The 62,214-nt window shown below is 41.2% G+C and overlaps 2 protein-coding genes and 21 non-coding genes across 26 annotated transcripts; 3 read left to right on the forward strand and 20 right to left on the reverse strand.

Annotated features, from left to right (window-relative positions):
• Positions 1–411: 411 nt before the first annotated feature.
• Positions 412–13,349, reverse strand: LOC111777667 (U-box domain-containing protein 4). 4 transcript variants are annotated; one of them, XM_023657369.2, is made up of 7 exons: positions 13,058–13,347; positions 11,914–12,023; positions 6,907–8,187; positions 3,350–3,630; positions 3,127–3,243; positions 915–2,951; positions 412–797 (listed from the first exon to the last, which is right to left on the reverse strand). In XM_023657369.2, exons 3-7 carry the CDS (start codon positions 7,103–7,105, stop codon positions 738–740), a joined length of 2,694 nt encoding a protein of 897 aa, XP_023513137.2. In that variant the 5' UTR covers positions 7,106–8,187; positions 11,914–12,023; positions 13,058–13,347; the 3' UTR covers positions 412–737. The 4 variants fall into 4 exon arrangements, with proteins under 4 accessions (XP_023513137.2, XP_023513136.2, XP_023513140.2 ...); XM_023657368.2 differs by having other exon boundaries at positions 11,903–12,023; XM_023657372.2 differs by lacking the exon at positions 6,907–8,187 and having other exon boundaries at positions 13,058–13,349.
• Positions 13,350–23,538: 10,189 nt separating this feature from the next.
• Positions 23,539–29,238, reverse strand: LOC111786078 (aspartic proteinase 36-like). Its single transcript, XM_023666433.2, has 12 exons — positions 28,815–29,238; positions 28,610–28,730; positions 27,662–28,089; positions 27,397–27,553; positions 26,712–26,794; positions 26,537–26,633; positions 26,247–26,322; positions 25,899–26,102; positions 25,298–25,422; positions 24,740–24,841; positions 24,560–24,657; positions 23,539–23,930 (listed from the first exon to the last, which is right to left on the reverse strand). The coding sequence occupies exons 1-12, from the start codon at positions 29,072–29,074 to the stop codon at positions 23,759–23,761; spliced, it is 1,923 nt and encodes a 640-aa protein (XP_023522201.1). The 5' UTR covers positions 29,075–29,238; the 3' UTR covers positions 23,539–23,758.
• A 1,042-nt stretch (positions 29,239–30,280) lies between these two features.
• Positions 30,281–30,364, reverse strand: TRNAL-CAA (transfer RNA leucine (anticodon CAA)). The gene has a single exon. It is a non-coding gene; the product is annotated as a tRNA-Leu (tRNA).
• Positions 30,365–31,226: 862 nt separating this feature from the next.
• Positions 31,227–31,310, reverse strand: TRNAL-CAA (transfer RNA leucine (anticodon CAA)). Its single transcript has one exon. It is a non-coding gene; the product is annotated as a tRNA-Leu (tRNA).
• A 521-nt stretch (positions 31,311–31,831) lies between these two features.
• On the forward strand, positions 31,832–31,905 carry TRNAN-GUU (transfer RNA asparagine (anticodon GUU)). The gene has a single exon. It is a non-coding gene; the product is annotated as a tRNA-Asn (tRNA).
• A 255-nt stretch (positions 31,906–32,160) lies between these two features.
• TRNAL-CAA (transfer RNA leucine (anticodon CAA)) lies at positions 32,161–32,244 on the reverse strand. The gene has a single exon. It is a non-coding gene; the product is annotated as a tRNA-Leu (tRNA).
• An 889-nt stretch (positions 32,245–33,133) lies between these two features.
• TRNAL-CAA (transfer RNA leucine (anticodon CAA)) lies at positions 33,134–33,217 on the reverse strand. The gene has a single exon. It is a non-coding gene; the product is annotated as a tRNA-Leu (tRNA).
• A 4,899-nt stretch (positions 33,218–38,116) lies between these two features.
• TRNAL-CAA (transfer RNA leucine (anticodon CAA)) lies at positions 38,117–38,200 on the reverse strand. The gene has a single exon. It is a non-coding gene; the product is annotated as a tRNA-Leu (tRNA).
• Positions 38,201–39,067: 867 nt separating this feature from the next.
• On the reverse strand, positions 39,068–39,151 carry TRNAL-CAA (transfer RNA leucine (anticodon CAA)). The gene has a single exon. It is a non-coding gene; the product is annotated as a tRNA-Leu (tRNA).
• Positions 39,152–40,024: 873 nt separating this feature from the next.
• TRNAL-CAA (transfer RNA leucine (anticodon CAA)) lies at positions 40,025–40,108 on the reverse strand. The gene has a single exon. It is a non-coding gene; the product is annotated as a tRNA-Leu (tRNA).
• An 876-nt stretch (positions 40,109–40,984) lies between these two features.
• On the reverse strand, positions 40,985–41,068 carry TRNAL-CAA (transfer RNA leucine (anticodon CAA)). Its single transcript has one exon. It is a non-coding gene; the product is annotated as a tRNA-Leu (tRNA).
• A 1,004-nt stretch (positions 41,069–42,072) lies between these two features.
• On the reverse strand, positions 42,073–42,156 carry TRNAL-CAA (transfer RNA leucine (anticodon CAA)). Its single transcript has one exon. It is a non-coding gene; the product is annotated as a tRNA-Leu (tRNA).
• A 904-nt stretch (positions 42,157–43,060) lies between these two features.
• On the reverse strand, positions 43,061–43,144 carry TRNAL-CAA (transfer RNA leucine (anticodon CAA)). Its single transcript has one exon. It is a non-coding gene; the product is annotated as a tRNA-Leu (tRNA).
• Positions 43,145–44,011: 867 nt separating this feature from the next.
• On the reverse strand, positions 44,012–44,095 carry TRNAL-CAA (transfer RNA leucine (anticodon CAA)). The gene has a single exon. It is a non-coding gene; the product is annotated as a tRNA-Leu (tRNA).
• Positions 44,096–44,969: 874 nt separating this feature from the next.
• TRNAL-CAA (transfer RNA leucine (anticodon CAA)) lies at positions 44,970–45,053 on the reverse strand. The gene has a single exon. It is a non-coding gene; the product is annotated as a tRNA-Leu (tRNA).
• Positions 45,054–45,909: 856 nt separating this feature from the next.
• TRNAL-CAA (transfer RNA leucine (anticodon CAA)) lies at positions 45,910–45,993 on the reverse strand. Its single transcript has one exon. It is a non-coding gene; the product is annotated as a tRNA-Leu (tRNA).
• An 862-nt stretch (positions 45,994–46,855) lies between these two features.
• TRNAL-CAA (transfer RNA leucine (anticodon CAA)) lies at positions 46,856–46,939 on the reverse strand. The gene has a single exon. It is a non-coding gene; the product is annotated as a tRNA-Leu (tRNA).
• Positions 46,940–48,412: 1,473 nt separating this feature from the next.
• On the forward strand, positions 48,413–48,487 carry TRNAH-GUG (transfer RNA histidin (anticodon GUG)). Its single transcript has one exon. It is a non-coding gene; the product is annotated as a tRNA-His (tRNA).
• Positions 48,488–48,763: 276 nt separating this feature from the next.
• Positions 48,764–48,847, reverse strand: TRNAL-CAA (transfer RNA leucine (anticodon CAA)). Its single transcript has one exon. It is a non-coding gene; the product is annotated as a tRNA-Leu (tRNA).
• Positions 48,848–49,904: 1,057 nt separating this feature from the next.
• TRNAL-UAA (transfer RNA leucine (anticodon UAA)) lies at positions 49,905–49,988 on the reverse strand. Its single transcript has one exon. It is a non-coding gene; the product is annotated as a tRNA-Leu (tRNA).
• A 784-nt stretch (positions 49,989–50,772) lies between these two features.
• TRNAL-CAA (transfer RNA leucine (anticodon CAA)) lies at positions 50,773–50,856 on the reverse strand. The gene has a single exon. It is a non-coding gene; the product is annotated as a tRNA-Leu (tRNA).
• A 7,832-nt stretch (positions 50,857–58,688) lies between these two features.
• On the forward strand, positions 58,689–58,762 carry TRNAN-AUU (transfer RNA asparagine (anticodon AUU)). Its single transcript has one exon. It is a non-coding gene; the product is annotated as a tRNA-Asn (tRNA).
• A 1,015-nt stretch (positions 58,763–59,777) lies between these two features.
• Positions 59,778–59,861, reverse strand: TRNAL-CAA (transfer RNA leucine (anticodon CAA)). Its single transcript has one exon. It is a non-coding gene; the product is annotated as a tRNA-Leu (tRNA).
• Between the last annotated feature and the right edge of the window lie 2,353 nt (positions 59,862–62,214).

Genomic DNA, 62,214 nt, shown 5'->3' on the forward strand with positions numbered 1-62,214 from the left:
CTTGGCAAGGAACTTGATCCCTAAGAATTTTTATGAAAAATCTTCGCTTCGATCTCGTTTAAAAATAGATGAAGGATTTCATGAAGACAAGAATGGAAAACGGTGACAAGGACGGGGACAAAGGAGCCTCACCTCGTGCACATCTTTATGCATCGAAGCTAAAAATATTCTAAAAAATAGACTATTTCGAATAAGTTCAGACCATCACACTCCATACATATTATATGATATGTGCATGTAATAAGAGATTACCTTTGCACGTAACACTCCTACCCAAAACCTCTAAGCAGATGTTTTCTTTTAAATAACAAATCGAGCTTTCACCCAGAAGAATAAACACAAGGACATACCAAAAACAAGTCCATGGAAGAAGCCCACAGCTGCCTGAAACGTGCAAGACGATGTTAGAACTGCATCGCAACACATCGAACACGATATTGGCATTACACATCATGTAGATCCTTGTTCGTCGCGAGGGATCGACATGAAATATTCTCACTTCAGTGTTACAAAAATAATAATTAATTCATGAACTAGAACATCATATTTTACAGAACCTAATCCAATCTTAAGTAATTTTTAACTTTTGGGAAACATACAGTGCAAAAAAATGAAGCAACCAGAAATACCTTCACATGCATGTATTATTTGTTTGATTAGATGAACATGAATATCTTCATACATCTCTTCTCTTTCACAAACCTCATATGGCGTTTAAGATCGTCGTATAAAAATATTTACCCTCTTCCCGAATTCCCATGTCTCTGGCTTCTGAAATGGCTAAGAAGCGCTTGAGCCTGCGATTACCCGAATAATTAGTTAATGTACCCTCTAAGACGACTCTAACAAGTCCTTAAATTTTAACCGTAAGATATTGAAGAGAAGCTTAAGCAATAAGGGCAGATTTGATGTACCTTTTCTTTGGCTCTAGCAGTGCCAGATTGAGACAATGCCACTAATGGTGGCACGGCTCCTTCTTGGAGCACCATACTGCAATGCCTACTACTTGTTGTGCAAAGCTGCAATAATGCTGCTGCTGCATTTTCCTTTCCTCTCCCAGAACCCAACTCGACGACCTCGACAAGAACAGGAATTCCACCTTCCTGACCAATTGCAGACCGACCCTCGGGAATCGTGGTGAGATTTGCCAACACAGCAACAGCCTTGTCAACCATTCCTGCAGCTGGGTCCATCAGCTCCACAAGATGCCTCACAGCTCCAGCTTGTACGATTCTAGCCTTGTTCTCGTGGAATATCGACAAATTAAACAAAGCTGTAGCTGCATCCTTCTTTCCCCTGGGAGTTCCATTACCCAGTAATTCAACTAGAGGTCCTATTGCTCCAGACCTTCCAATTTTGACCTTGTTCTCCTCAATCACTGAGAGGCTAAAAAGAGTTGCTGCTGAGTTCTCCTTTGCTTCTGGGCTCCCAGTTTTAAGAACATGAATCAATGGTTCAATTGCATTAGCCTGGGCAATGACATTTTTGTTATTATCATTGATCGATAAGTTTAGAAGAGCTGTCACAGCATTCTCCTGTAGCTTCGAGTCTGCAGACAGGAGCAAATCAACCAAATATTCGATGGCCCCGGATTGAGCGATCACTATTCGATTATCCATGTTATGTCTGGCCAGTAGCCGCAGTTCAGCCGTAGCTCCTCTTAAAGTTTCAAGTGAACTGCTCTTTAATTCCTCTACCACTTTCTGAACTTGTGCTTCAATAGCAGAAAGATCAGGCCTCGTCTCATTAGCAGATGGTGCAATCATCTTAGAAGCAAACCTCTCTGATGGTCGGAGCCACATTGTATTACCTCGAGATCTTGGGTCAGCTAGTCTCGGTGGATGCTCCCGATCTGGTTCTCTGTGGTTGGTAGTCGAGGTAGCAGCCAAGGGCTCTGATTTACTCTCCCCAGCAGCATCACTGACAGATTCATTGGGTTCCCCTGAAGTTCCTTGAGAGAGATTAGTATTCGAGACTGCACTAGAGGTGGAGGCGGTCCTGTTATGACTATGAGACGGTTCATCCTCACCACTGGTATCTGGAACATTGGCTTTAGATGGTGACGTAGATGGTTTAGCGACCAAATCGTAACCATTTTCTTCCAATTTGGCCATTTGATCTTCCGAGCTTGATAGCAACAGTCTACTAACATCAATCTCACGTTCATCACCAGCATCATTTGATAAGGAATCCTCAGAGAAAGAGTGGGAGAGCAAAGAAGAACTTCCATCTCGATAGCTTACCCCATGCGAGTTCATGTTCTTTCCTGAACCTGCAGACCTGGTTGACTGCGGGGACATCGGTTGGTAACCAGGGGAATGAGGAAAAATGGGCTCTCGATGGGTATCAGACTCAAAGTTCCCAGCGAGAACAGGCGAAAGCTGGTTTAAGTTCACCGACCTCGAGGGATCAGACAATTTTACATTGTTTGTCTCACACCAGTTTGCAATCAGAGCCTTAACAGTGTAATTTGGTATAAGATTCGTGTGAACCAACGTCTGTCTAGTCTTCGGGCAAACATTGAGCCCCAGATCGATCCAATTTTTAATAAATACCCTCTCGTACGTCTGCCCCGATGCTACAATAACTGGATCTGTCATCAGTTCGAGAGAAAGAGGACAGCAGAAATCAGCAGGTATTGATACAGGACTAGAATTTTGGGATTGATTTATCATAATAAACCGTTCATGCATATGGGTTACAAGAGCAATCATTTGATCAATGCCCTCAGCTTCTTCAGTATTTTCAGCTTGTTCTGCACTCTCTTTCAACTTTTCAAGTGCTACAGCCTCAATTAAGATCTCCTGATTTGATCTCAAGCTCAGAAAATCCGCAAGTTTCACCAAAACATCTGAGCTGGGTGCAATGCCCTCTACTTCATTCCCTATGGCATCTTTAATAACGGAAGATATTTCTTCCTTTCCAAAATGCTTAATTTTTTGGACGCAGTGCTGCAATAATTAGTGATGCAGATAAAACATTAGCCCAACAGAAAGAGGAAAAGTAGATGCTGCCCACAGGCTTTCACCTTCATAACGTTTATACTCCATAGTAAAAACCGAGCGAAAAAGACGATGAGTGAATAAGCTCGAAAAAGTCGAAACGTAAATCTTAAATCAGTATTACCTCAAGAGATGATGAACTCAATTCCTCCGGAAGATTTTCATTTGAAGACTGAAAAAGCTGGAATATATCTAAGCAAGATTTCCCAATCTTTGATATCAATGCTTCACTTTGCAATACCTTTGATCATACCCAAAGAAAGGGAAGTAAGGAGGGAGACAGAGAGACAGATATAAGGATAAGGTATTCATAAAAAATGATAATAATAAGGAAAAGTGTAACTTACAAAGTATACTTTACTCGACAACGGTTGCCAATTTTCGAAGAGCGCCCTTAGTTCATCAATTGAATGATCGAGTTCTTCAAACGCCTTAGTAAGCTCTTCATCGGAAGCTATATCTGAATCAACAACTGCATCTAGTATTGGTCTCAATAGTTTGAAGATCCCTTCTATTTTGTGGAAGTACTTCAGAGTAGGTTGTAAATTTATGAAGTCAGTAGATGAAAGTTGAAGAAATGATGAAATATGTCTGAGGAGTACTTTGAGTAATGATACCCCCATTGCACCTGCATCAATATGTGGAACAAAAACGTATTAAAAGTCGAAAATACTCTCGAAACACTTGGTTTCTTGTTATCTCGTAGTTCTGATATCGTTTATCTTTCAATGCATTTGGGTTCTATCATCACGTAACTCGAAAGTGGCTTTGTTCATCTTAAGAATGCCAGAGACCCAGAAAAAGTCATCCTATGCAACTAATATCAATATCAAATCAGAACAACGTACTGATATCAAATCAAAACAGGCTAACTAAGAAGACAAGTAACTAGGAATGTATAAACGTGCTACAAGCCAAAGACCATCAACTGATTTTCCTAGTCCCTCCTTCCCTCTTTGTGCGATTTTAACCGAAGCTCCATCGTGCGATTTCAACCAAACAATTAAACAAGATAGTCGCTCTCTTAACGTAATTAGCCATAAAGTAGATCAGTCAAGCATCCTCTAGCAATAATAATTGCCAAAGCCACAAAGCCTTACTCCTATTCCTCACATTGCCAATACTCAACCAACCATAAGTAACAGGCCAGCGACTACATCTCTAGCCAAGTGACTTGCCACATCTAAACTTTTCCTTTCGCAAAACCCTTTATCTTCTTTTCTATCTTCCTATTTCCTCACAATAATCTTAGTAATGGGAGGCATAGAAAGAAAGTGGGAAGATCAGAAAGAATAGCTTAAGCTAGAGAGCCTTTCTTTCCAATTTGGCTCCCTTTTTTCCTTTTCTTGTTGCAGGCTCCTTTTCTTTTGTTGGTCCTTCTTTTCTGACCCTTTTGTGGCTTTTCGATATTCCTTCATTCTTCTCATGGAAAAAAGAGATCGAGAAGGGTTTACCACCAAAACCATTCAACTCTTCTTTAAGAATAACATCCAGCACAAGCTTGGAAATGAAGAAAGATCAGATTTCAGGAAGATACTTCCGACTAAGCCGCGGGGGAGTCACGCTGCAGGTGTGCCACGTGATACAATCAGAGGCCGAAGCGTGTGCAGGCGGCTTCGGGCCGAGGTGCGGTAAGCGGATCGTGCGCAGGTATGCAGGTCAAGGTGCTAGGCTGCTGCAAGTTGGGCTAAAGCAATGGGCTGAAGCAATGGGTTGGTTTTGGGCTGCAAGCGCTGGAATTGGGCTGAAGCAATGGATTGAGCCTCAGGTACTCGGCAATCGATCGGGCTGCAGGCGTGCAGTTGGACTGCTGCAGACATGGGTCAACGTGTTTGGGCCGAAGGCGTGTTTGGTTATTGGACTGGGCTGCTGGTCATTGGGTTGTGGGTTGTGGCTGTCCATTGGGCCTGCTGCTAGCTGACTCAGTATCTTATTTCGTCTGGGATCCTCTTATTGTGAATCTATAATCCTTTATCTGAGCGTGGGTTGAACTATGAGTCGGGCCATCTGTGCTATAATCCTCTCAGTCACTACAACTATGTCAGCTCTCTTGAGATCCTCTTGTACTTGTGGTTTCCTTGTGATAAGGGTCGACGAGTACGTCGTTTTACGACTTAGGGCATCTGCGGCCATATTTGCCTTTCCAGGGTGGTACTGGATATCTATATCGTAGTCCTTCACTAATTTCAACCACCTTCGTTATCTCATTTTCAGTTCTTTTTGGGTGAAGAAGTATTTTAGGCTTTTATAGTCGGTGTAGATTTGGGTCTTTTCTCCATACAAGTAGTGTTGTTGCCAAATCTTTAATGCGAATACTACTACAGCCAATTCTAATTCGTGCGTAGGATAGTTTTTCTCGTATTCTTTCAATTGGCGTGACACATACGCAACAACCTTACCGTGTTGCATCAATACACACCCTAATCCCTTTTTGGATGCATCGTTGTAGATTACATATCCCTCTGAACTTTCTGGGACCGTGAGCACTGAAGCTGACACTAGTCTTTGTTTTAGGTCTAGAAACTGACCTCACATGCGTCATTCCATACAAAAGGTACGCCCTTTCTTGTCAACTGTGTAAAAGGCGAGGCTATTTGAACGAAGTCTTAAACAAATCTTCGATAGTAGCCTGCTAACCCCAGGAAAATTCGTACCTCTGTAACCGTTGTTAGGCGTTCCCATTTAGTGACGACTTCTATCTTAGTAGGGTCCACTGAAATCTCATCCTTAGATACTACGTGTCCTAAGAATGAGACTTGTCGTAGCCAAAATTCACATTTGGAGAACTTGGCGTACAACTTGTTCTCCCTTAAGATAGTTAGGCTTTTCGGAAGTGTTCCTGGTGTTCTTGATCCATTTTCGAGTATATCAGGATGTCATCTATGAACACAATAACAAACGCATCTAGACACTCCTTAAATACCCAATTAATTAATTCCATGAACATAGCTAGGGCGTTGGTGAGGCCAAATGACATCACTACAAACTCGTAGTGGCCATATCTTGTTCGAAAGGTTGTTTTCGGTACATCTCCTTCCATAATCTTAATCTAGTGATAGCCTAATCGAAGGTCTATCTTAGAAAATATCGTCGTCTCTCGGAATTGGTTGAATAAGTCCTCGATGCGAGGGAGTGGGTATTTGTTCTTTATTGTTCTCTTGTTTAGCTCGCATAGTCAATACATAAGCACATCGAGCTGTCTTTTTTTTTCACAAACAACATCGGCGCACCCCAAGAGGATATGCTAGGTCGGATGAAACTCTTGCCTAGTAGGTCTTATAGTTGTATTTTTAGTTTTTTTAATTCCGTTGGAGCCAATCTAGTTCCTGGTTCGAGTTCTATCCCAAAGTCTACAACTCGTGAAAGAGGAAATCCTGGTAAATCCTTGGGGAAGATATTCGAGAATTCGTTTACTATGGGTATCGTATACATCGCTTTCTCCTTTCCTTTTATGTCTACTGCACAGGCTAGTATAGCTCACCCTCCTTGTTGTACCAAGCGTTTGGTTTTCATCATCAACACTATCTTTGGGGTAGTTCCCGTGCAGGTTCCTTTATGCTTAATATTGTGTTTGGTTGGTGGCAAAAATACGACTTCCTTCTTGTGGCAATCTATATTCGCATAGTTCTCAACTAACCAGTCAATTCCTAATATAACATGAAAATCCGTCATACTCACTACTTTCAGGTCTACGCTTATGGTTCGTCCATCTACTATTATTTGTCCATCATTTATCCTATTCTCAGTAACTAAATCTAACCCTGTTGGGTACTAACAAATAACACATGCAATAAGGGTTTTACTGTGAACCCTGTTTGACTAACAAAAGGCATGGATATAAAGGAATGCGTAGAACCAGAATCAAATAACGTTAATGCATAATGTTCCAATATAGATAGCGTACCTGTCACCACGGTGTTAGATGTTCCAGCGTCTCTACTAGTAGATGCATTTGCCTTTGCCTGCGAGCAGGTTTGCACAGTTCGCTCGCCACTGTCTGGACCTCTAGGTGATTCTACTGGATTCTTGGTACCCTTCCCAGTACCGTATTTGGCTGTGTGACCTTCATAACCACATCTGAAACATATCATCGAACTTGCCATACATTTACCCCAATGCTCCTTCTCGCATTCGCGACATTAAGGCTTCTCACGTCTTTGACCCCTCTCTCTATCTCTGGGTGTCTATCTACATGTTGGGCAAGATGTCTATCATCATATCGAGTCCTTCACGCCGGTGGTCGATAGTCTGTCTATCTGTCTAGGTTCATACAGGCGTTACCTTCCAACAGTGACTACTGGTTCTCGACGCCTTTCTTCTTGAGGCTTTTCCAAGACTTTGGCTATTCTTAGTGCCTCCTCATACGTCTTTGGGTTTATGACTTCTACACTATGCAGCGGATCTTCGAGTCTAGGCCCAAAACAAATTTCTCGGTCATCTTTTCTTCAGTGTACACTAATGACGGCACGAAACCCTTTTAGCCTCATAAATTCCCTGTCATATTGGTCCACTGAGTGTTCACCCTGAGTCAGAAGGGTGAGCTCCTATTGTATCTTAAGTCGAGCCACCTTGGGATAATATTGCTTTAGGAAGGCCTCCTTAAACCAATCCCACGTCATGATTCCCCCTCTTGGGTTAATACTATTCTTATTGTCCATCCACCATAATTCCGCGTCTTTTTGCAGCATAAATGACGCACAGAGTACCTTATAGTTGTCTGGACATTCCATGGACAGAAAAAATGGTTTCTATGGATAAAATCCACATTTGGGCTTCTGTTGGATCTCTCGTAAAACTGGTGAATGGGCGCGGATCAAACTCCTTGAAGTCCTCTAGCAAGTCTACTCCACTAGTAGATCGTGAGTTGTTAGCTTGTTGAATGACCATCATGGCATGCATCATGGCCTGAAATGACTCTCATATCAAATTAGTAGTGAGATCTATTCCAACCGCTGGTGCTGCTGGAGGTGGTGAAGCTTGTGGTGGTACAGCTTGAGGAGCGCAGTAGTAGGATCTATTCCAATCGCTGGAGGTGGGTGCAGCTTGAGGCGGCGTAGTTGCGACCGTCCAAGTTACTGACCTTTCTCAAGACAGGCTCTCTTCAGCCTCACATCTTCCTCTACCTCTAATAGGGGGTCGTCCCCTTCCTCGTCTTCCTCTTCTACGTCCTCTGGGCGACATGGTTCTAGAAACCAAGATAATTCTATTTAAGTTTATTGTTTACTAACAATACAATATCATATTCTACATCAAAATTCATACAGTATAGCAAGCATATAATAGCGACATTAAATCAAACATCATGCCATAACATATAATATAATTAAAGTTCGTCAATTTACATGGTACATAAAATTTGATACTTAGATCCAATCACAATAAATGCTACATAACATTTCTTATCTTATGCATGGCGTACCAGTACAGGGCATCGACGATTGGACCATGGAACATGTCAAGCCTACATCGTAGGCTAGTCTACAAGATCTATAACTTAGAGCTATGATCCCAACATTATATTCTATTCTCTGAAATCGATGCTCCATTGCATCGAGTCATCTTTCTTCTTGACACTAAACGTTGACGCATCCAAAGGAAGTACGCTAGGACAAATAAAGCCTTTGCCCAATAAGTCTTGTAATTGCGTCTTAAGTTCCTTTAATCTTGCTAGTGCCCCACGATAAGCCTTTCGAAATGGGTTAAATTCCCGATTCAGGGATGGGGTATTCTTGATAGGTCTTTTCTAGTATCAGAGTTAGACACCGAGCGATGTGCCAGCGAGGAGGTTGAGCCCCGAAGCTGTGGACACGAGGCGGTGTGCCAGCAAGGATGTTGGGCCCTGAAGGGTGGTGGATTGTGAGATCCCACATTGGTCAGGAAGGAGAACAAAACATTCTTTATAAGAGTGTGGAAACCTCTCCCTAGCATACGCGTTTTAAAAACTTTGAGAGGAAGCCCGAAAGGGAAAGCTAAAAAAGGACAATATCGGCTAGTGGTGAGCTTGGACCGTTACAAATAACTGTAACGACCCTAGATGTCCATTAATCTAAAGTCACTACTGCCATCATCATCTATAGTCATACGCAGAATTAAACATTTAAAACTTCATCTTAAAACACTGACATGGACTTACGTGTTCGAAAACATTTTTAAAATGACACAACGAAATACTAATTGAAACAAATAAGTGTTAAAATTAAAAACACCCTATTCTAACCTAAGTCTAAGAAAACAAGGAAGCGTAGACAGTTCGTCCTCTACAACTAGGCCGACTGTCAACTAGGCTGGACTGGTACTGGGTTGCAGATGGCTCTGCTGAGTTGCGTGAGGAAGTTGGGTTGTAGGTCGTGGGATCACGGGTTGCCCAAGTTCGACCCGACCTAACATGTTGTCTTCTTCGCCCGAATTCACACGTTTTCCAGATCTCCTCTCTCTTCTAGCGGCTGTATTCCGACGTTCTTCTCCTCGATATCTAACGGATAAAACACGTACCGATCTGCCTTCCATCTTCACGATGTCATAGGACCATTTAATTGCCTAAAACATAGATCCATTGATTATAGTTTCCATGGGTTTGAACTTTGCCGATGACGAGACAAAAACCCAACGTTTTGCTTCCTACGTACCCAAAGTTGTCACTGCCTTGTCCCTACTTATGCGTGTACTCTGAAGGATCATCATGTCTTGTCGACGTCGTGCTCGTCGGAAAACAAAAAACCAACTCTTCGTCCGAAAACAAAGCACAAGGCCTTTTTTCTTCTTTTTGATAAAAGGCTAACTTGCATTGAGAAAAATAAAAGAATACAAGACATGCAAAAAAAAAACAAAGTCCACAAAAGGGAGCAGCCCTCAAGAAAGGGACTCCCATCAAGAAAAATAAGACCCAGATCAAGACTAGGAGAGATGATCCCAAGGACGAGAAGAAATTGAATCCATACACTCGATCCAGCTTGACTAAGAATCTCGAAAGGGCTTTTGAAAATCTACTGCTCATCTTCCTTCACATACCCCCAAACAAAGTGCACACCCCAGCTTGTCATAAAAAAACCTCCCTTCTCTCAAAACGACAAACGGAAGAGGAACTCCTCGATCATAACACCATAAACTCTATGTCAAGCAAGCTGAATGTTGTCCACGCCAAAGAAGTGATTCCAAACAAACAATGCATAGTCACAACTCCAAAATAAATGATCCACATCTACCTTCGAACTACGACAAAGGATACAACAGAAAGGCCCAACTAAAAATGGTACCTTCCTCGAGGGCATATCAAGAGTATTAATTCTCATAGAGATAACTTGTCAGACAAAGAACTCCCCTAAACAAAGCTCATGGGTTTGGAGTTCCAGACTAACTTGTCTGGAATGTTCTTCTTTCTTTTTGTTTTTGTTAACTTTATACTTGTTGGGATAAGTTGAGGACAGCTCACACCGTGGGCAAATGATGGTAAAGAGAACCTAAAATTACTCAAAGATATGTTTTCAAAGTAGTAACAACACCTACATACGCAACACGGTAAAAGTATAGAAACTGTACCGAAGTATAAAAAAAAATTTAAATATTTATCTGCGCCTACTTCCTAAACACAGTAAAACCACGACGCGCCACTAAATCCACATCCATATCCAATGTCCACATTATATATATGTGCTTCTTATTGAAAATACATATGAAAGACCATAGTCAGAAACTAACGAACACATCGCGACAAGATCAAATAATAATTAACTAATACTTTTTGCCCCATAAATATCCAAGCAACCACAATCGTACCCAGCAAATAGTACCATAGGCGTGAATTGTTCTCAAGGGGTGCCATTGTATCATAAGGAGTGCTAGCACTATTACAATGTTTTTTATAAAAATAATCAAACCTAGGAGAACTCAATTTCATGTGACCAAGTCGTGACTCAAAGATATCGGGCACATGTACAATCATGGACGACAAAGGATGTATTGGATCCATCAAGGACATTAAGACTTTGACTTCCAAGTGCCTCTGCCTCAAACGAATAGATATCACACAGAGATCTTACCAAGTCATCAAAATTAAGGCATCCTGGTTTATAGCATTTATTTTTTGGTAACTGGTTCTGATCTATAAGATCAGAAGAGAAAAAACTTCAATTTCCAAAACTAGGGTAAGATAAGATGAGTAAGAAATTAACCAATAATAACAAGACGAAACTGCACGATAATGGCACACTGCCACGATCAGTAAGAAAGGCACTTGTGGTAATGAGGATGCAGAAGAAATTCCGTACATTAAACCACTTGTTGAGAAATTGAGCCTCATATCTTAACTTAACCAGGTTGGACAAGAATCTTCAGGTAAGGTAGCGAGTCGGAAATACTAAAAGTTTATACTATCTATTTGTCCACTAGGAGTGTTTGTAATTCTAAGCTCCAACTATTCTCAATGCTTGCATTGGCTAGATTATATTTGAAAGGTCTATGATGGGCAAGTTGTTCATAAGGATGGAAAGAACACAAGCATTTTGTTGTTAGCTTCTTCCACAAGTCCCGACCGCTAACATTCCAAGAATAATCATACAATATCTTATGACCCGCCAGCTAGGTGAGGTGGCTTTTGTCAAAGTCGATGGAGGATACTAGGTTGTTCAACTCCCTCAAGCCACGAGTTGGCTCTTCTTCTTGGATGGGATAGGCAACACAATAACCAAAAATTTTCATTAGAACCTTAGTCGCTAAAGTTTAAACACTTGTTGAAAATTACATAAACGGCTTCCTTAAAGAGAAGTTAAAAACTATCATCAGCATTATACCCTATGGCTATTTATATGAAGAAAAAGAGAAGTTATTAGATCACTAATTCAACACATTCAAAGCGTAATAAATAACTATCCTCCAAACACGGGATAACTAAGGGACGAGAGTACCTTGTTCTTACAATGGAATTACAACTTCAATCAGTAGACCAAACTTTCTTGCATAACTGATCCCGGAAAAGCAATATAAATCTCTGTTACAGAGAAGATTCATAATCCATGAACACTGATCCTGCCACACATAAACATATAGAACAAATACAATAAGAAACTTGAAATCAACACAAAACCACTACAGACTAAAGCAAGGAGGTGAAAGTAGAGTCCATCCAAGTCATTAAAAAGCCATAACGCCAATAAGCTTGCCGCATATCTCAAATTAACAATAAAATAGATGGTTTTAGAAGTATACATAAGTGTGTGCAAGAAACCGGGTTCAAACAGAAGTATGTCATGCTAATGTGCCTTGGATAATCCACATCCCAGGGTCAGACGCTTATGAGCACATTGAACTATCCATGTGATTGAGAGCCCTCACAACTCAGGCACAATGAGCTAATAGCCCGTCGTGCGGGCCTTCCACTGGGGCCACTATGCCAAAAGCAAGAGAAAGCCCATCCCTCTCTTTCCTTTTTTCGCCCCTATGTCGCCACACAGGGGGACATAAAAAAGGGGAGCCAATCAAACTGTTGCTTAATTTTTGGATCTTTAAAAAGTTGGCTAAACCCTATGCTCCTACCCATTTAGTAAGCATAATCTAGAGTAGAGAAACAAACCAGCTAGAAGATAAAAATTGGTATCCCCAAGTTAACAACATTTTTTCTCCCCTTTCACTCATACTTGAACGGTTTCCCAAGAACATGGCCTTATTCTAGAGAAAAGAAATTGCACGAGGAACAAAATAAAGCTCTAATCCTGGTGCCTACTTGGGCCAAAGGCAATCACTCTCTAAATCCCTTCATGAAGAAACCATATCGTTTCAGAGGTGAAAATGGCTTAAGACAATTAATTGATGCAAATAACACATGAACTCCAACCCACTAAATGTAGTTGCAGCAGGAGATCCTAGAAATGCTGATTCGAAATTGGAACTTGAAACAAATACCCAAATAAAAGCAGCCCCAAAACACGAAAACGGATGATCATCACAGGTCACTCCAAATACAGAATTCGAGAGAAAGAACAAAGGTTCAACAAAGCCATAACAATGAAATCGAAGAGAATACAAACAAAACCCAGAAAAAGAAAACGAGTATTGAAACTTACGGATCAAACCCAGAAACAATCGGCAGAAGTGGCACCAGAAATGCAGCAAACAAACGTAGAACAGAGATGAGAAGATGTTGGTTCAGGGGGCCTCTCTCGCGAAACCCACCACCCAGATTTCGCCTATTCCACATCCGTTTCCGTTCCATTCACCACGGACTTTTTCATCTTCCAATTATTTTATTCATTTTAGTCGAGATGGATTAAACTTCTTCCTTTATTCTTTTCAGCCCTTTTAGTGGCCTAATTGGAATGTGGGGTCGATTTTATTCTCCTTGTTTACCATGTTCTTCATTCTTCTTCTACATGTGCAAGCCAATCTTCACTCGGCGTTTGTGACAAAATGGGGAATAATTCAAAAGAAATGGCATCAACTCATTCTTCGACTTCGGATTAAGTGGAGTTAAACGCTTTATTAGGTTTGTTAACTTCAGTCAAGTTTTTTCCTTTTACTTCACAGGTTTTGCTGATCCGAGTTTTTTCTTTTTAGTTTGACCATAAATGGAGTGGTCTTAAGACCTGACTTGAATACGTCTTAGTTTTTATATTTTGTTTGAAATCATATCAGAATACATGGACTAAATTATTACACGAAGTTTATGGACTATCTTCGAAGGGTTAAAAAGCGTTTTTTTTTTTAACTTGGATAGAATCGAACATATTTTAATAAGAAATGTTAGCTATGTTTCTGGTGGTAGAAGTAATTCTTTGTGTCATCGTCCTGGGTAGCATATGAGTTATTGTCTTTAATTATTAGACAACAATCATGACATTGTTAACTAAGGACTAAAAATATTCTATCACAAGATTAATGGTAGCATGTATTTTCGATACCAAACAAATAAAATGAAACATTTAAATCATCACATATCCTTTTAAGGTTTTTTTCTCTCTCTCTCTCTCGTAACATTTATCTTAAATAATCTTAGTTACTCTCAAATTAATTAATCAACCTATTAAGTTTTTTATTATTCAATCAAGGTCGCAATAAATTTGAGCTCTCTTTTCTCCTTTTTCTCATTTATTTTAAGCATAACAAGATTAAGAAAGAAATGGAGTATTCATGGTGGCATTTCAATGATGAAAATGAGATAAGTTCAAGGATGACAAAATTGGAGCCAAACATTAAGGTCAGCTAACAAATTTGCCATTCATTTTCATCTCTTGATCAAGAGAACAGAAACACCTTGATTAGGTGAGTGGTAAAAAAAATGTTATAAAAACAAATAAATAAAGTTAGATTGGTGATGAAAGACAAAAAGGGACGTGTCAGCGCCACTGTAAGAAAAACCAACTGTGAGAAGAAATGAGCTAAAACGCTGAAACCAGGCATGAGGAGCTTGCTTAGCCATAGAGGGTTTTTTTAATAGACAGACATGAGTGGAAAATCGAGGATCAATATACCTAGGAGGTTGTTCCATAGGAACATGTTCAATAAGAATGTCATTGAGGAAGCATTCTGACATCAAGTTGCTAAGGTGGTCATTTATTTGTGACCGCAATAGAAAGCACAACCCGGACAATGGTAGCTTTGACAACCGGACTAAAAGTGTCAGTGTAGCCGAGACCAGAAACATGAGTATAACCTTTGGCAACAAGACGAGCCTTGAAACGCTCGATGGATCCATCAAGCAAATATTTAATGCGAAACACTCATTTAAAGCCCACAACGTTGGTGTTGGCAAGGCAAGGAACCAAAGTCCAAGAGTCATTTGTTGTAAAGCTCGAATTTCTTCGTCTATGGCAGCAACCCAAGCAAGATTCTTAACCACAAATTTGAATTCTTTTGGCTAAGTGGATGCAAGAAGAGTAGAAAGAAGTCCAAATGAGCCCCAAATACCAAAATTTGTTGGATGACAAGTCTTGAAGATACCAGCTTTGGCTCGTGTGATCATAGGATGAGAGCCTAAAGAAGAAGAGGAATCAGCAGTAGGTTCAATAGAGGTCGAATCAGAAGTCGAGGGTGGAAAAGAGAAACCTACAAGAGAAGTTTCAACCTGCACAAACTCATCCACAAGGTCAAAACAAATATCACATGGGGATGAACTGGCTCAAGGAATGTGCGGTGATGAAGTGGTAAGGGGATGAATCAATATGGTAAAGATGTTGTTCCAAGAAATTTAAAATATGAAGAGAGGAAAGAGGTTGGGCTTGATTGCTAGGAACGGTAGGAAAGTGAGTTTCATCAAATTGAGCGTGGCGAGTGATGTATAACTTAGTGGTGGTGGGATCAAGACAACGAAAACTTTTATGAGCAGGACTATAACCTCAAAAAAATGCAAGGAATGTTGCGGGAAGAAAGCTTGTTAGGCATATAATCATGCAAGTAAGGATAAACACGACGGATGAAAATTGTCATAATGCAGAGAGTAGCTGTAGACGAGTTCAAAGGGTGACTTACCTCCAAGATGTGGAGTAGTCAACCAGTTGATAATATAAGCTGCAGTGTTGAAAGCATCAACCTAGAAATGAAGAGAAAGATGGGAGTGAAAGAGAAGGACCAAGCCAGTCTCAGTCACATACGACGTTTTCTCTCAACACAACCATTTTGAGCAGGTGTATATGGACAAAAGAGTTGATGATGGATGCCATAAGTACGTAAGCGAGTTTTGAAACAAGTGTTAGTAAAGTCGGCACCTCCATCGCTTTGAAAAACCTTGATACAAGCACAATATTGATTTTCCACCAATTTTTGAAATTGAAGAAAAATATCATAGAAATCATATTTAAATTTCAAAAGGTAAAGCCAAGTGAATTGAGAATAATCATCAATAAAAATAACATAGTAAAGAAAATCCGAATTGGATTTGACGAGGGAAGAACCCCAAAGATCACAATGAATAAGATCTAACATATAAGACGACCTACATTTATTGTGGGAATAAGACAATGATGACTTTTTGCAAGGTGACAAGTACTACATAGTGATGGAGAAGGCAATAAAGACGTAAGAGAAAGATGACCTTTCTTTATTTAAAAAAAAAATAATAAGAGAATGATTCACATGACAAATCATATGAAGCACAAAAAGATTTTTTTCTAAGGACAGAATAAATGCAGAGTTGACGCGCTCTAACACATATAGCCCTCCATCCCTTTTACCGATTGCCACCACCCTTCCTATTTGACGATTCTGGTTAGTAAGAAGATTATTAGTAAATGTAACGAAGAGGAAAATCATACGTTAATTTACTAATTGAAAGAAGATTTTTAGTGACATGAGGGACAACCAAGACATCTAATAAGTAAATATTTGGACAAGAGAAAGAGTATCAGTGTGGGTAATGGGTAGGGATGCACCGTTTTCATACGATCACAGTCCTTTCCCGTGTAATTTTTAGACTAATCCAAAATAGATGGGTCGACAGTCATATGGGCCGAAGCTCCAGTGTTCAAAAACCAATCAGCAGCATCCGGTCCAACAATAGAACAGGACATGTTGAAGGCTTCATAAAGGTGAGCATAAGCAGAATCAAACCAAACGTACTATTGGTTGTAGACGGTTAGCATAATGGCCCTCCGCGTGCGGCATATTTGGCTGCGAGGTGGTCGACGACTCTAACCTGAGTGGGTTCGTCCTCAATTCGAAGAGTTATTTTTTTGGAAATGAGAACGACCTTGTTGGTTGCTAGAGAAAGTAGGGTGACTTCCATGGGTGTGACCACGATTAGTAGTTGAGAATGCCGTAGGAGTGGAGTCAGAAGACTCAAGGGAGCGCTGAAACAACTCAAAACTTTCAACTTTAGAGACTAAATCTGCAAAACAGGGGAGATGGGTGAGAGCATCTGAGCAGTAGAAAAGTTAAAAAATCAGTATCGAGTCCTCGAAAGAACCAATGCACTTAATCAATGTCCTCGACGGGTTTGCCAATGGCATGATGTTGGTCACAAATTGTTTTGAAGGCAGGAGCATACTCAGCAACAGGTTTGGTGCCGCGTTTCATCAGCTGCAAGTCGTCCTTGAGTCCCAATTCACGAGCTTTCGAATGATGGTTGAACATAGTTTCCAACGCAAGCTAAACGTCACGTGCAGTGGAGAGACTAATGACTACATCAATGGCTTCCTCGGTGAGAGAGGAGAGTAGGAGATGGAGAAGGCGTTGATCGGCTGCTTTCCATGCCAAATATTTGGTGTTGAGTGTTGAGGAGGTTTCTGGTTCAAAGTGAGGTGGTGGTACCATAGTTCCATCAACATATCCTAGCATGTCTTGACTATCAAGGAGAGGGAGAAGTTGACTTTTCTAAAGAAGATAATAGGTGGAAGAAAGTTTGATGGTGATGATATGAATTAGAGTGTTGAAATGAAGAAGATGATAAGAGAATTTAGAAGCCATAGAGAAGAAAAGATCAGAGTTGTTAAACCGAAGAGCTCTGATACCATTTGAATATTTGCTAAAACCACCGCTCCTAAATGGTGGTGAAAGTTCTCTATTTATAATCATTTACATAATAGAGAATTATTGTAAATTACAAATGATATGGAAAGAATAATAAATGGATACAACATATTTGTCTATAATAGCAAATATGATACCTATGGTGAGTCGCAATAGAAGTCAAATATCTAGATATTTGCTTATAATAAACGGTCAAATATGATACATATGTTAAACCATAATTGAAGGCTAAATATTCTTAAGAGCCTTCACTTCACGTAGATTTAACAAGAAAGAGGAAAGAGATAGAAAAGTTAGATATCTTTTTCTTTTATCTTTTTCTAGAGTTTAGATATCGTTTTTGTGTAATAGAAAATCAAACCACAATCAATAGCACTTTTTTTAAAAGAAAAAAAATAACAATCAATAAGAATTGACAAAAAAAAAAACAATTGAGAAGAGAATTGAAAAAAAAAAACCGAGTAAAAACATAAAGATAGAAAATGGACCCATATATATATACCCTTAGGCAGTGCTTTCAAAATGTACTCTTTTCATTCTATGTATTCTTTATTAGTATACATATATGAAGTCATCAATACAAATCTTTTAACCAATATTTCTGCTTGCATTTTCTCTCTCCTATTTTTTTTGTGTTCATCTTGATCGAGTGCGCACGTTGTTGTGCGATCCTAACAACTAATATCAGAGCAAGACGAGATTCACCACGATATGTGAAAATGGAACGTTCAAAGATTGGAATTGGAAAGTTTGATGGATCCGATTTCGGTTTCTGGAAGATGCAAATTGAAGATTATCTGTACTAGAAAGATCTTCACGAACCCTGTTGGGGGGTGAAGCCGGATACCATGACCATAGAGCAGCGAAAGCTCAAGGATCGTTAGGCCCCTTAGGGCTGATCCGGTTGAAGCTATCTAGAAATATGACATTCAACATCATCAAGGAGAAGACGACGTCAGACCTATTGAAGGTGTTGTCGAATATGTATGAAAACTGTTGGCTATGAATAAGGTGTATTTGATGCAGAGGTTGTTCAATCTACAAATGTCTGAAGGTGGATCTGTTGCAGATCATATAAATGAGTTCAACAAGATTGTAAGTCAATTAAGCTCGGTGAAAATTATTTTTGAAGATGAAATTAAAGTATGATTTTGATGTCATCTTAACCCGAGTCGTGGGATACTGTTGTTGTCGTGATCAGCAGTTCACGAGAATCTGATAAACTGAAGTTTGATGAAATTCGAGATGTAGTTCTCAACGAAAGTATTTGCAAATGGGAAATTAGAGTTTCATCAATAATTTTCTCAGTATTGATCGAAGGGGAAGAAGTTAATCAAAGAGCCCAAACAAATATGGGTGATCAAAATTAAAGAAATGAGAAAAATTAAAGAACTGAGAAAAATCTCAAAACAAACCAAACGTAAAGTGTTGGAATTGCAGAGAAAAAGGGCATCTTAGATGGATTGTACAAAATTGAAGAAGCAAAATCACAAATTTAAAGATGATAATGATTCTATATATTCAACAGAAGATACCGAGGATGCTTTAATCCTTAGTGTGACAGCCCGATTGAATCCTGGATTTTAGATTCAGGTGCATCATTTCATTCGTTTCCAAGTAAGGAATTGTTTTAAAATTTCAAATCAGGAAATTTTGGAAAGGTGTATCTTGCCGAGGACAAAACCTTGGAGATGAAGGGAAGGAGGATGTCTGCATAAAAACTGCCGAAGAAAATCAGTGGACATTAAAGAATATCATATATATTCCTGGTCTCAAGAAGAACCTAATCTACATTAGTCAATTGAGCACAAATTATGCAGTAGAGTTTGGGAAGAGTTTGTGAAAGATTGTGAACGGTGTTATGGTGGTAGCACGTGACACAAAATCTGGAACCTTATAAACCATTACAGGGTGTATAAACATGGTTGTTGATGTTGAGAGTGCTTCAAATTCAAGTCTATGACATAATAGACTTGGACATATGAGCGTCAAATGAATGAAGATGTTGGCTGCAAAAGAAGTTTTAGAGGCCTAAAATTTGTTAATATGGGTCTTTGTGAGAGTTGCATTATGGGCAAACAAAAACGAGTTAGTTTCACAAATGTTGCTAGAGAATCAAAGAAAGTGTGTTTGGGAATGGTCCATACAGACGTTTAGGGGCCATCTTCAGTTTCATCACTTGGTAGATCAAGGTTCTACGACACCTTCATCGATTATTTCAGCAGGAAGGTATAGGTTTATTTCCTGAAACACAAATTAGATGTGTTTGCCACCTTCAAGAAGTGGAAAGCTGAAGTTGAAAATCAGACCAACTTGATGATCAAATGCCTGAGGTCTGACAATAGAGGGAAGTACGTCAAGTCAGAGTTTAAAATATTTTGTGTAGCTAAGAGAATTAGATTAATAAGGACAGTTTTTGGTAAAACGAGACACAATGGCATTGCATAAAGGATGAACATAACATTGAATGAGCGGACAAGAAGCATGAGGATTCATTTTGGACTACCAAAGATATTTTGTGCTGATGTTGTAAACACAACAACCTATTTGATCAATAGAGGGTCGTCAATACCCTTAGAAATCAAATTGTCATAAGAAGTATGGACAGGGAAAAGAATCAAGTACTCAGACTTGAGAACTTTTGGTTGTATTGTGTATATTCACGTTGATCCAAAGAAAAGAGACAAACTTGATGCTAAGGCTGTGAAATGCTACTTCATAGGCTATGACTCTGACATGTTCGAGTCCAAGATTTGGGATAACAAGAATAGGAAAATCCTAAGACATTGTGATGTGATCTTTGATGAAAATGTCATTTGCAAGGACAAAGAAAAGATAAACTCTGAGACTATGAAGCAAGTTGGAGTGGAGCTTCAGTTGTAGGAAAACTCACCCAGTCATTTACAGTAGAAGCTTAAGAAACTCTGAGACTGTTGCTGAAGAACCAGATGTAGAGCAAGTGACACTTGAGCAAGTGTTGAAGAGATCATCTAGAACTATCAGAGCACCAGATAGATATTCACCTTCATTATATTATCTGTTGCTAACCAATGAAGGAGAACCAAAGTCCTTTGATGAGGCTCAACAGGTGGAAGATTTAACCAAGTGAGAGCAAGCCATGGATGATGAGATAAGTTTACATGAAAAGAATAATATGTGGGTGCTAATTGAGTTACCTACAGGAAAGAGAGATCAGTTAAACAAATAGGTGTTCAGAATCAAGGCTGAACGAGATGGCAAAAGGAGGTTCAAGGCTCGCTTAGCATATAAAGGTTATTTACAAAGAAAAGACATTCTATATGCTGAAATCTTTTCTTGTGAAATCAAATACTATTCAAATTTTATTGAGTATTGTTGCATAAGAGAATTTGCACCTTGAGCAAATGGATGTAAAAACAACGTTCTTACATGAAGATCTAGATGAGGAGATCTACATGCAACAACTAGAAGTGTTTACAGCTCCAGGCAAGAAACACATGGTATGTAAGCTCAATAAGAGCTTGTATGGATTTCAGCAAGCACCGAGAAAATGGTACAAGAACTTTGACTCCTTCATGTGCAAGAGTGCTTTCCACATGAGTGAAAAGGATCAGTGTTGCTACCTCAAGAAATACATTGATTCTTATGTGTTTCTAATCCGCTGTGTGGATGATATGCTGATTGCTGGATCTAGTACGAGAGAGATAAACCACCTGAAAGCAAGCATGTCTTTAGTATTTGAGATGAAATATTTGGGTGCAACAAAGCAGATTCTTGGGATGATAATTTTTCAAGATAGATCTACTAGCACATTAAATCTATCCTAGGAGCAGTACATTGAGTAGATGTTGTCTAAATTCAGGATGAATGATGCTAAATCCAGGACTACCCCTTTGGCAAATCGTATTAAATTGTCAAAGGGGAAATCTCCCAAAACTGTTGAAAAACGTAAGCACATGACATCAGGTCTGTATACTTCTGCAGTTGGGAGTTTGATGTATATTATGGTATGTACTGGACTTGATAGAACACATGCAGTGGGAGTTGTTAGCAAGTACATGGAAAACCTAGGGAAAGAACATTGGAAAACTGTGAAGTGGCTTCTGAAATATCTTAAAGGTACATCCCGCATTTCCCTTTGATATGACAACGTCAAACTAGTTCTGCAAAGTTTTTGTGGATGCTAATCTGAGTGGAGATGTAAAACATCTGGAATATATCTACACTATAGATGAAACAACAATGAGTTGAATGTCCAGGCTTCAGATATGCGTTGTTCTTTTATCTATTGAGGCAGAGTACGTGGCTATAGCTGAAGCTGGAAATGAGATAATATGGATGACAAACTATCTAGAAGAATTAGGCAAAAAGCAGCACAGGAAGATTCTTTATACAGATAGTCAAAGTGTCATACAGTTGGTGAAAAACTCAATTTATCATTCAAAGACAAAACACATCAAAAGATGATATCATTTCACTCGCAGGTTAGTAGAAGAAGGTGATATGTGTTTGGAGAAGATAGATGGTGCAAAGAATCCAATAAACATGTTGACAAAATGTTGGAAAGTTGAAGATGATCTCTATTAGACACAAAAGGCACTAGCACTCCACGTATTTAGACAATCCATAGTTATTTTTTTCTACTTCCATTCGGGCACACTTAGAGGTTGCAACAAACCTTTTTATTTTTTGTCTTCGGGCCTTTACTGGTTAACAAACCAAGCATTTGCTCACAAACTCTACTATCTCCTTCTTCATATTCCGCCATCAATAATACGGCCCAAGGCCTAAGATCCTAATACATCTTAGTGCTACCTGAATAAATTGAGAATGACGAACAATAAGCTTCCAATTAACATCTTTAGGTTTGCATCCTCGGACATGCACAATCATCCTTACCAAAAGAAGTTCCATATCATAAGTGAGAACTCATTTCCCCACTCTATTCCTAACAAATGCCATATCTCAATCAAATGAGGGTTCATCTATTGAACATCTATAACATGTTGTCTCAGAATCAGCTGGGCTGACAGTTGAGCCAATTATTTCATAACCTCTCCCATTACCACAATTATCTTAGCCCATCCAAATTCTTATATATGGTACTCTACTCGATAATCACCATCAACGTGTTGGCAGACTTCCTACTTTAGACGTTAGCTACCACATTTGCCTTATTTGGGTGGCATAACATCTCCACATCATAATCCTTTAACTAATTTAAGCTACATGCACTAAGCTCCTTTTAATGCATAACATCCAACTTTTAATGGTTGGAAAATTCAATGTGCAAAATGTAACTATCCATATTTTAATACATAACATCCAACTTTTGACAAAGTTTCAAAGTGTAATATCTAAGATTAAAGGTCAAAATGTTAAATTAATACACAAATATCATATCAAATGAGCAAATATAAGATGAAACATGCCTTGGGTGGAAAAACAACGGTTCACGACAGCACATATTCTTGGATATAGCAGAGTTGGATAAATATGTACTTTTCACCCTTAAGAAAGTAGAATTAATAAATCTCAATGAAGCCAAAGTTGTAGCGTAGATGATAATATACCATATCGCATAAGACAATAAGATGAGAAAAACATAAAGAACAATGAATTTTAAGAGCTTTTTGACGAACAACTTGGAAAAGAATTTAAAATATGACTCTAGATTATTATCCATCATAAATTTGAAACATAGATGAAACTTGATTATACTTAGCGTGACATTAATATTGCATGATTGAGATATCTTGATTCGTATCATATTGTCAAATTAGAAACATTCGAAAAAACCTTCTACACTAACTCGAGGTAGGTTCCCTTTCTCAATTATGACGTACTAGGTTAGGTTGCCATCTAAGTCTCGAGGGAGTGACTTCTGGTAACATTTTTCTCTTCCCTTAATTCGCCATCTTTGCTGCTGAATTAATCTCCATGTAAAGAAACTACCAATCTCTATCACTATTTGAGGTCTGAACAAAGTGGTCGCTCAACCAGTCTCCACTTAATGAGTTCCACTTACCAAGTTGGATCATAAATAGTAATTTAAAAATAATAATTATGAAAATAAAGATAGATATTTGTCTAAAAAGACAAATCGTAGAGAAAAGAAATGTAGGTCAAATTCATATTGCAACTAAGTGAAAAAAGGGAACTTCCGATTTGTTTAAGGTTAGAACCTTTGAGCATAAGATGAATACAAAATCTGGAAAATAATAATATTCTTCCAATGTCTCCTACTGAACATTGAACCTATAAAAATTCAAAGCAAATGATACAAACAGAGACAGCAAACCAAAAATGTGCTGGCGAGACTTTTACTACAGGGTCTGGAGTTCCTGCTCTGGAGCTGCTGCATTGACAGGCTTATATGAATGGAATGCTTGCTGTCTCCTTCTCCAAATAAACCACACTCCCATTGCTGACAACCCAAGAATAAGCGTGACCATAATGGCTAAACCCACCAAAATATAAAGTCGCTTCCACAATGACCTAAACAATATAAAACAGATTGGATTACATTAATGCTATGCAACATTTAGCCATCCATGAATACAAGACTCTAACTAAGAACGTAGTAACAACATAACATTTGTATGACTACATTACCATTTTAGTCCTTAAGACGTCACAATATGTCTATTTAATCTATGAATTTTTAAACGTTTCAACTGGACTATATTTGACGTGATGTGATAAAACAAAATGTAACAAAATCAGTGTAAATTTTATCACACTTAGCTCGCTTCCTTGAATTTATTATAGGTAATAATCGGTCAATATTTTAGTAAATGATGCAAAGAAGTCTCGTGACATTTGACCCACAAGAAGGCTCAACAAACTATTGAAATAACGGAAGCTAACTTGAGGAAAGCTTTAACGCAAGAGCCAACCCATCAAGAAAAATGTAGTCCACTTATTTTTTTCTAGTTTGCTTAATCTCTCAGAGTATGTGAGCGCGTTGTCTTAGAATAAAAACCAAACTTTTAACAACATAATTCAAACCAAACTTTTAACAACATAATTCAAAGCTTTTCAAGTTTAAAAACTAAATAGACACAACTAAGAAGATTGATTGACTATCTTCATAATTTAACATTTAAACCTATTTACATACTTACCTATCCATTAGAGGTTCGACATTCCATCGAATGACCCGGTAACTTCCGTACTTAGGGGGTAGCTTCATGTGATGCTCGACGATCAGGGAAATTATTGTCTGCCAGAGAAACAATATTTTAAAGGGATGCTTGAGAATTTCGGTTGTTATGCAGTTTACAGTTGCAGGTATATTCACTTACAGTAGCAGTCGCAGGTGAGAAAAATTCTGAGGATCCATTAGGGAGTATGGCCAATTGAATAAGTGAATGATTTCCTCTCATGGTAAAGTTCAATAAACGGACCTGAAATAATGGTTAAAAATGATATGCAGTAAAAAGTTGGATACAGTCACAACTCAATTAGTAAGAAAAGCTGAGAGAGATGTCTCTCGGGGTAAATTATAAGTTTAGCCCGTGAATTTTGATCGTTGCATCAATTTATTCTCCTTAAACTTTAATAGATTTCACCTCTCACTAATGTTGTAAACTAAACTATGACATGATATGTTCACTGAACCAATGTTAGCTCATTTGGCATGTCAATATTTAGTGAAGAGTTAACTAAATATAGGAACTATTTAGAACCATAATTAATGACTTTTAACTAACTAACGTCAATGTTTAATGACTTGTAAAGCTTAGGGATCAAATAGCCATAACAATGGAATACATTTATAATAAAACCTATTTGTTATTACATTAATTATTGTTAAATACTGCAAAATAAATTTTAATCCCCAATGTGTCAAGTGTACTAACCTGTGAATGACTAACATTTAACTCGTGAGCAATATGATCGGAAAGTTGTGTAATATGAGGCTCCAGATGTTTGTAGCTTATGTTCAACAAGATATCAAATGTGATACGTCCAATCTGGAGATCTTCTGCACGTAGTACAAAATAAAACACTTTAACAAACAGACCTTTAAGGTAGAGATTGCAACAGATAATAAATTTGTTAAAATACTCTTTTTTTTTTATAAGAAATAATTTCATTGATAGTATGAAATTACAAAAGGGGTTGTTAAAACAATCATCGTTTGATAATTGCATTTCAAAATGGTCTATAATATTTATAATCAAATTCCGAAAAATGGTATTTCCATGACACTGGTTATGTAATTTTTTTCACCCAACAGTTCTCTTACACATTAGCATGTATATCAAAGAAGACAAATGGTAGAACCTCAACTGTCATCATGGTATGAAGGATGGTATAACTTGTTTTAACTTTCCAAATCAATTAAGCTCAACGACCATATCGACATATAAGGAAAAGAAAATTACTACAGAACCAACTGATGCAGTCAAGCTGCCGTATTAGCATAAAAGCAAAAATAAACCTTGCAATTAACCATACCCGGAATCATATCATATGGTGATTCGCTTGGAGCTGATGCAGGTGCCATATCAGTATCGTGTGATGTATTTGAAACTGAAGGAGCATGGGCATTATCATCCGAAATGTGAAGCCTTTCCCATAACTCGGAACAATTAGTTTTCCAAAATCCAATTTTTGAATGCTCTCTGTCATACATCACTAAAGTGTTGCGGACAATGATTCCTGTAACAGAAAACAGTCATGCTAAAATGTGATATGTGATTAAATTAAAAAATAAAAAGGCGAATTCACAAAGTGAACAGTCAGAAATTCCAAATTCCTATGCATTCACGAGCGAAAATCGTCTGAGACATGAAAAAATCGTACCTCCTAGAAGAGTAGTTTGATCATTATTTCCATTCTCGAAAATTCCCAGACAATATGCACCATGTACCTTTGAGTGCTGAAGTAATGATTCAGAAAATTCACAGTAAAGAAGAATCCGTTAGCTCAAACTTTTATGACCACTATATCAATTGAATACAAAGATCAATTGAAGGCCCTTATTTTTGTTAAGGAGGATTATACTGCCAAACCCCACACATAATCCCATGTAAACAGACACAGATACAAAGAAGTAACGCAAAAATATTAAGTAATCAAGGGATATTCCTTACCCGGAACAAGTAATTTTCTGGTGCTAGAGACAACTTTTGGCCATTGTCAAATACCAAGTCAACTGTCGGAAATGTTTTTGATAATTCAGCAGCATCACTAACATAAAGTAACGAATCATAATTACTTATTGTTGTAAATCACTTTCAAAACTGACAACGTATTACCTAACCATACCTTCCAGCACCAGAAAAACATGTATCTTTAAAATTTGGGTCAGGACCACCAATCTTCTTCAAAGAATGAAGCGCATTCATAATCTGAAAGATTTTTTCTTTTTAAATTCATTATGCATTCTAAAACAAAGAACTAAAAAACTGGACTTCAAACTGCTAACGACTCAAGATCAAATTTGTAATTTTGTAATCAAGGGAACACTATTAGAGAAAAACAAGAGAAAAGAGACACAGGATATATGCCTGGTCATGGTTTGACTACAGGGATCAATCCTTTCTAATAAGGAGCCAAAAGTTTTTTCATTTCTCTCTCTTCCTTTCTCCATTTAATTGTATAGATGAAGTTTTTTCAGACAACACAAGAACTTGGCTTAACACTGAATAGAAAGCCTCCACAAATAGGACAAATGTTCTCATTTATTAAGATTGACAAGGAAACAACGTAAATTGATTCATATCAAATCATTAAAATCTAAAGCAACTAGAACAAGTTTACAAAGGAAAAAAAAAAAAAAATGCAAACAATTATCAGATTGCAACAGAAATAGAAGAAAGATAACCCTGGAAAAGTAAGAATTAGACTGTCTTACTACGTCCTTGTGAAAGCATGCAACAATCTTCAAATTCAGACATTACTAAAGAAACTCCTGACTGAGAATGTTAAATTCAGGGAAATAAAAGCTTACAGCATTCTTGAAAGGTCCAAAGGCTTCCTGTGGTAGGTAAGAATAAGTTGTACCACTATCCAAGACAGATCCATATCTTCCGTCAAAAACGCTTGGCTCGAGAGGCAGCTTTTTACCCGCAACATGTATCTCCTTCAAATCAACATTGTAATATGGACTGTTGCCATCCCGAAACTAAAGTAAATGTGTGAGATGTATCAATTGTAATTGTTATGAAAGAGCATGAAGTACAATTTTTTTAAGGTTAAACGGCTTTAGTACACACCTTCTCACAGGGTCTGAGTAGCTAAAAATCATCTCTGATGGAGGAGAGATTCCACCAAGAACCATAGCACCACCACCAATATCCATACCACCATAGCATAATGAGAAAGAATCATTAATCACACCTTTTTCAACTAGTTGGTCGACAATACTAAGATCACCACTGCCCAAACCCATAATTCCATCAGCACGTTGACTGTAAAGATCACCAGTTTCCTCATTCTCACAACCAAACACAGCACGCTGGGGTACGAGTGCACTCTGATTTCCAAAGGATATAACATCATCACCAAGGACACCACTGCTAGTACTCATTTCAGCATACTGCCTCTCATAGACACACTGCACTCCGTCACCGTCACAAGTGCAATCAGAATTGCATTTGACAGGTTGGTAAGTGCTTGACAATTCTGGGTCAAACTTTGGGTCCTGAAAGAAATAAAAGTTTAAGTAGAGAGAACAGCACATTGCAAGGTTCCTTTGAAGAAAAAACTAGAAATGTTTTAATATAAATGTAATAAATGACTGCACAAATTTTATCCATAAAACCATCGGAGGAACAAGCTTCAAGACCCATATAGAATACCGACAATACAATTCTGTCACATTCATTAAATAGATAATGCCTTTTAGTTATCCACATTTCTCTAAATTGGAGGGAAACAACATTGTAGTGTCCAGAGTCAGACAGCATTCCGAGATCAGTTCTTCCCAGAAGAAAACAATTTGTCCATCGAAGGAGACCTTATGATTTACCCTTTGGTGCAGAATAAACATATATCATTCGAGGATCCATGTCATTTGATCTATTTCTTAACCAGACTGATAAATTACCAATTTCCAAATCAATATCATAAAAAGCAGATAAAGGAAACAGAGCAGATGATTGAATATGACTATGAAGGCCTTATAAATGATCTAGCAAGCATCAATTTGTAAACATTTTAACCTGGTGCTTCCCACAAAGTTCGCAAGTTGAGCAAGGAACATAAGTAACCGTACTTCCCGTATCAACAATAAGAGCGAATTTCTGCGGCGGAGTACCGATCCAAAGCCGCGTCGTATAATACCTGAACCAAAAACCAAAAACCAAAAACCAAATTTCATCAAACGAAAATCATAACCATCCAAAAATTAAAGGAGGTGGATCATACCCATTGAGAAGGAGATCGTCGTAGAGCCGCATTCGAGCGTTGGAACGATTATTCGAATTGGGGAATCCGCGGAGACGACGATGAGGCTTGGAGATCAATTTGGAGGAATTGGGGGACGAGCGATAAAGAGGCAACACCATGGCGCGATGCGAAGGCGTAAGGAGAGGATTGGAGGAGATGGGATCGGCGGAGAGAGTGAAATGCGTGAGGTGCAAGAAATGGAGGAGAAGAGCGAGGAGTAGATTGGGTGTTCGTGCCATTGGCGATTGGATATGGGAGAGGTCAACGGAAGGAGGCAGATCGAAGAAGGAAGAAGGAGAATGGATTGAAGGGAGGCGAGATGAAGGTGAGAGCTGATTGATTGATTGATTCAAAATAAACAATTGCAGTTAAAGTTGGGTGAAGGATGATTCATTTTAAAGAAAGCGAGGGAAAGCCAAACTTCACTCAGAGGTCCCAGAGATTTTCCAAACTTGCCTTTTGACGGGTTAAGGAACTATACGAGTTGGTTGGGCTGAATTAAAAATAAGAAATAAAATAAAATAAAAAAACTATGACACTTAAGTCTGAGTACAACCCTCTCTATATAAATAATTATACTTATTTATGTTAATACTTAAATATTAAATACTCACCAATCACAAGAATCAATAGAGAGATGAACCAAACAATCCTAATAAGGTGCGAAAACCTCTCCTAATAGGCTCGATTTAAAACTGTGAGCCTTATGGCAATACTTAATGGACAAAAATGGACAATGTCTGCTAGCTGGGGTGGACTTTTACAAATGAAATCAGAGCTAGTCACTGGGCAATGTACCAAAAATAGACAATGTCTGCTAGGAGTGGGCTTGGACTTTTACAAATGAAATCAGAGCTAGTCACCAGGCGATGTGCCAGTGAGGACGCTTGGCACTCAGAAGGGGTCGATAGTGAGATCCCACGTCGATTAGAGAGGTGAAGAAACATTTCTTGCAAGGGTCTGAAAATCTATCCATAGTAGATTCGGTTTAAAACCGTGAGGGAGATACCGAGACGTAACGAACGAAAGCAGACAATATCAACTAACGGTGGTCTTAGATTTTAACAAATGATTGGCTGGAATAGCTCTATCAACTAACGGTGGTCTTAGATTTTAACAAATGATTGGCTGGAATAGCTCATCGTGCGGCTGTTAACCATAAGGTCGGAGGTTCAAGCCCTTCTTCTAGTGATGTGAACGAAGCATGCAAACTTTATAATTGTGTTCGGTGCTTCTCCCAAGTACAAATTTTCAATCAACATCGATTTGTGATGCTCTCGTGTACCGAGAGCTAACTAAACAATCATGTTTTGACACTTTTAAAAAGCATGGTACGAGTTCAATTTCTTAGCGTTGAAAAGTTCGACACAAGCCCATAAAACGGGTGGTTATAGATATTATCCACTTTGGCACGAGTTTTGCCAAACAATATAATATGGATGGATTGTTAGAAGTGGGATTTGAACCCACGCCCTCTTACGAGGACCAGAACTTGAACCTGGAGACTTAGACCACTCAGCCATCCTGACTACTAATTGTGTGTTCCTGGATTGGTTTGAGAGGGGAATTTATCATTCCGTATATGGGTGTGTAAACATCTCTCAAGTAGGCGCGTTTTAAAACTGTGAGGCTAACGACGATACATAACGAATTAAAATAGATAATATCTACTGGCTGTTGGACAGAGGAACGAAACAATCCTGATAAGGGTGTGAAAACCTCTCCCTAATAGGCGCGATTTAAAACTGTGAGGCTCATGGCAATCCCTACTGGGCAAGAATGAACAATGTCTGCTAGCAGTGGGCTTGGACTTTTACAAATGAAATCAGAGCTAGTCACTAGGCGATGTGCCAGTGAGGACGCTTGACACTCAGAAGGGGTCGATAGTGAGATCCCACGTCGATTAAAGAGGTGAAGAAACATTTCTTGCAAGGGTCTAAAAACCTATCCATAGTAGATTCGGTTTAAAACCGTGAGGGAGATACCGAGACGTAACGAACGAAAGCAGACAATATCAACTAACGGTGGTCTTAGATTTTAACAAATGATTGGCTGGAATAGCTCAGCGTGCGGCTGTTAACCACAAGGTCGGAGGTTCAAGCCCTTCTTCTAGCGATGTGAACGAAGCATGCAAACTTTATAATTGTGTTCGGTGCTTCTCCCAAGTACAAATTTTCAATCAACATCGATTTGTGATGTTCTCGTGTACCGAGAGCTAACTAAACAATCATGTTTTGACACTTAAAAGCACTGGTGAGTTCAATTGATATCCACCACGAGTTCAATTTCTTAGCGTTGAAAAGTTCGACACAAGCCCATAAAACGGTGGGTGGTTATAGATATTATCCACTTTGGCACGAGTCTTGCCTAAAAAATAATATGGATGGATTTTGTCAGAAGTGGGATTTGAACCCACGCCCTCTTACGAGGACCAGAACTTGAGTCTGGCGCCTTAGACCACTCAGCCATCCTGACTACTAATTGTGTGTTCTTGGATTGGTTTGAGAGGGGAATTTATCATACCGTATATGGGTGTGTAAACATCTCCCAAGTAGGCGCGTTTTAAAACTGTGAGGCTGACGACGATACGTAAGAGATTAAAATAGATAATATCTACTGGCTGTTGGACAGAGGAACGAAACAATCCAGATAAGGGTGCGAAAACCTCTCCCTAATAGGCGCGATTTAAAACTGTGAGGCTCATGCCAATACCTACTGGGCAAGAATGAACAATGTCGGCTAGCAGTGGGGTTGGACTTTTACAAATGAAATCAGAGCTAGTCACTAGGCGATGTGCGAGTGAGGACGCTTGGCACTCAGAAGGGGTCGATAGTGAGATCCCACGTCGATTAGAGAGGTGAAGAAACTTTTCTTGCAAGGGTCTTAAAACCTATCCATAGTAGATTCAGTTTAAAACCGTGAGGGAGATACCGAGACGTAACGAATGAAAGTAGACAATATCAACTACGGGTGGTCTTAGATTGTACAAATAATTGGCTGGAATAGCTCAGTTCGTTAGAGCATGTGGCTGTTAACCACAAGGTTGGAGGTTCAAGCCCTCCTTCTAGCGATGTGAACGAAGAATGCCTTTATAATTGTGTGTTTGGTGCTTCTCTTTAGTACAAATTTTCAATCAACATCGATTTGTGATGTTCTCGTCTAGCGAGAGCTAACTAAACAATCAAGTTTTGACACTTTTAAAAAGCACTGGTGAGTTCAATTGATATCCACCACGGTACGAGTTCAATTTCTTAGCGTTGAAAAGTTCGACACAAGATATTATCCACTTTGGCACGAGTTTTGCCTAACAATAATATGGATGGATTGTCAAAAGTGGGATTTGAACCCATACCCTCTTACGAGGACCAAAACTTGAGTTTGGCGCCTTAGACCACTCGGCCATCCTGCCTACTAATTGTGCATTCCTGGATTGGTTTGAGTGGGGAATTTATCATTTCGTATATGGGTGTGTAAACATCTCCCAAGTAGGCGCGTTTTAAAACTGTGAGGCTGACGACGATACGTAAGGGATTAAAATAGATAATATCTACTGGCTGTTGGACAGAGGAACGAAACAATCCTGATAAGGGTGCAAAAACCTCTCCCTAATAGGCGCGATTTAAAACTGTGAGGCTCATGGCAATCCCTACTGGGCAAGAATGAACCATGTCTGCTAGCAGTGGGCTTGGACTTTTACAAATGAAATCAGAGCTAGTCACTAGGCGATGTGCCAGTGAGGACGCTTGACACTCAGAAGGGGTCGATAGTGAGATCCCACGTCGATTAGAGAGGTGAAGAAACATTTCTTGCAAGGGTCTTAAAACCTATCCATAGTAGATTCGGTTTAAAACCGTGAGGGAGATACCGAGACGTAACGAACGAAAGCAGACAATATCAACTAACGATGGTCTTAGATTGTAACAAATGATTGTTTGGAATAGCTTAGTTGGTTAGAGCGTGTAACAACCACAAGGTTGGAGGTTCAAGCCCTCCTTCTTGCAATTTGAACGTAGCATGCCTTTATAATTGTGTTTTGTGCTTCTCCTTAGTACAAATTTTTGTGCTTCTCCTTAGTACAAATTTTCAATCAACATCGATTTGTGATGTTCTAGTGAGAGCTAACTAAACAATCATGTTTTGACACTTTTAAAAAGCACTGGTGAGTTCAATTGATATCCACCGCAGTTCAATTTCTTAGCATTGAAAAGTTCGACACAAGCCCATAAAAACAAACGGTGGGTGGTTATAGATATTATCCACTTTGGCAAGAGTTTTGGCTAAAAATAATATGGATAGATTGTCAGAAGTAGGATTTGAACCCACGCCCTCTTACGAGGACCAAAACTTGAGTCTGGCGCCTTAGACCACTCAGCCATCTTGACTACTTATTATGTGTTCCAGGATTGGTTTGAGAGGGGATTTAGCATTCCGTATATGGGTGTGTAAAGGTCTCCCTAGTAGACGCATTTTAAAACTGTGAGGCTGAAGACGATACTAACGGATTAAAATAGATAATATCTACTCGCTGTTGGAGAGAGAAAGGAAACAATCCTGATAAGGGTGCGAAAACCTCTCCCTAATAGGCGCGATTTAAAACTGTGAGGCTCATGGCAATACCTACTGGGCAAGAATGAACAATGTCTGCCAGCAGTGGGCTTGGACTTTTACAAATGAAATCAGAGCTAGTCACTAGGCGATGTGCCAGTGAGGACTCTTGGTGTCACGGTCTTCCATTCTTGACCGTGCGGCGTCGTGATCTATACACGCTCACGACCAGCCTTAAAGGGAATTAAGCCCCATATATATTTTTCGCCCCGGCTTTGTGGTTTCGTCGGACCTTAGGCGAGGTTTGTCTTCGCCAATCGAACATCGCTTGTGCGGAATCCAAGCTTGTTCAACCACACATGCCGCCTGTGCGTGCATGTTCAATCGTCTGCAACACATCCGACTTGCCTCTACGTTAGGCCAACTCATTCGGCTCGACCTTGCCCCTACTCGGGCCAAGGTCTCTGAATACAACGTCGCTCTCATCTTGCCATCTCGATCCCCATCGACGGGGTCCATATGTCTTGACGCCATCCCGAGTCTCGGGATGTCGTCGGCCATCATAATTCATTCGGTCATGGCATCGAGAATGGGCCCGCATGTCGTTCATCTCATCGGGACTTCCCGAACATCCATCCATCAGGGTTCTATCGAGGCATAGGCCCTCCCGTGCCCATGCCGAGTCATTTACAGATACCGTACCGGATAGCGGGTGAATGTAGCAACCTCCAAAACGCGGGCTAGGGCGCAATACCGGCACACCCGTGCCGTCTGGTACTGTCCTTTAAAAACCCATTTCAAAGGAAGTCGCCCGAGACACTCGTCTCGGCACGCTCGCCCACACTGTGACACACGTATGTGCCACAGGGTAGCTCACTTAGGCCACAGGGCCCAGGGGTGGTGGAGAGCTAACACCATGGTACCCCCTATAGTACATTTTGAGCCATTTTCATTCTACCAGGAGTAGACATGATTTTCGTTAGGTGTCATACGGTGTCGTGCATTGTCCGTCCAATGTCTGATTGACGCCAAACTTGGCGAGCATTCATATTTCATATGGACGGACTTAACTCCCAAATCGCATGCCCAAATTCCTTCCGAAACCCCGACTTTTGAGGTTAAGGCCCGGGGCCCTACCCGGCCCTTCAACAAGCCTATCTTGTCCTTCATGTCTATGCTGATGTCTCTGATATGCTTGTGTCTCAACATGTCTTCAATACCCACTTTGCGTGGTGGTGTGTTGGATGATGCATCGTCTTCCTCGATCGCATCATGGCATTCTTCTACGTTGGGCCGCATATGGCCGAATGGGCGTCTCTTGAGGGACGCCCCTTTGCTTGTCATGGCGTGAGGGTCACAACCTACTCTCTTCATAGTAAGGTTGTGACATTCTCCCCCACTTAACTTAGTCATCGTCCTCGATGACTTACTCGGGTCACAATCATATTGCAGATTGTGACATTCTCCCTACTTAATCTAGTCATCGTCCTTGATGACTTTCTCGGGCGCGTTCGCCCCACCTATTGTGAAATTCTCCCCCGCTCAATCTCGGCATCGTCCCGATGACGATCCGACTCTTTGTCTGTTGGCGACTTGACTCGCTGGATTTGGTTGTGCTTCAGAAAAGTCTTCTATTGTTGAGCACCTGACGATCTTTTGTCATAATGCTCTCCCTGCTGACGTCTTATGCCAACTTGGGACAAGTTCGAGTGGATGCTTCTGACTTCTCTTTTATCAGGTGGCACCACGTTCTGACTCTTGACTTGGTCAGTTGTTGGGTGAACTTGTCCTCACTTAGGCTTGTTCCTTTATCTACGGCTATCCCCATTCGGACCTATTTTTGTTGTTCGCCCATCTTGGACTCGGCCACTGAGACTCGCAACGTAGACGTGACTCCTCAGCGTTTGCCATAGTTGTGGGTGAGGCTGACTCTCTTCGGAGACACTCACCAGACAAGTATGGACTTAAGAGGGCACTTTTGCCCTATCGTGGCCAACTTGGCCCCAGTGTGTGTATCCTCTGTGGATCACATAAACTAGTGCACCCCTCGGGGTGGGGCTCGCAAGCCCAACCGCGACACTCTTTGGTCGCGACCACTTCTCCTTTGAACTAGTGCACCCCTCGGGGTGGGGCTCGCAAGCCCAGCCGCGCACTCTTTGGTCGCGACCACTTCTCCTGTGAACTAGTGCACCCCTTGGGGTGGGGCTCACAAGCCCAACCGCAACACTCTTTTGGTCGCGATCACTTCTCCTATTGAGCAAAGTCAAACTCTTTGACAGTCTCTTCAGTTGTTGGCGCTGTCTTTCGGCCAACTCTTTGTATTTTGTCACTTTCGTGTGACTATTGTTCTACTTGAACTTCCAGCTTGTTGCTCACTTCTCGAGCGGATACTGGTCTTGACATCTGTTGGTGGAGTCATCCACCCTAGGCACAAGGTGGTGACTCAAGGAATACACGTGTGCTCGTATGTCTGAGCACCTTTACGGGGTGAGAGACTTATTGATGTTGCTCTCCCCCGCTCGAACTCAGCTGCCTCTTTGCAGCAAGGTCGTCCCCCCATAAGGACTTACATTGTATACGGCTTTTGCACTCGGCCGACGCTTGTCTTTTCTTGACTCTCGGCTTCTCCGCTTGCAACCACTGACACTATTCCTCTAATGTGAATGGTTCTTTAGAAGGCACCGTCATGGTGCTTTATGTTTCAGCTGCCTTGTCTTACTTCAGAACTGCAAGCTCTCGTTAGGTGAGCTTGGTTTTGCTTGACGGGTAGATCTTCCCATATTGAGGTGTCGACACATGACACTAATGAATTTCGGGTAGTCTTGGCTTCAACCCCAACTGATTATAATTCTGACCGGCAACTGTCCTGCCCACTACGGCACTCTTGACACACTTGCAAGGTCTTCGATCAACTCTTGGGTTTGTTTCTCTTAACTGTCTTGCCCGACTAGACGCACAAAGTGTGGCTCTGATACCAATTGTCACGGTCTTCCATTCTTGATCGTGCGGCGTCGTGATCTATACACGCTCACGACCAGCCTTAAGAGGAATTAAGCCCCATATATATTTTTCGCCCCTGCTTTGTGGTTTCGTCGGACCTTAGGCGAGGTTTGTCTTCGCCAATCGAACATCGCTTGTGCGGAATCCAAGCTTGTTCAACCACACACGCCGCCTGTGCGTGCATGTTCAATCGTCTGCGACACATTCGACTTGCCTCTACGTTAGGCCAACTCATTCGGCTCGACCTTGCCCCTACTCGGGCCAAGGTCTCTCAATACAACGTCGCATCTCATCTTGCCATCTCGATCCCCATCGATGGGGTCCATATGCCTTGACGCCATCCCGACTCTCGGGATGTCGTCGGCCATCATAATTCGTTCGGTCATGGCATCGAGAATGGGCCCGCGTGTCGTTCATCTCATCGGGACTTCCCGAACATCCATCCATCCGGGTTCTATCAAGGCATAGGCCCTACCGTGCCCATGCCGAGTCATTTACGGATACCGTACTGGATAGTGGGTGAATGTAGCAACCTCCAACACGCGGGCTAGGGTGCAATACCGGCACACCCGTGCCGTCCGGTACTGTCCTTTAAAAACCCATTTCAAAGGAAGTCGCCCGAGACACTCGTCTCGGCACGCTCGCCCACACTGTGACACACGTATGTGCCACAGGGTAGCTCACTTAGGCCACAGGGCCCAGGGGTGGTGGAGAGCGAACACCATGGTACACCCTATAGTACATTTTGAGCCATTTTCATTCTACCAGGAGTAGACATGATTTTCGTGAGGTGTCATACGGTGTCGTGCATTGTCCGTCCAATGTCCGATTGACGCCAAACTTGGCGAGAATTCATATTTCATATGGACGGACTTAACTCCCGAACCGCATGCCCAAATTCGTTCCGAAATCCCGACTTTTGAGGTTAAGGCCCGGGGCCCTACCCGGCCCTTCAACAAGCCTATCTTGTCCTTCATGTCTATGCTGATGTCTCTATTATGCTTGTGTCTCAACATGTCTTCAATACCCACTTTGTGTGGTGGTGTGTTGGATGATGCATCGTTCTCCTCGATCGCATCATGGCATTCTTCTACGTTGGGCCGCATACGGCCGAATGGGCGTCTCTTGATGGACGCCCCTTTGCTTGTCATGGCGTGAGGGTCACAACCTACTCTCTTCATAGTAAGGTTGTGACACTTGGCACTCAGAAGGGGTCGATAGTGAGATCCCACGTCGATTAGAGAGGTGAAGAATCATTTCTTGCAAGGGTCTGAAAACCTATCCATAGTAGATTCGGTTTAAAACCGTGAGGGAGATACCGAGACGTAACGAACGAAAGATGACAATATCAACTAGCAGTGGTCTTGGATTGTAAGAAATGATGGGCTGGAATAGCTATGTTGGTTAGAGCGTGTGGTTGTTAACCACAAGGTTGGAGGTTCAAGGCCCTCCTTCTAGCGATGTGAACGAAGGATGCCTTATAATTGTGTTTGGTGCTTCTCCCTAGTACAAGTTTTCAATCAACATCGATTTGTGATGGTCTAGTGTATCGAGAGCTATCTAAACAATCATGTTTTGGCACTTTTAAAAGCACTGGTGAGTTCAATTGATATCCACCACGGTACGAGTTCAATTTCTTAGCGTTGAAAAGTTTGACACAAGCCCATAAAACGGTGGGTGGTTATAGATATTATCCACTTTGGCACGAGTTTTGCCTAACAATAATATGGATGGATTGTCGGAAGTGGGATTTGAACCCACGCCCTCTTACGAGGACCAAAACTTGAGTCTGGCGCCTTAGACCACTCGGCCATCCTGACTACTAATTGTGTGTTCCTGGATAGGTTTGAGAGGGGAATTTATCATACCGTATATGGGTGTGTAAACGTCTCCCAAGTAGGTGCGTTTTAAAACTGTGAGGCTGACGACGATACGTAAGGGATTAAAATAGATAATATCTACTGGCTGTTGGAGAGAGGAACGAAACAATCCTGATAAGGGTGCGAAAACCTCTCCCTAATAGGAGCGATTTAAAACTGTGAGGCTCATGACAATACCTACTGGGCAAGAATGAACAATGTCTGCTAGCAGTGGGCTTGGACTTTTACAAATGAAATCAAAGCTAGTCACTAGGCGATGTGCCAGTGAGGACGCTTGGCACTCAGAAGGGGTCGATAGTGAGATCCCACGTCGATTAGAGAGGTGAAGAAACATTTCTTGCAAGGGTCTAAAAACCTATCCATAGTAGATTCGGTTTAAAACCGTGAGGGAGATACCGAGACGTAACGAACGAAAGCAGACAATATCAACTAACGGTGGTCTTAGATTTTAACAAATGATTGGCTGGAATAGCTCAGCGTGCGGCTATTAACCACAAGGTCGGAGGTTCAAGCCCTTCTTCTAGCGATGTGAACGAAGCATGCAAACTTTATAATTGTGTTCGGTGCTTCTCCCGAGTACAAATGTTCAATCAACATCGATTTGTGATGTTCTCGTGTACCGAGAGCTAACTAAACAATCATGTTTTGACACTTTTAAAAAGCACTGGTGAGTTTAATTGATATCCACCACGGTACGAGTTCAATTTCTAAACGTTGAAAAGTTCGACGCAGGCCCATAAAACGATAGGTGGTTATAGATATTATCCACTTTGGCACGAGTTTTGCCTAACAATAATATGGATGGATTTTCAGAAGTGGGATTTGAACCCACGCCCTCTTACGAGGACAAGAACTTGAGTCTGGCGCCTTAGACCACTCGGCCATCCTGACTACTAATTGTGCGTTCCTAGATTGGTTTGAGAGGGGAAATTATCATTCCGTATATGGGTGTGTAAACGTCTCCCAAGTAGGCGCATTTTAAAACTGTGAGGCTGACGACGATACGTAAGGGATTAAAATAGATAATATCTACTGGCTGTTGGAGAGAGGAACGAAACAATCCTGATAAGGGTGCGAAAACCTCTCCCTAATAGGAGCGATTTAAAACTGTGAGGCTCATGGCAATACCTACTGGGCAAGAATGAACAATGTCTGCTAGCAGTGGGCTTGGATTTTTACAAATGAAATCAGAGCTAGTCACTAGGCGATGTGCCAGTGAGGACGCTTGGCACTCAGAAGGGTTCGATAGTGAGATCGCACGTCGATTAGAGAGGTGAAGAAACATTTCTTGCAAGGGTCTGAAAACCTATCCATAGTAGATTCGGTTTAAAACCGTGAGGGAGATACCGAGACGTAACGAACGAAAGATGACAATATCAACTAACAGTGGTCTTGGATTGTAACAAATGATTGGCTGGAATAGCTATGTTGGTTAGAGCGTGTGGTTGTTAACCACAAGGTTGGAGGTTCAAGGCCCTCCTTCTAGCGATGTGAACGAAGGATGCCTTATAATTGTGTTTGGTGCTTCTCCCTAGTACAAGTTTTCAATCAACATCGATTTGTGATGGTCTAGTGTATCGAGAGCTATCTAAACAATCATGTTTTGGCACTTTTAAAAGCACTGGTGAGTTCAATTGATATCCACCACGGTACGAGTTCAATTTCTTAGCGTTGAAAAGTTTGACACAAGCCCATAAAATGGTGGGTGGTTATAGATATTATCCACTTTGGCACGAGTTTTGCCTAACAATAATATGGATGGATTGTCAGAAGTGGGATTTGAACCCACGCCCTCTTACGAGGACCAGAACTTGAGTCTGGCGCCTTAGACCACTCGACCATCCTGACTACTAATTGTGCGTTTCTAGATTGGTTTGAGAGGGGAAATTATCATTCCGTATATGGGTGTGTAAACGTCTCCCAGGTAGGCGCGTTTTAAAACTGTGAGGCTGACGACGATACGTAAGGGATTAAAATAGATAATATCTACTGGCTGTTGGACAGAGGAACGAAACAATCCTGATAAGGGTGCGAAAACCTCTCCCTAATAGGAGCGATTTAAAACTGTGAGGCTCATGGCAATACCTACTGGGCAAGAATGAACAATGTCTGCTAGCAGTGGGCTTGGACTTTTACAAATGAAATCAAAGCTAGTCACTAGGCGATGTGTCAGTGAGGACGCTTGGCACTCAGAAGAGGTCGATTGTGAGATCCCACGTCGATTAGAGAGGTGAAGAAACATTTCTTGCAAGGATCTGAAAACCTATCCATAGTAGATTCGGTTTAAAACCGTGAGGGAGATACCGAGACTTAACGAACGAAAGATGACAATATCAACTAACAGTGGTCTTGGATTGTAAGAAATGATTGGCTGGAATAGCTATGTTGGTTAGAGCGTGTGGTTGTTAACCACAAGGTTGGAGGTTCAAGGCCCTCCTTCTAGCGATGTGAACGAAGGATGCCTTATAATTGTGTTTGGTGCTTCTCCCTAGTACAAGTTTTCAATCAACATCGATTTGTGATGGTCTAGTGTATCGAGAGCTATCTAAACAATCATGTTTTGGCACTTTTAAAAGCACTGGTGAGTTCAATTGATATCCACCACGGTACGAGTTCAATTTCTTAGCGTTGAAAAGTTTGACACAAGCCCATAAAATGGTGGTGGGTGGTTATAGATATTATCCACTTTGGCACGAGTTTTGCCTAACAATAATATGGATGGATTGTCAGAAGTGGGATTTGAACCCACGCCCTCTTACGAGGACCAGAACTTGAGTCTGGCGCCTTAGACCACTCGGCCATCCTGACTACTAATTGTGCGTTCCTAGATTGGTTTGAGAGGGGAAATTATCATTCCGTATATGGGTGTGTAAACGTCTCCCAAGTAGGCGCATTTTAAAACTGTGAGGCTGACGACGATACGTAAGGGATTAAAATAGATAATATCTACTGGCTGTTGGAGAGAGGAACGAAACAATCCTGATAAGGGTGCGAAAACCTCTCCCTAATAGGAGCGATTTAAAACTGTGAGGCTCATGGCAATACCTACTGGGCAAGAATGAACAATGTCTGCTAGCAGTGGGCTTGGACTTTTACAAATGAAATCAAAGCTAGTCACTAGGCGATGTGTCAGTGAGGACGCTTGGCACTCAGAAGGGGTCGATAGTGAGATCCCACGTCGATTAGAGAGGTGAAGAAACATTTCTTGCAAGGGTCTTAAAACCTATCCATAGTAGATTCGGTTTAAAACCGTGAGGGAGATACCGAGACGTAACGAACGAAAGCAGACAATATCAACTAACGGTGGTCTTAGATTTTAACAAATGATTGGCTGGAATAGATCAGCGTGCGGCTATTAACCACAAGGTCGGAGGTTCAAGCCCTTGTTCTAGCGATGTGAACGAAGCATGCAAACTTTATAATTGTGTTCGGTGCTTCTCCCGAGTACAAATGTTCAATCAACATCGATTTGGGATGTTCTCGTGTCGGCTATTAACCACAAGGTCGGAGGTTCAAGCCCTTCTTCTAGCGATGTGAACGAAGCATGCAAACTTTATTATTGTGTTCGGTGCTTCTCCCGAGTACAAATGTTCAATCAACATCGATTTGTGATGTTCTCGTGTACCGAGAGCTAACTAAACAATCATGTTTTGACACTTTTAAAAAGCACTGGTGAGTTTAATTGATATCCACCACGGTACGAGTTCAATTTCTAAACGTTGAAAAGTTCGACGCAGGCCCATAAAACGATGGGTGGTTATAGATATTATCCACTTTGGCACGAGTTTTGCCTAAAAATAATATGGATGGACTTTCAGAAGTGGGATTTGAACCCACGCCCTCTTACGAGGACCACAACTTGAGTCTAGCGCCTTAGACCACTCGGCCATCCTGACTGCTTATTGTGCGTTCCAGGATTGGTTTGAGAGGGGATTTAGCATTCCGTATATGGGTGTGTAAAGGTCTCCCGAGTAGACGCGTTTTAAAACTGTGAGGCTGAAGACGATACTAACGGATTAAAATAGATAATATCTACTCGCTGTTGGAGAGAGAAAGGAAACAATCCTGATAAGGGTGCGAAAACCTCTCCCTAATAGGCGCGATTTAAAACTGTGAGGCTCATGGCAATCCCTACTTGGCAAGAATGAACAATGTCTGCTAGCAGTGGGCTTCGATTTTTACAAATGAAATCAGAGCTAGTCACTAGGCGATGTGCCAGTGAGGACGCTTGGCACTCAGAAGGGGTCGATAGTGAGATCCCACGTCGATTAGAGAGGTGAAGAAACATTTCTTGCAAGGATCTTAAAACCTATCCATAGTAGATTCGGTTTAAAACCGTGAGGGAGATAACGAGACGTAACGAACGAAAGATGCCAATATCAACTAGCAGTGGTCTTGGATTGTAAGAAATGATTGGCTGGAATAGCTATGTTGGTTAGAGCGTGCAACCACAAGGTTGGAGGTTCAAGGCCCTCCTTCTAGCGATGTGAACGAAGGATGCCTTATAATTGTGTTTGGTGCTTCTCCCTAGTACAAGTTTTCAATCAACATCGATTTGTGATGGTCTAGTGTATCGAGAGCTATCTAAACAATCATGTTTTGGCACTTTTAAAAGCACTGGTGAGTTCAATTGATATCCACCACGGTACGAGTTCAATTTCTTAGCGCAATTGATATCCACCACGGTACGAGTTCAATTTCTTAGCGTTGAAAAGTTTGACACAAGCCCATAAAATGGTGGGTGGTTATAGATATTATCCACTTTGGCACGAGTTTTGCCTAACAATAATATGGCTGGATTGTCAGAAGTGGGATTTGAACCCACGCCCTCTTACGAGGACCAGAACTTGAGTCTGGCGCCTTAGACCACTCGGCCATCCTGACTACTAATTGTGCGTTCCTAGATTGGTTTGAGAGGGGAAATTATCATTCCGTATATGGGTGTGTAAACGTCTCCCAAGTAGGCGCGTTTTAAAACTGTGAGGCTGACGACGATACGTAAGGGATTAAAATAGATAATATCTACTGGCTGTTGGAGAGAGGAACGAAACAATCCAGAAAAGGGTGCGAAAACCTCTCCCTAATAGGAGCGATTTAAAACTTTGAGGCTCATGGCAATACCTACTGGGCAAGAATGAACAATGTCTGCTAGCAGTGGGCTTGGACTTTTACAAATGAAATCAAAGCTAGTCACTAGGCGATGTGTCAGTGAGGACGCTTGGCACTCAGAAGGGGTCGATAGTGAGATCCCACGTCGATTAGAGAGGTGAAGAAACATTTCTTGCAAGGGTCTTAAAACCTATCCATAGTAGATTCGGTTTAAAACCGTGAGGGAGATACCGAGACGTAACGAACGAAAGCAGACAATATCAACTAATGGTGGTCTTAGATTTTAACAAATGATTGGCTGGAATAGCTCAGCGTGCGGCTATTAACCACAAGGTCGGAGGGTTCAAGCCCTTCTTCTAGCCATGTGAACGAAGCATGCAAACTTTATAATTGTGTTCGGTGCTTCTCCCGAGTACAAATGTTCAATCAACATCGATTTGTGATGTTCTCGTGTACCGAGAGCTAACTAAACAATCATGTTTTGACACTTTTAAAAAGCACTGGTGAGTTTAATTGATAAACACCATGGTACGAGTTCAATTTCTTAGCGTTGAAAAGTTCGACGCAGGCCCATAAAACGATGTGGTTTATAGATATTATCCACTTTGGCACGAGTTTTGCCTAACAATAATATGGATGGATTTTCAGAAGTGGGATTTGAACCCACGCCCTCTTACAAGGACCAGAACTTGAGTCAAGCGCCTTAGACCACTCGGCCATCCTGACTGCTTATTGTGCGTTCCAGGATTGGTTTGAGAGGGGATTTAGCATTCCGTATATGGGTGTGTAAAGGTCTCCCGAGTAGACGCGTTTTAAAACTGTGAGGCTGAAGACGATACTAACGGATTAAAATAGATAATATCTACTCGCTGTTGGAGAGAGAAAGGAAACAATCCTGATAAGGGTGCGAAAACCTCTCCCTAATAGGCGCGATTTAAAACTGTGAGGCTCATGGCAATCCCTACTTGGCAAGAATGAACAATGTCTGCTAGCAGTGGGCTTCGATTTTTACAAATGAAATCAGAGCTAGTCACTAGGCGATGTGCCAGTGAGGACGCTTGGCACTCAGAAGGGGTCGATAGTGAGATCCCACGTCGATTAGAGAGGTGAAGAAACATTTCTTGCAAGGATCTTAAAACCTATCCATAGTAGATTCGGTTTAAAACCGTGAGGGAGATAACGAGACGTAACGAACGAAAGATGCCAATATCAACTAGCAGTGGTCTTGGATTGTAAGAAATGATTGGCTGGAATAGCTATGTTGGTTAGAGCGTGTGGTTGCTAACCACAAGGTTGGAGGTTCAAGGCCCTCCTTCTAGCGATGTGAACGAAGGATGCCTTATAATTGTGTTTGGTGCTTCTCCCTAGTACAAGTTTTCAATCAACATCGATTTTTGATGGTCTAGTGTATCGAGAGCTATCTAAACAATCATGTTTTGGCACTTTTAAAAGCACTGGTGAGTTCAATTGATATCCACCACGGTACGAGTTCAATTTCTTAGCGTTGAAAAGTTTGACACAAGCCCATAATAAAATGGTGGGTGGTTATAGATATTATCCACTTTGGCACGAGTTTTGCCTAACAATAATATGGATGGATTGTCGGAAGTGGGATTTGAACCCACGCCCTCTTACGAGGACCAGAACTTGAGTCTGGCGCCTTAGACCACTCGGCCATCCTGACTACTAATTGTGCGTTCCTAGATTGGTTTGAGAGGGGAAATTATCATTCCGTATATGGGTGTGTAAACGTCTCCCAAGTAGGCGCGTTTTAAAACTGTGAGGCTGACGACGATTCGTAAGGGATTAAAATAGATAATATCTACTGGCTGTTGGAGAGAGGAACGAAGCAATCCTGATAAGGGTGCGAAAACCTCTCCCTAATAGGAGCGATTTAAAACTGTGAGGCTCATGGCAATACCTACTGGGCAAGAATGAACAATGTCTGCTAGCAGTGGGCTTGGACTTTTACAAATGAAATCAAAGCTAGTCACTAGGCGATGTGTCAGTGATGACGCTTGGCACTCAGAAGGGGTCGATAGTGAGATCCCACGTCGATTAGAGAGGTGAAGAAACATTTCTTGCAAGGGTCTTAAAACCTATCCATAGTAGATTCGGTTTAAAACCGTGAGGGAGATACCGAGACGTAACGAACGAAAGCAGACAATATCAACTAACGGTGGTCTTAGATTTTAACAAATGATTGGCTGGAATAGCTCAGCGTGCGGCTATTAACCACAAGGTCGGAGGTTCAAGCCCTTCTTCTAGCGATGTGAACGAAGCATGCAAACTTTATAATTGTGTTCGGTGCTTCTCCCGAGTACAAACGTTCAATCAACATCGATTTGTGATGTTCTCGTGTACCGAGAGCTAACTAAACAACACTTTTAAAAAGCACTGGTGAGTTTAATTGATATCCACCACGGTACGAGTTCAATTTCTTAGCGTTGAAAAGTTCGACGCAGGCCCATAAAACGATGGGTGGTTATAGATATTATCCACTTTGGCACGAGTTTTGCCTAACAATAATATGGATGGATTTTCAGAAGTGGGATTTAAACCCACGCCCTCTTACGAGGACCAGAACTTGAGTCTAGCGCCTTAGACCACTCGGCCATCCTGACTGCTTATTGTGCGTTCCAGGATTGGTTTGAGAGGGGATTTATCATTCCGTATATGGGTGTGTAAAGGTCTCCCGAGTAGACGCGTTTTAAAATTGTGAGGCTGAAGACGATACTAACGGATTAAAATAGATAATATCTACTCGCTGTTGGAGAGAGAAAGGAAACAATCCTGATAAGGGTGCGAAAACCTCTCCCTAATAGGCGCGATTTAAAACTGTGAGGCTCATGGCAATCCCTACTTGGCAAGAATGAACAATGTCTGCTAGCAGTGGGCTTCGATTTTTACAAATGAAATCAGAGCTAGTCACTAGGCGATGTGCCAGTGAGGATGCTTGGCACTTAGAAGGGGTTGATAGTGAGATCCCACGTCGATTAGAGAGGTGAAGAAACATTTCTTGCAAGGATCTGAAAACCTATCCATAGTAGATTCGGTTTAAAACCGTGAGGGAGATACCGAGACTTAACGAACGAAAGATGACAATATCAACTAACATTGGTCTTGGATTGTAAGAAATGATTGGCTGGAATAGCTATGTTGGTTAGAGCGTGTGGTTAAGGTTGGAGGTTCAAGGCCCTCCTTCTAGCGATGTGAATGAAGGATGCCTTATAATTGTGTTTGGTGCTTCTCCCTAGTACAAGTTTTCAATCAACATCGATTTGTGATGGTCTAGTGTATCGAGAGCTATCTAAACAATCATGTTTTGGCACTTTTAAAAGCACTGGTGAGTTCAATTGATATCCACCACGGTACGAGTTCAATTTCTTAGCGTTGAAAAGTTTGACACAAGCCCATAAAATGGTGGGTGGTTATAGATATTATCCACTTTGGCACGAGTTTTGCCTAACAATAATATGGATGGATTGTCAAAAGTGGGATTTGAACCCACGCCCTCTTACGAGGACCAGAACTTGAGTCTGGCGCCTTAGACCACTCGGCCATCCTGACTACTAATTGTGCCTTCCTAGATTGGTTTGAGAGGGGAAATTATCCATTCCGTCTATGGGTGTGTAAACGTCTCCCAGGTAGGCGCGTTTTAAAACTGTGAGGCTGACGACGATACGTAAGGGATTAAAATAGATAATATCTACTGGCTGTTGGACAGAGGAACGAAACAATCCTGATAAGGGTGCGAAAACCTCTCCCTAATAGGAGCGATTTAAAACTGTGAGGCTCATGGCAATACCTACTGGGCAAGAATGAACAATGTCTGCTAGCAGTGGGCTTGGACTTTTACAAATGAAATCAAAGCTAGTCACTAGGCGATGTGTCAGTGAGGACGCTTGGCACTCAGAAGAGGTCGATAGTGAGATCCCACGTCGATTAGAGAGGTGAAGAAACATTTCTTGCAAGGGTCTTAAAACCTATCCATAGTAGATTCGGTTTAAAACCGTGAGGGAGATACCGAGACATAACGAACGAAAGCAGACAATATCAACTAACGGTGGTCTTAGATTTTAACAAATGATTGGCTGGAATAGCTCAGCGTGCGGCTATTAACCACAAGGTCGGAGGGTTCAAGCCCTTCTTCTAGCGATGTGAACGAAGCATGCAAACTTTATAATTGTGTTCGGTGCTTCTCCCGAGTACAAATGTTCAATCAACATCGATTTGTGATGTTCTCGTGTACCGAGAGCTAACTAAACAATCATGTTTTAACACTTTTAAAAAGCACTGGTGAGTTTAATTGATAAACACCATGGTACGAGTTCAATTTCTTAGCGTTGAAAAGTTCGACGCAGGCCCATAAAACGATGGGTGGTTATAGATATTATCCACTTTGGCACGAGTTTCGCCTAACAATAATATGGATGGATTTTCAGAAGTGGGATTTGAACCCACGCCCTCTTACGAGGACCAAAACTTGAGTTGAGCGCCTTAGACCACTCAGCCATCCTGACCGCTTATTGTGCGTTCCAGGATTGGTTTGAGAGGGGATTTAGCATTCCGTATATGGGTGTGTAAAGGTCTCCCGAGTAGACGCGTTTTAAAACTGTGAGGCTGAAGACGATACTAACGGATTAAAATAGATAATATCTACTCGCTGTTGGAGAGAGAAAGGAAACAATCCTGATAAGGGTGCGAAAACCTCTCCCTAATAGGCGCGATTTAAAACTGTGAGGCTCATGGCAATCCCTACTTGGCAAGAATGAACAATGTCTGCTAGCAGTGGGCTTCGATTTTTACAAATGAAATCAGAGCTAGTCACTAGGCGATGTGCCAGTGAGGACGCTTGGCACTCAGAAGGGGTCGATAGTGAGATCCCACGTCGATTAGAGAGGTGAAGAAACATTTCTTGCAAGGGTCTGAAAACCTATCCATAGTAGATTCGGTTTAAAACCGTGAGGGAGATACCGAGACGTAACGAACGAAAGATGACAATATCAACTAACAGTGGTCTTGGATTGTAATAAATGATTGGCTGGAATAGCTATGTTGGTTAGAGCGTGTGGTTGTGAACCACAAGGTCGGAGGTTCAAGTCCCTCCTTCTAGCGATGTGAACGAAGGATGCCTTATAATTGTGTTTGGTGCTTCTCCCTAGTACAAGTTTTCAATCAACATCGATTTGTGATGGTCTAGTGTATCGAGAGCTATCTAAACAATCATGTTTTGGCACTTTTAAAAGCACTGGTGAGTTCAATTGATATCCACCACGGTACGAGTTCAATCTCTTAGGGTTGAAAAGTTTGACACAAGCCCATAAAATGGTGGGTGGTTATAGATATTATCCACTTTGGCACGAGTTTTGCCTAACAATAATATGGATGGATTGTCAGAAGAGAGATTTGAACCAACGCCCTCTTACGAGGACCAGAACTTGAGTCTGGCGCCTTAGACCACTCGGCCATCCTGACTACTAATTGTGCATTCCTAGATTGGTTTGAGAGGGGAAATTATCATTCCGTATATGGGTGTGTAAACGTCTCCCAAGTAGGCGCGTTTTAAAACTGTGAGGCTGACGACGATACGTAAGGGATTAAAATAGATAATATCTACTGGCTGTTGGAGAGAGGAATGAAACAATCCTGATAAGGGTGCGAAAACCTCTCCCTAATAGGAGCGATTTAAAACTGTGAGGCTCATGGCAATACCTACTGGGCAAGAATGAACAATGTCTGCTAGCAGTGGGCTTGGACTTTTACAAATGAAATCAAAGCTAGTCACTAGGCGATGTGTCAGTGAGGATGCTTGGCACTCAGAAGAGGTCGATAGTGAGATCCCACGTCGATTAGAGAGGTGAAGAAACATTTCTTGCAAGGGTCTTAAAACCTATCCATAGTAGATTCGGTTTAAAACCGTGAGGGAGATACCGAGACATAACGAACGAAAGCAGACAATATCAACTAACGGTGGTCTTAGATTTTAACAAATGATTGGCTGGAATAGCTCAGCGTGCGGCTATTAACCACAAGGTCGGAGGGTTCAAGCCCTTCTTCTAGCGATGTGAACGAAGCATGCAAACTTTATAATTGTGTTCGGTGCTTCTCCCGAGTACAAATGTTCAATCAACATCGATTTGTGATGTTCTCGTGTACCGAGAGCTAACTAAACAATCATGTTTTGACACTTTTAAAAAGCACTGGTGAGTTTAATTGATATCCACCACGGTACGAGTTCAATTTCTTAGCGTTGAAAAGTTCGACGCAGGCCCATAAAACGATGGGTGGTTATAGATATTATCCACTTTGGCACGAGTTTTGCCTAACAATAATATGGATGGATTTTCAGAAGTGGGATTTGAACCCACGCCCTCTTACGAGGACCAGAACTTGGGTCTTGCCTAACACAATAATATGAATGGATTGCCACTCGGCCATCCTGACTACTAATTGTGCGTGCCTGGATTGGTTTGAGAGGGGAATTTATCATTCCGTATATGACGAATTTTTCCTAACAATAATATGGATGGATTGTTAGAAGTGGGATTCGAAGCCACGCCCTCTTACGAGGACCAGAACTTAAGTCTGGCGCCTTAGGCCACTCGGCCATCCTGACTACTAATTGTGCATTCCTGGATTGGTTTGAGAGGAGAATTTATCATTCCGTATATGGGTGTATAAACGTCTCCCAAGTAGGCGCGTTTTAAAACTGTGAGGCTGACGACGATACGTAAGGGATTAAAATAGATAATATCTACTGGCTGTTGGAGAGAGGAACGAAACAATCCTGATAAGGGTGCGAAAACCTCTCCCTAATAGACGCGATTTAAAACTGTGAGGCTCATGGCAATACCTACTGGGCAAGATTGAACAATGTCTGCTAGTAGTGGGCTTGGACTTTGACAAATGAAATCCCTAATAGACGCGATTTAAAACTGTGAGGCTCATGGCAATACCTACTGGGCAAGATTGAACAATGTCTGCTAGCAGTGGGCTTGGACTTTTACAAATGAAATCAGAGCTAGTCACTAGGCGATGTGCAAATGAGGACGCTTGGCACTCAGAAGGGGTCGATAGTGAGATCCCACGTAGATTAGAGAGGTGAAGAAACATTTCTTGCAAGGGTCTGAAAACCTATCCATAGTAGATTCGGTTTAAAACCGTGAGGGAGATAGCGAGACGTAACGAACGAAAGCAGACAATATCAACTAATGGTGGTCTTAGATTGTAACAAATGATTGGCTGTAATAGCTTAGTTGGTTAGAGCGTTTGGCTGTTAACCACAAGGTCGAAGGTTCAAGCCATCCTTTTAGCGATGTGAACGAAGCATGCCTCGTGTGTGTGGTTATAGATATTATCCACTTTGGCACGAGTTTTGCCTAACCATTATATTGATGGATTGTTAAAAGTGGGATTTGAACCCACGCCCTCTTATGAGGACCAGAATTTGAGTCTAGCACCTTAGACCACTCGGCCATCCTGACTGCTTATTCTGCATTCCAGGATTGGTTTGAGAGGGGATTTAGCATTCCGTATATGGGTGTGTAAAGGTCTCCCTAGTAGACGCGTTTTAAAACTGTGAGGCTGAAGACGATACTAACAGATTAAAATAGATAATATCTACTCGCTGTTGGAGAGAGAAAGGAAACAATCCTGATAAGGGTGCAAAAACCTCTCCCTAATAGGCGCGATTTAAAACTGTGAGGCTCATGGCAATACCTACTGGGCAAGAATGAACAATGTTTGCTAGCAGTGGGCTTGGACTTTTACAAATGAAATCAGAGCTAGTCACTAGGCGATGTGCCAGTGAGGACGCTTGGTGACACAATCGCACTTTCGAAGGCAGCGTTCTAACGATTGTGCGGCACTCACTTTCCAACAACAAGTGAGCTAAGCCAATTGGTTCTTGCGTCGCCTACGGCTAAGCAACATACGATCGAGCCTCTAGCCTCGATTTTAAAAGAAGGTTTTAGAAAACGAGGAGAGAGAGAGATTTTAGAAAGAGAGACTTTGGAAAGAGACGTTATATAAGAAAGCAAGAGAAAGATAACAACGGCTTAGTATATAGAACCTTGGGTAGGGAGAAGTTGACAACTAGTCATATCCCCCTATAGTACATTCTGAGCCATTTTGTCTGGCAGGCCTAGACATGATATTTTTGAGGCGTCATACGCCCTTGAATTACAAAAGGAAAAACACTAGAATGAAAAGACATGACAAGGGTTTGGCTTGTCATGAGCATGCGGCCATGGGCAACACGCCCTGGAAGAACATGACTGTGACATCCTCCCCCACCTAATTGGTTGATGTCCCTGTCAACCGACTACTTTCAAACCTTGCGATGTGGGTGTCGGCGAAGTTCAGATCTTCGGCGCGTTCCCAGCTGGTTTCCTTTGTAGGGAGATTCTTCCATTTGACAAGGAATTAACGAATCGTCCGTACAGGTCTTCTTATCTTCCTAACCCTGTCGGCTAGGAGCTCCTCTACTTCTTTTGTTTCTTCTTGCTTCAGATCGATGCTTGGTCTTGTGATTGCATTTCATTGGTCGTCGTCTGGGTCCGGGTTGTAGGGATTCAAGTTGCTCACATGAATTACTGGGTGGATTTTCATCCATGCGGGTAGTGCAACTCGGTAGGAGGTAGCCCCGATCTTTTTAAGGACTTCAACCGGGCCTTCATATTTTTGAACTAGTCTCTGGTCCTTTCGGCTGCGAAATCTGATCTGTTCTGGTCTCAGCTTGATAAGAACTTGATCTCCTGCTCGGAATTGAAGGGGGCGACGCTTCTTGTCCGCCCACTTTTTCATATGCTTGGAAGCCTTCTCTAAATATGCCTGGGCTATATCTGTCGTCTGCTTCCATTCTCTTGTAAAGTTGTGAGCTTGAGGGTTTTTTCCTGCATAAGGATGATCAATAATATGGGGTAAGGCCGGTTGTCGTCCACTTACAATTTCGAAGGGACTCTTTCCCGTAGACGAGCTTGTTTGGCAATTGAAGCAAAATTGGGCGACATCTAACAGTTGTATCCAGTTCTTCTGGCGAGCGTCGACGAAGTGACGTAAGTATTCTTCGAGCAAGCAATTGAACCGTTCTGTCTGTCCATCGGTTTGAGGGTGATAACTCGAGGAGATGTTTAAGGTTGTTCCTAAGAGGGCAAATAACTCAGTCCAGAATGTCCCAATGAATCTGCCATCCCTATCACTGATGATGCTCGACGGAATGCCCTATAACTTTACAACGTGTTTGAAAAATAGTTGGGCTGTGAGTTCCGCCGAGCATAATTTGGGAGTGGGGATTTATGTCACATATTTTGAGAATCGGTCTACGATAACCAAGATGGCGTCATATTCCCCGACTTTTGGGAGGTGTGTTATGAAGTCCAGAGATACACTTTCCCAGGATCTTGTTGGCACAGGTAGAGGTTCCAAGAGTCCTGAGACTTTGGCTTTCTCGACTTTGTCCTATTGACAGATGAGGCACGTCTTGGTGTATTGCATGATGTTGTCTCGCATGTTTGGCCAGAAGTACCCCTTCTTTATTAGGGCGTATGTTCTTTGCCACCCAGGGTGTCCGGCCCATAAGGTATCATGACATTCCTGAATGAGCTTCTTCCTCAGTTCCCCCGTTCTTGGGACATACAATCTGTTTTCTTTGGTCATCAGGAGGTCTCCCTCAACCCAAAACTGTTGTGTTTTCCTAGCTTTAGCTAGTTCGACGACAGCTTTGGCAGATGGGTCTTTATGTAAATGTTCCTTGATGATGTCTCGCATCGATGCGTCGATCTTATTTGAATTAATATGGGCAACATGCACAGGGCCGCATGTTCACCCTTCTGACTCAGTGCGTCGGCTGCTTGATTACTCTTTCCTGCTTTGTGTTCGAACTTGAAGTCGAATTCGGCCAACGACTCCTGCCACCGGGCTTGTTTTGCCGTTAATTTTGGTTGATCAAAGAAGTGGCAAATGGCGCTGTTATCCGTCTTCACTTCGAACTGTGATCCCAAGAGATACTGTCTCCAGACTCGAAGGCAGTGGACTACAGCCAGCATTTCTTTCTCGGAGACAGTGTATCTCCGTTCGGCATCGTTGAGCTTTCGACTTTCGTAAGCGATGGGGTGGCCTTCCTGAATAATGACCCCACCTAGAGCAAAGTCGGAAGCATCTGTTTCTATTTCAAATGGCTTTGTAACATCTACCAACCCGAGGAGAGGACCCCTCGTCATTCGGAGCAGTCAAAGAAGAAATCAAAGAAAATGCAAGCTTTTCATTTTGTCTCCAATTCGGGCGAGAGAACCCAGTTTTTATCAAGTTTGTTGTTTTACTCGGTCCGAGATTATGTTTTTCACTTATATATATAATAGATCTTTTATTGTGCATCATCAGGAAACTCTTCAACAGATCCTGAAGGCAAATAGTGGGAAAGGACTCTATTGTTCGGAGAGTCATGTGGGGCATGATGGGACAAGACTGAAGTTTTCCGAACTTACTAATCATATTTTCATAGGCCATTTGACAATCATTCGACCACGACCAAGGGTGGTCTTTCTTCAACAACTCTGTCAATGGGGCGACTCGTCGTGAAAACCCTTCGACGAACCACCTATAGTAGTTGGCTAATCCTAAGAAGGACCGCACCTCGGATACGGAAGTAGGAACTTTCCATTCTTGGATAGCTTTTATCTTGTCGCTATCCATATTAATTTGTCCACATTTGACGACATGTCCAAGGAAATTGATGCATGTTTGTGCGAATGCACATTTCTCTTTCTCAACATACAGTTGGTTCTGCCGTAGCTTGTCAAACACCAGCTTCAAGTGCACTTTGTGTTCCTCTAGGGTTGTGCTGTAAACAACGATGTTGTCGAGGTATACTATGATGAACTAATCCAAGTATTCATAGAAAACTTGGTTCATCAACGTGCAGAAAGTAGCTGGGGCGTTTGTCAAGCCAAAGGGCATTACTAGGAATTTGAAGGCCCCATATCTTGTTACGCACGTCGTCTTTGGTTCGTCCCCTTCGGCAATACGTACTTGGTAATACCCTGATCGTAAGTCCAACTTTGTGAAGTACTTGGCCCCGTGAAGTTGGTCGAACAAGTCAAATATTATCGGCAGCAGATATTTGTTGCGTACCGTCACCTTGTTTAAGGCTCTATAGTCTATGCACAGATGCAACGTCCCATCCTTCTTCTTCTGGAATAGTACGGGGGCTCCGTAAGATGCCTTTGCCAGGCGAATGAATCCCGCCTTCAGCAACTCATCTAGTTGTTTCCTCAATTCGGCTAGCTTGGGCGAAGCTATCCGATATGCGTTCTTCGCTGGCGGTTTAACCCCGGGGAGGAGTTCGATTTCATGGTCAATGCCTCGACGAGGTGGTAGTGTTTGGGGTAGGCTCTCTGGCATTATGTTGGCATAGCTGTTTAGTACTTCCTTGATTTCCTCTGGGACAGTTTCTTCGGTGGTCGCTTCTTCCATCAGTGGTATGGCCATGAATGTAGGTTCCTCTCGTGTGAGTCCCCTTTTCAATTGTATGGCCGAGATCATTCGAAGATTACCTGGTTGCTTGATGCTTGCAGGTATTACTGTGGGGTTGCGGTCGGTGATCACCAAGCATTTCGCCAGTGGCATTGGGATGACTTTGTGTTCTAGGAGGAACTCCATCCCAAGTACCACGTCGAAGTCTTCCATGCGAACCACAACAAGGTCTAGCTCTCCTGTCCAATCCCCTATTTTGAAGGGGACTCCTTTGGAAACTCCCATAATACGCAAGGCCTCGGAGTTGACAGCTTTCATTTTCCCCAGGTTCTTTCCTATGTGAGTCCCAATCTTCGGGCTTCCTGATCAGCAATGAAGTTGTGGGTCGCTCCTGAGTCTATCAGAGTGCTCTTGCTCAGTCGAGAATTTATTGTTGCATCTACGAACATGAGCCCTTTCTCTATTATCTCCTTTGGTTCGGCTTTCCGTTGGAGGGCTAACAAGAAATTAAGTGCGCCCATTCGGGGGTTGTCGTGATCTTCCTTCTTGTCTAGCATAGTCTCGACCCTTGCGTCATTGCTCTCTTGAATGGACACTTGGAGCGCAGTGAGAGAGGCCCGATGAGGACAGTAGGATACTTTGTGGGGACCTTTACACAGCATGCATTGTAAAGGTGTCGTCGGGTGGTTCCTTTGATGGTAAGGTCCTCGAGATGTCCCCGCTTGATTGTTCTGAGGAGGTCTATCCGTCCATCCGCTTAGTCTGTCGTTACCTTTGTTCGGTCTGTTGGGGCTTCCATTTTGATGACCTGGTGGCTTGTATGTTTTGCCCCCAGTGTTTGGGGCCGGTGTCATTCTTCTTTGGGATCCCACTTCATTCCCACAGTCTAGGAGTCTCTCGGCGCAGGCCATTGCGGCAGCTAGGGTTTGGACCTTGTTCTCATGTAACTTTGTTTTGGCCCACGGCTATAACCCATTTATAAAGAAGAACACCTTGTCCTTCTCTGCTGTGCCCCTGATATCCAGCATCAGGGTTGAGAACTGTCTGACATAGTCTCGTATGTTTCCCGTATGTTTCAGGGCTACTATTTTCTCCATTGCTATATGTCCTGCGTTTTCGGGGAGGAATTGTTCCCTCAACTCTTTCTTGAGGTTCTCCCATGAGTCGATGGTGCACAATCCATCCTCGATGTCTTGCACCTTCATACGCCACCACAGTTTGGCGTCCTTTACGAGATACATCGAGGCTACAGTCACCTTCTTTTCGTCAGTACAAGCCGTTGTGGCTTTGAAGTACTGTTCGACATCAAAGATGAAGTTTTCCAACTCCTTGGCGTCCCGATTCCCTTTGAAGGTCCTAGGGTCTGGGAACCTTAGTTTGTTGGTGTTGGATCGGTATGGCAACCCTAGAGGGGGGGGGGGGGTGAATAGGGTTTTAACGATAAAAGTGTTTAAACGTGATTAATTTTTCTAATGATGAAACTTTTTACAAATAAGTAGAAGATGATAATTACTATAACAAAGTAATTCAAGTCAAAACAATAATCAAGTAGAACATGCAATAAATCACAATAATAATTTTGAAATTAAATAGGAAAGAGTTAGAGAAAATGACACCGTAGTTTTATAGTGGTTCGGTCAAACTCGACCTACTCCACTCTCCAAGCGCCTCTTGGGAATTTGAATAAAGAACTTTCTCGACTCTTTCCACGGATCTGAGCCAAACCGCTACACCGCTCTTTTTACGAGTTTAAGAGCAAACTCAATCCTTTCCACGGCGCAAGATCAAACCGATACAAGTATTTGAGTTTGATAATAACACACCACAACTCTCTCAAAGAGTAGATTTACAATTTGGGATACTCACAACTATTTCCTCACAATATAGTAATAATCCCTCTCAAGAATAAGATGAAAAGAAATAAACTTGTAAGCTTGGAGAGAGCAACAAACAATGGAGACTTTGAACAAATGAGGATTGGAGAATGTATGTAAGTTGTGTCTTTTAAAATGTGGGGAAAGATGAGTTTATATAGAGGAGAAAAGTGGCAAAATGTAGGATTGAATATTGACCATTGGATTGTGTTAGGAATAATGGAAGGTGGAGATTAAAAGTAAATAAATAAGAAAATTTTCTAAATTCATTTATTTCAAAATTTTAATATAATAGTAATATAATATAATAATAATAAAAAGTTATGTGAATAATGGTCAAATGAAATTCAAAATTTATTATAAATATAATAATAAAAACTATGTGAGTAACTACCAAAATTTTAAAATATAATAATATAATATAGTAATAATAAAAATCGATGTGAGTAACGGTTAAATTCAAATTTATATTTTGTAAAAATAACTCTATTTAAAAATATAATAATAAGAAAAAAAAACTACATTTGTTACTCTCCCAAAATTATAAATGTCATACTTTGATATATTTTGATTTGTCCATCATTTTGATTTTGTTGACACATCATCACGTCGGGTATGTTGTCTCGATTGTAATTTCTTCGTTTTAGCTCTGATTTGAGTAATTGAAAGGTCGTTGAAATCGTTATTCCCGACCTTATACCGTGGACAGTTCAAAATACTGAAAATAGTTAATAATTAAAAAGTAGGTTTGTTATCATCAAAACATCAATTAATTAATTGAAATTAATTAAAGTGAGATCAAGGGCCAAAAAGCCAACAGTTGGATCCTGCATTAGTTTGCCCAGCCGTGACGCCTTCCACGGCTTTCATGATCACTTCAATTTGAGTGCTCATGGAGGCCATCCTTTCTTGGATGTCGTCAATTGTTGTTCTGAATTCATCAGCTAATACATTGAACAAACTCATCATTGTATTTTGTAGCACGTCGAACTCTTCGCCACGTCCCTCTTTGTGCGCGACAAAGCTATCCGGACTACCAAACGGTTTTGGGATGCTCGTAGGAGCAACTCTTTCTTCGAGCGAGGTCACTCGATACATCAGTTCTGCGATTGGCAACCCATCCAGGTGGTTGCCCATTGCATAGATTTCTACGACTTTCCCACTCAATTCGGTCACCCGTGCTTCCAGGAAGCGGAGGGTGTCAGGGACTTCCTTGAGGAACAGCATTTCCTCCTCTATTAGCATAAGCTGGTCGGCTTGTGCTTTGGGTGTCAACTTTGTCGCCGACATGATTTCGGTCTTTACGATGTTACGGAGCTAACAAAGCTCTGATACCACTTGACACAATCGCACTTTCGAAGGCAGTGGACTAGCGATTGTGCGGCACTCACTTTCCAACGACAAGTGAGCTAAGCCAATTTGTTCTTGCGTCGCCTACGGCCAAGCGACGTATGATCGAGCCTATAGCCTCGGTTTTAAAAGAAGGTTTTAGAAAATGAGGAGAGAGAGAGATTTTAGAAAGAGAGATTTTGGAAAGAGACGTTATATAAGCAAGAAAGAGAAAGATAACAACGGCTTAGCATATATAACCTTGGGTAGGGAGAAGTTGACAACTAGTCATATCCCCCTATAGTACATTCTGAGCCATTTTATGTCTGGCTAGAACTGATATTTTTGAGGCGTCATACGCCCTAGAATTACAAAAGGAAAAACAATAGAATGAAAAGACATGACAAGGGTTTGGCTTGTCATGGGCAACACGCCCTAGACGAGCATGACCGTGACACTTAGCACTCAGAAGGGGTCGATAGTGAGATCCCACGTCGATTAGAGAGGTGAAGAAATATTTCTTGCAAGGGTCTAAAAACCTATCCAGATTCAGTTTAAAACCGTGAGGGAGATACCGAGACGTAACGAACGAAAGCAGACAATATCAACTAATGGTGGTCTTGGATTGTAACAAATGATTGGTTGGAATAGCTCAGTTGGTTAGAGCGTGTGGCTATTAACCACAAGGTTGGAGGTTTAAGCCCTCCTTTTAGCGATGTGAACGAAGCATGCCTTTATAATTGTGTTTGGTGCTTCTCCCTAGAACAAATTTTCAATCAACATCGATTTGTCATGGTCTCGTGTACTGAGAACTAACTAAACAATCATGTTTTGACACTTTTAAAAAGCACTGGTGAGTTCAATTGATATCCACGTACGAGTTCCATTTCTTAGCGTTGAAAAGTTCGACACAAGCCCATAAAAATGAACAATGTTTCTTCACCTCTGGTGAGTTCCATTTCTTAGCGTTTTAAAACTGTGAGGCTGACGACGATACGTAACGGATTAAAATAGATAATATCTACTGGCTGTTGGAGAGAGGAACGAAACAATCCTGATAAGGGTGCGAAAACCTCTCACTAATAGGTGCGATTTAAAACTGTGAGGCTCATGGCAATACCTACTGGGCAAAAATGAACAATGTCTGCTAGCAGTGGGCTTGGACTTTTACAAATGAAATCAGAGCTAGTCACTAGGCGATGTGCCAGTGAGGACGCTTGGCACTCAGAAGGGGTCGATAGTGAGATCCCACGTCGATTAGAGAGGTGAAGAAACATTTCTTGCAAGGGTCTGAAAACCTATCCATAGTAGATTTGGTTTAAAACCGTGAGGCACATACCGAGACGTAACGAATGAAAGCAGACAATATCAACTAATGGTGGTCTTAGATTGTAACAAATGATTGGTTGGAATAGCTTAGCTTAATTGGTTAGAGCGTGTGGCTGTTAACCACAAGGTCGGAGGTTCAAGAAGCCCTCCTTCTAGCGATGTGAACGAAGCATGCCTTTTTATAATTGTGTTTGGTGCTTCTCCCTAGTACAAATTTTCAATCAACATCAATTTGTGATGTTCTCGTTTACCGTTTTGACACTTTTAAAAAGCACTGGTGAGTTCAATTGATATCCACCACGGTACGAGTTCTTAGCGTTGTCGAAGCCCATAAAACGGTGGGTGGTTATAGATATTATCCACTCTGGCACGAGTTTTGCCTAACAATAATATGGATGAATTGTCAGAAGTGGGATTTGAACCCACGCCCTCTTACGAGGACCAGAACTTGAGTCTGGCGCCTTAGACCACTCGGCCATCCTGACTACTAATTGAGCCTTCCTGGATTGGTTTGAGAGGGGAATTTATCATTCCGTATATGGGTGTGTAAACGTCTCCCAAGTAGGCGCGTGGATCAATCGTGAGATACAAAACTAAGATTGTAGATCCAAGGTTCTCTCAACAATATGGACTAGACTATGACGAAAAATTTAGTCTAGTGGCAAAGATCATTATTGTACTAGTTCCTTCAGTACTTGCGGTAAATAAAGATTGAAAATTTTGGCAGATGGATATGAAAAATATTTTCTTGCATGGAGAGTTGGACAAGGAGATCTACATGAACCAAACAAATGGACTCGGAAATGAAGTTGAGTCCTTAGTCAGTATATGTGAAGTCTAAAGAAGCCTCATTTGGATGCGGCTCGACAGACCTTGAGATATGTCAATCGATATCACGATACTCGAAGATCAAGCACCAGGTATTTGTTCAAGCTCAGTTCGAGAACAATTTATTGGTGTAACAAAAGACAACCAACTGTATCATTGTCAACTAGAGAAGCAGAGTACAGAGCAGCGGCGGGAGCAGCTCAGGAATGTACATGGCTGAAACTTCTGATGAAAGATTGACACTAGAAAGTTGACTATTCGATACCACTTCAATGCAACAACCAATCTGTGATTTGTCTAGTAGAAAATTCGATGTTTCATGGTAGAATAAAGCATGTGGAAGTGGTAGACTTGTCTACGAAAGAGCTGAATACTTGCCCATATGAGAGCTTTCGCTGTGGTGCAGGGAATGAGAACTAGTACTGAGGGGAGTGTTAAAATACCATCATTAGCCCAATAGGGTTAAGCCCAACCATTGCATGAATGACTGTATTTATGTTAAGAAAATGATTTAGGATTGTAGGAATAAAAGGAAAATGATTTAGGATTGTAGGAATAAAAGGAAAATGATTTAGGGATTTTAGGAATAAATTTAAGAAAATGATTTAGAGATTTGGAAAAAGTTGAGAAATTTTAGGAATAGATTGACTAACTACCCTCCACTCTACTTAGTTCAATACTTGCCCAACAGCTTTCGCTGTGGTGCAGCGAATGAGAACTAGTACCGAGGGGGAGTGTTAAAATATCATCACTAGTAGGGTTAAGGTCAACCATTGTATGAGTGACTAAGAAAATGATTTAGGATTTTACGAATAAATTTAGGAAAATGATTTAGGGATTTTAAGAATAAATTTAGGAAAATGATTGAGTGATTTTAGGAATAAATTTAGGAAAATGATTTAGAGATTCGGAAAAAGTTGAGAAATTTTAGGAATAGATTGACTAACTACCCTCCACCCTACTTAGTTCCATACTTGCCTAACAACTTTCGCTGTGGTGCAGCGAATCAGGACTAGTACTGAGTTAAAAATATCATTACCTAGTAGGATTAAGAAAATGATTTAGGAATTTAGGAATAAATTTAGGAAAATGATTTAGGGATGTTAGGAATAAATTTAGAAAAATGATTGATTGATTTTAGGAATAAATTTAGGAGAATGATTTAGGATTTTAAGAATAAATTTAGGAAAATGATTTAGGATTTTAGGTATAAATTTAGATGATCGATGGGAAAAAGTTGAGAAATTTTAGGAATAGATTGACTAAATACCCTCCACCCTACTTAGTTCATTGTCCCAAGAAACACAAAGTAAATACCCTCCACCCTACTTAGTTCATGGTCCCAAGAAACACAAAGTAGTAGTTTCTACCGAGATTTAGGATTTTAGGAATAAATTTAGGAAAATGATTTAGGATTTTAGGTATAAATTTAGATGATCTATGGGAAAAAGTTGAGAAATTTTAGGAATAGATTGACTAAATACCCTCCTTCCTACTTAGTTCATTGTCTCAAGAAACACAAAGTAAATACCCTCCACCCTACTTAGTTCATGGTCCCAAGAAACACAAAGTAGTAGTTTCTACCGACTGTTTGGTAAATCTGTTCTCGATTTGTCTTAATAAAGTGTGTGAGAGTTCCCACAGAGAGTTGTGTTAAAGTGTGTGAGAGTTCCCACAGAGAGTTGTGTTAAAGTGTGTGAGAGTTCCCATAGAGAGTTGTGTTAAAGTGTGTGAGAGTTCCCACAGAGAGTTGTGTTCAACAAATGATACGTAATGAACGAAAGTAGACAATATCAACCAATAAAGTGTGCGAGAGTTTCCACAGAGAGTTGTGTTCAACGGTTGGTCTTAATAAAGTGTGCGAGAGTTCCCACAGAGAGTTGTGTTCAACAAATGATACGTAATGAACGAAAGTAGACAATATCAACCAATAAAGTGTGCGAGAGTTCCCACAGAGAGTTGTGTTCAACGGTTGGTCTTAATAAAGTGTGCGAGAGTTCCCACAGAGAG

Source organism: Cucurbita pepo, chromosome 16 (genome assembly GCF_057944985.1).
Source record: "Cucurbita pepo subsp. pepo isolate OVF chromosome 16, ASM5794498v1, whole genome shotgun sequence".
Classification (NCBI taxonomy): domain Eukaryota; kingdom Viridiplantae; phylum Streptophyta; class Magnoliopsida; order Cucurbitales; family Cucurbitaceae; genus Cucurbita; species Cucurbita pepo.

What these genes read in the sequence shown, in the direction of transcription:
- LOC111777667 (XM_023657369.2), bottom strand. Translation starts at nt 7,105, where the DNA reads ATGGCAAGTTCGATGATATGTTTCAGATGTGGTTATGAAGGTCACACA. An exon ending in TGAGTTCATCATCTCTTGAG is followed by an intron (nt 2,952 to 3,126) that starts GTAATACTGATT and finishes TAATTATTGCAG; the next exon opens with CACTGCGTCCAAAAAATTAA. An exon ending in CTGCTAGAGCCAAAGAAAAG is followed by an intron (nt 798 to 914) that starts GTACATCAAATC and finishes GGGTAATCGCAG; the next exon opens with GCTCAAGCGCTTCTTAGCCA.
- LOC111786078 (XM_023666433.2), bottom strand. Translation starts at nt 29,074, where the DNA reads ATGGCACGAACACCCAATCTACTCCTCGCTCTTCTCCTCCATTTCTTG. An exon ending in TCAAACTACTCTTCTAGGAG is followed by an intron (nt 26,103 to 26,246) that starts GTACGATTTTTT and finishes TTTCTGTTACAG; the next exon opens with GAATCATTGTCCGCAACACT. An exon ending in TCTCACCTGCGACTGCTACT is followed by an intron (nt 24,658 to 24,739) that starts GTAAGTGAATAT and finishes TTTCTCTGGCAG; the next exon opens with ACAATAATTTCCCTGATCGT.